The 60,948-nt window shown below is 32.8% G+C and overlaps 5 protein-coding genes across 8 annotated transcripts in view; 4 read left to right on the top strand and 1 right to left on the bottom strand.

Moving 5' to 3' along the window:
- Positions 1-7,289: 7,289 nt before the first annotated feature.
- On the top strand, positions 7,290-10,258 carry LOC129320729 (leucine-rich repeat extensin-like protein 4). Of its 2 annotated transcripts, XM_054966310.1 has the most exons (2): positions 7,290-9,112; positions 9,179-10,258. In XM_054966310.1, the coding sequence occupies exons 1-2, from the start codon at positions 7,438-7,440 to the stop codon at positions 9,757-9,759; spliced, it is 2,256 nt and encodes a 751-aa protein (XP_054822285.1). In that variant the 5' UTR covers positions 7,290-7,437; the 3' UTR covers positions 9,760-10,258. The 2 variants fall into 2 exon arrangements, with proteins under 2 accessions (XP_054822285.1, XP_054822277.1); XM_054966302.1 differs by having other exon boundaries at positions 7,292-10,258.
- Positions 10,259-23,195: 12,937 nt separating this feature from the next.
- Positions 23,196-29,511, top strand: LOC129316424 (uncharacterized). Its single transcript, XM_054960848.1, is given in 15 exon segments — positions 23,196-23,418; positions 23,512-23,554; positions 25,157-25,435; positions 25,811-25,884; positions 26,075-26,234; positions 26,356-26,380; positions 26,475-26,564; positions 27,011-27,182; positions 27,263-27,336; positions 27,637-27,706; positions 28,070-28,141; positions 28,221-28,286; positions 28,288-28,373; positions 28,766-28,839; positions 29,015-29,511. Coding segments are annotated over 13 exon segments (1,212 nt in total). The 5' UTR covers positions 23,196-23,418; positions 23,512-23,554; positions 25,157-25,242; the 3' UTR covers positions 29,071-29,511.
- Positions 29,512-31,041: 1,530 nt separating this feature from the next.
- Positions 31,042-39,622, bottom strand: LOC129286395 (probable ADP-ribosylation factor GTPase-activating protein AGD14). Of its 2 annotated transcripts, XM_054922358.1 has the most exons (16): positions 39,475-39,622; positions 39,254-39,336; positions 38,706-38,812; positions 36,797-36,858; positions 36,365-36,452; positions 36,200-36,261; positions 36,037-36,133; positions 35,175-35,612; positions 34,078-34,396; positions 33,757-33,995; positions 33,504-33,665; positions 33,289-33,393; positions 33,099-33,182; positions 32,268-32,439; positions 32,120-32,165; positions 31,042-31,648 (listed from the first exon to the last, which is right to left on the bottom strand). In XM_054922358.1, exons 3-16 carry the CDS (start codon positions 38,802-38,804, stop codon positions 31,513-31,515), a joined length of 2,109 nt encoding a protein of 702 aa, XP_054778333.1. In that variant the 5' UTR covers positions 38,805-38,812; positions 39,254-39,336; positions 39,475-39,622; the 3' UTR covers positions 31,042-31,512. The 2 variants fall into 2 exon arrangements, with proteins under 2 accessions (XP_054778333.1, XP_054778339.1); XM_054922364.1 differs by having other exon boundaries at positions 33,504-33,662; positions 39,254-39,566.
- Positions 39,623-51,170: 11,548 nt separating this feature from the next.
- LOC129295240 (protein SODIUM POTASSIUM ROOT DEFECTIVE 2) lies at positions 51,171-52,939 on the top strand. Its single transcript, XM_054933739.1, has 3 exons — positions 51,171-51,835; positions 51,999-52,074; positions 52,555-52,939. Exons 1-3 carry the CDS (start codon positions 51,641-51,643, stop codon positions 52,680-52,682), a joined length of 399 nt encoding a protein of 132 aa, XP_054789714.1. The 5' UTR covers positions 51,171-51,640; the 3' UTR covers positions 52,683-52,939.
- Positions 52,940-60,749: 7,810 nt separating this feature from the next.
- Positions 60,750-60,948, top strand: part of LOC129303048 (uncharacterized) — a 4,699-nt gene continuing 4,500 nt past the window's right edge. Inside the window, exon 1 of one of the 2 annotated variants that reach the window (XR_008591398.1) lies at positions 60,750-60,948. This exon is cut by the window's right edge and continues 458 nt beyond it. Coding sequence is in view for 1 of the 2 variants with exons in the window: in XM_054942052.1 (XP_054798027.1) it covers positions 60,927-60,948 (22 nt within the window). In the remaining variant the exon portion in view is untranslated. The other variant, XM_054942052.1, reaches the window with a different exon arrangement.

Genomic DNA, 60,948 nt, shown 5'->3' with positions numbered 1-60,948 from the left:
TGTTTTGAGATCTATGCAATTAACAATATTAAAAAAAAATTAATAAAAAGATAGCCAAGAAATTGAAGTGCAGTGTGCACATAGAAAATTAAGAGGAACTATACTGTCAACAATTCAAATCTGTACCTATAAAATGTTAAATAGTCTTTATTTACAGTTCTACCATCAAGATAGTTTCTGTGAAAAGGGTGTTAATTTTTCTCGATGTTTTGTCGGAGGACGCTATTGTGAGGAGCTATTTGATGGCAACCCAAACAGGTTCCTAACAAATAGGAATACTCTGAAATTCTTACCTGGCGAAATTTTCTCAAGTATCTCATGACAGAACTTCTATTTATTTTTCCAATCTTTTTCTTGAACAAATAATGCTGATATTGACCCCTTATTTTCCCTACAAATCAAAGCACTTAAGGGACTTCACCAAAATAACGCTGCTGGAGATCCATTCTAGTTCCTGACAAAGTCCTAGCTTTCCTGATTCTGTCTCCGTTACATTCATTTCCTGATAAGTCAGAGAGCTGCTTCAAACATCTTTGTTCCTGTTGGTTTGCTGATTTACGGAGGTTGGACCATATTTCACTTGCTTCCTCTTCCTCATGAATGATATTTCTACGGGTTAATTATACTAATTAACTCCATCTATTCTGCTTGACTCTGTTATGTTCTACCAACATCAATGTTCTCCCATGAAAACCATATTATTCAATCAAATAATGAATATTGAGAACTTCAGTGTGGAATGCCTAACATGATCACTTGTTGAGGACCTTAGTCTTGAATTTTGCCTTAAAACCCCTGAACTCAACTTTTTATTGTGATTCTGTGAGTGTGTGGTAGTGTCGTTACCATGGTCCATTGGTTCTGTGCCTTTCTGGTCTAATATACACACATGCATACTTAAAATTTTTTTTCCTTGTTAATTATTTTTTCTTTAAAGAGGAGAAAGGACTCGCCTCATTACATAAGAACTGGTTTAAAAATAATAGTAAGTTGTTCTTTTAGTCTTGCTGTGAGCTTGAAGAAGAAAATTATCATTGGTCATAGTCACTGTGACTAGCTTCTTTTTCTTTTTTTCATGTTTGTCATGAACCTTGAAAAATGACAATAAAGATTGGCACAAAGGAGGATGCTGATAATTAATGAAATAAATAATCTAGATCAACAGTGTTCCGTATATCAACAGTGTTCTGCTCGGACTCATAAATGCGGCAACGAAGGTCAAGAAAAGTTGTAGTGATGAGGATAACAGCTTCGCTAGATCTGTCCCCTCTGAAGGCAATAATGGACTAATTCAATCCCTGAAGCCTATCCACACAGCGGTTAGTTGATTCATTCATTATATGCACCTCTTTTACTTCCCTCCTCCACCCCCTCTCTCCCATTAATTGTCATCTCCTTATCTGCATTATATTCTAATTTAAATCTCAATCCTTTGATCAAGTTTCAGTATTTGATTCGACGGTTACCAAGTTCTTCCACCCAAAATTTACTATTTTACTCCTGATTTACCTGTTCTGATAAATACTAAACAATTTATGTATGACATAAAGTAATCATAGAAGTTGTTTAAAAAAAAAAAATCCATATTCTCACATGACTTGCGACACGGTGACTCAGAAGGGCACACAAAAAAAGAATTGAAGTAATACTGATACGCTGATCTCATACTGTCGACCAGATTGTGCTGTTTATATGCTCCACAACTTGTTACTGGTTGTCAGTGGACCATTTATATATATATATATATATATACAGCTCTTTGGTACTTAAAATGAATCTCATGTGAGTTATGTACAGCATTATGCACACTATATACAATCATTTACTAGCCTATCGATTGACAATCTCTATATTTCATGCCCCTTTACTTTGGCTCTTTAGCCCTTTGTGAGCCCATTAGCTCAAAACGCTATTGTAACAAGTGTGAGAGAGAGAGAGTGTGTGTGTAGAGTTTGAGTAAAAGAATAGAGAAAGCAGTTTTGTTGTGACGTGCCGACAAGTTCATGGGTTGTCGTATCCCTCACAGCTGTCACTTTCAAAATCACACAAGAGGACGGAGGAGGGAACTAGTGTAAAATAATAATAATAATAATAAAGAATAGTGCTTGCATGTGGGTGTGGGGGTTCATGTTCTGCCCTGTCTCCTTTTTCTTTTATTTCCCTTTTGCATTTCAAAACAATAATACATCATACTATTTATGCACTCCAAAACTAATAAATAGTACTACTTGCTATAAGTTTAATGATACATTGATTAAAGTTATGCCTTGGTGATCTCCTGCATGTAATATTAATAATGGGCTAATAACATAGCGCCCAACGCAGATGCACTATTCATTGGTCATGAACTCTGTTATATGTCTGGAAAATTTGTGAGAAATATTGTGTACAAAACCGCTTACTATAAAGGGGTTTTGTGTAATACAGACACACCACTATGTGGTTAAATCTTAAATGTAACGCTGTGTCTATAGATTTCGGCCAGATTCAACTTAAGCATGCCCCAAAACAGTCTCTCAACCTATTCCTTGTCTTGAATCCGTGGGGTCCAAAGGCTGTTGGACTTTTAACCTTGTCTTTACAGTCTTGAAAATAGTTTTTTAAATAGTCTTTGAAAAATACTCCCTTCTAATTTTTATTATAGCACATTTTTTAAAATAATTTTTTATTTTTAATATAAAATACATAGAGAGTTATTTATTATTATTTTTTTAATTTTACCTGTCACAAATTTTAATTTCATGGTTTATGGTATACTTTACATCTCTGATTCTATTTTTCTTTGTATTGTTCATCTCTCTTTCTAATTTTAATAAAAGTAAAGTTAAGAAAATTTTTTATTTTAAAATATATCTAATAAATTAGCTATTATTCCTTAATTTCAATAAAATAGTTGGAATAAAGACCGAAAGGAGTAGATTTGTGTGTGAAATTGAGTGAACTGTTTATAGTAATACTGGTTTATGGCATTTTCATCTAACTTGACTTTTCAAGTGAAATTTCTTCCATTTATTTAGTATCATTTGAATGGCTTCTTGACTTTCTTCATGCAAGAAAACTGAGTGCCTTTCGCGTATTTAACATCGGCAAAGTGGAAAAGAGGTCTAAGGAAATAATATGGAAGTCAACTCAAAATCTTAATTTGAATGTTTCGATTCTAAGATTTCGCCAACATGATATTACAATGTATGATCCTCCTTAATGTAAACATCATAAACTTGATTTTTTTAAAAAAATTAATCTTTTAATTTTTTAACTTTTAACTCATTTGTAACTCAATCCCTCAACTATAACTCGCTACAATTCAGTCCCTCAACTTTTGATTCACCTATAACTCGGTCCTTATTTTTTAATTTTTTAAAAAAAACTTCTTATCAAATAAAAGGAATAAAAAATATTCATATTTTATTTTAAAATACCCTCCTCTTACTCATTGATGTGAGATATAAGTTAAGATTAAAAAAATTAACAAAAGTTAAGGGACTAATTTATGAGTGATTCAAAAGTTGAGAAACTGAGTTATAGGTGAGTCATAATTGAGGGACTGAGTCACATCGAATCATAATTGAAGGATTGAGTTATAAGTGAATTAAAAATTAAAAGACTAAAAGATCAATTTTTTTTAATTATAACCACCATATTCAACTAGTTTGGAATGATGTCATTTGGATCATGCAGGTATATAAAGCACAATGCCAATAAATATTGGCCTAATTGATAAAAATAAAATTTAGACAAAAAAAAAAGGGTCCTAATTTTAATGTCAATGTAAAATTTTCTGATAATTTTTCAGCACTTAATTATATATTAAAAATTACAGAGCACTATGATAAATTGCTTCCAGCTTTGATTTTACATGGTTGGCGAAAAACATAAATAATGGACACATGTGACGTGAGGGGGCGTTCGTTGTTTTGTCGGTGCAAGCACAACTAGTTCTAAAATCTAGAACATGAGGGACTGTTACATGATTTTTCTTTTTTAAAGGGACCAAAGGAAGTTTAAATCTTAAAATGGATGATCAGACGTAATCATAACTAAGTTGGCCGAAAGACATGTTCTGGACTAACAGGCAAATAATTAATCTAATCCCAAATTTGAACTAATATAACATAATCCACTGCTGATGATTCTGCATTCTCCGAGTCCGAGGGGAAACATATCACATGCGCTTTTCCTAATCATTCATATCAATCAATATGTCAATACTCCATAATTCACCTGCCACCCTCTAATATTTGGCCAAGGTTTTTTTATTTAAAAAAATTTGCCCGTAAAGTAATTCTTTCTTATTTAAAAAAAGAAAAGAAAATGTACACACCCACGAAATCAATCATATTAATGTTAAGTTTGAACCTAGTATCTCTTCTAAAACAACTAGCAGAGGGAAGGTTTTTCAGTTTTGCCCTTTTTTATAATCTAACTCATTAATTATTTACTATATAATATTCTTTCTTTTATTCCAACTCAATATTAATTTAGAAAAGTAGATTTTTAAAAAAAAATATTTAATACGGGCATAATCAATCGATGTTTTAAAAAAATTCAGATAGGGTTTGGGAATTTTAATATTTTCATCCTCTGTAGTAAAAATGTTGAAAATTGCTTGCATATGAAACAAAAAGGAGGAGCATGTAAATAACTAAATATCAATGTTTTAAAAACTGAACCAAATAATGAACTAAAAACATTAGTGGGTCATAGGTTTTATGGTTCAATTGATTAGACCAGTGGTTGAACCAATAATACAATAATTAAATAAAAAATAATATTTATATACATATATATTAAAAAACGGATCAAAACGATTCAATCATTCCGGATTTGAAGTTGTTGCTTCGAGTCTTTAAGAACCGCCTAGGTCAAAGTGAGCTAACCCTGATCAAGTACCAAAACGGGCCAAATGATTGAACCAAACTGTTTTCTTCTTTAGGTGATAGCTTGACCAGTTTGACCGTCCAAGTTGGTCTGGGTCTTGAAACATTACAAAATGCTGCATATAAAAAATGTTTAATTTTAATATTTGTGAATTTTAATATAAAACATTTGTGAATTTTAATATTTTCATCCTCTATAGTAAAAATGTTGAAAATTGCTTGCATATGAAACAAAAAGGAGGAGCATGTAAATAACTAAATACCAATGTTTTAAAAACTGAACCAAATAATGAACTAAAAACATTAGTGGGTCATAGGTTTTATGGTTCAATTGATTAGACCAGTGGTTGAACCAATAATACAATAATTAAATAAAAAATAATATTTATATACATATATATTAAAAAACGGATCAAAACGATTCAATCATTCCGGATTTGAAGTTGTTACTTTGGGTCTTTAAGAACCGCCCAGGTTAAAGTGGACCAATCGAGGTCAATTGTCATAATGGGCTAAATAGTTGAACTAAACCGTTTTCTTTTTCAGGTGATGGTTTGACAAGTCTGACTATTCAAGTTGGTTTGGGTCTTAAAACATTGCTAAATACTACATATCTTCAGAAATTTATTACAAATTGAAAACTATAATATATTAATAATAATAATTTTAAAAGCATACATGGCTATATTAGACATGCAGTAAAGTGTAATATAATCTGTTTGTTACAAAATTAATCTGATTAATATAATTTAAAATAAAAATGATGATTCTTGTGTAGCATTAATAAATAACTTATAAAATAAAATTAATGATTATAGCTTTTAAATTTTTCAAATAATAGTAACAATTAATGTGATTCTAGTTATTGTTCAAAGTCTGATAAATTAACCGCACCATTTATGCTGATAAATAATACGATGTGTTGATATATCTATTTTTCTAAGAAAAATATTTCTTGCCTTTGCCAAATTTTAAAAATATAGCTTCTTAATTGAATGCCGCGAACCGTGGTCGGAGCTAGAGCAGGTGGGCCCTTTTCCACAACGTCCGTCCGGCCGGGCAAGACATGACGCGTGGGCCCTCGGCCACAACCCTCCCGAGTCCCGCCCATTTTTATGAGAAATAAATAATTTTTTTGGTATTTTATGACAATAATTATTAAGGATTTTTTTAGAATGTCATTAATAAATATTTTAATTTAATTAAATTTAAATTTATATTTATTATTTTTCTTTTATTAAATAAGAATAGATATGAAAATAGTATTTTTAATCATGTATACTTGTTTTTTAAAAATTGGATAAAAATATGTCATGGTTTTGATTTTCGAACATCATTAACAAGCTTTAAATATTATGCCAAACATTTAAAGGAAAATGATAATAAAATATTTTTAAAATATATAAATGAAAATGATACCTCAAAATATTATAATTTTATTAAATTTTTTTTAATTTTTTTATTATTAATGATTTTATATAAATGATTAAATTACCCTTATTAAAAATAAAACGATTCACAAATTTTATTTAAATAATTATAATTTTTTTTTATATTCACAACAATACAATAGCAAATTGAAAATTTAATATGTGAAGTTATAATTTGCTGTTATATTATTATAAATATAAAAAAAAGTTATAATTATTTAAATGAATTGTTTTATTTTCAAGGTAATTTAATCATTTATATTAATTCATTAATGATCAAAAATTTTTTAAAAACTTCAGTGAAATTATAGCATTTTAAGATATCAGATTGTCATTTATATATTTTAGAGAGATTTTATTGTCATTTTTTCAACATTTAATATGAACATTTTAGAAAATAAATAAATTTTTATCATTTTTAAGAAACTAAACATATTTTAATAATATTTTTTAAAAAATTTAAAAGGGATTTAAGAAGGTTTCATGCAGAAATCACTGGTATAATTTCAAATTTTAGAAATAAATATATTCAATAATATATACATTTAACATATTTGTTTTCAGTCAAAGCAATATAGTGTCCCATATTTTATACACTCACCCAAACCACAAGTGTATATTAACATCATAAACCATCCGATCAGCGAAACTCCAAAGCTGTTGAGCCACTGGCTAAAACGGCTTTAGCGGAACTAGTCGCCGTCGGGCCTCTTTTCTTTTCTTTTGATTTTTGTTTTTTTTGTTTTTTTTTTGTTTTGTTTTTTTTGGGTTGGGGGTGGGGGGAGGAACCTCGCCTGACAACATCAGTGCAATTTTAAAACCACCGACACTCCGAGGCAAACTCGCTAACCTCTCTCATCAGCCTGGTTTTAATCTTTTTCATTAGTTGGCAATTTTAGTTAATTATTTTTTAAATAACTGCAATTAGAAATAAATATTAAGAAAAATGAAATACTTACGTTGCTGCCGAAAAATGAAGCACTTAATTTTAAAGTAATCCAGTACACAGTGGCAATTTGGTGTTTCCGCGTAAGCCGATTGCCGAGGGAAAGAAATTGCATTTGAAAATGGCACTTTCTTCAAATCCAGAAGCAAGCGGCGTTTGCAATATCAGTCGCTTCATGTGAATCATGAAGAAGAAGATCGACTCCATCTCTCTCTTCCACTCTCATCTTCTCCTCCTTCCCTTCTTTCTCGCCGCATTATCCCTCACTCCCTCGCACCATCTTTCCATCACCGCCAATGCAGCTCCCACTCACACCCAAGCCGTCTTCATCCCGCAGCGTCAACTTCTCTACTACAGAGACCAGTTCGGTGACAGAGGAGAGCTCGTGACCCTCGACCCTTCTCTGGTCTTCGAGAATGATCGCATCAGGAGTGCTTACATTGCTTTACAAGCTTGGAAGCAAGCCATTCACTCTGATCCCCGAAATTTCACTGCCAATTGGGTTGGATCCAATGTCTGCAACTACACTGCTGTTTACTGTGCTCGCGCGCCGGACAATCCCAGGATCCGTACAGTTGCCGGCATTGATCTCAACCATGGCGACATTGCAGGCTACTTGCCTCGAGAGCTCGGGCTTCTGGCTGATCTTTCTCTGTTCCACATTAACTCGAACAGGTTCTGTGGTACTATTCCCCACGAGTTCCGCAAGTTGAAACTGCTCTTTGAACTGGATCTTAGTAACAACAGGTTCGCCGGCAAGTTCCCGGAGGTGGTTTTGAGTCTTCCCTCCCTCAAGTTCTTGGATCTCAGATATAATGAATTTGAAGGGACTGTACCCAAAGAACTATTCGACAAGGATCTGGATGCCATCTTTATTAATAACAACCGCTTTGCCTTCGATCTTCCTGACAATTTTGGCAACTCTCCGGTGTCGGTCATCGTCCTCGCTAACAACAGGTTCCGTGGCTGCATCCCGGCGAGCTTGGGCAATATGTCAAATCTCAACGAGATCATTCTGATGAACAATGCGTTCCGTTCGTGCTTGCCGTCCGAGATTGGGAGGCTGAAGAACTTGACGGTGTTCGATGTGAGCATTAATCAGCTGCTAGGTCCCCTGCCAGACACCATTGGAGGTATGGTCAGTCTCGAGCAGCTGAATGTAGCTTACAATTTGCTCTCTGGGAAAATTCCTGCCAGTATTTGCATGCTACCCAATCTACAGAACTTTACGTACTCTTTTAACTTCTTCACTGGCGAGCCACCGGCGTGCTTGGCTCTGCCAGCTTTTGATGACCGAAGGAATTGCTTGCCGGGGAGGCCACTGCAGAGGTCAGCAGCTCAATGTATGTCGTTCTTGTCTCGACCAGTTGACTGTAACTCGTTTAAATGTAAACCATTTGGTTCTTCGCCGTCGCCCGGGGTGGCTCCTTCACCACCTTCACAAGGTTCGCCTTCGCCATCGCCCGGGGTGGCTCCTTCACCACCTTCACAAAGTTCCCCACCGCCGTCGCCTGAAGTGGTTCCTTCACCTCCGCAAATTTTACCTTCGCCACCCGGTGTTTCACGTTCTCCCCCTGTTTATAGTCCGCAACATCCGCCTCCACCGCCGTCACCATTGTCTTCTTCACCTCCACATTCACCGGTTTACTCTCCGCCATCTCCTTCAAGCTCAATTCCACCATGGTCTTCATCACCTCCACCTTCACCAGTTTACTCTCCACCATCTCCTTCAAGCCCAACTCCACCATGGTCTTCATCACCTTCACCTTCACCAGTTTACTCTCCGCCATCTCCTTCAAGCCCAACTCCACCAGGGTCTTCTTCACCTCCATCTTCTCCAGTTTACTATCCGCCATCTCCTTCAAGCCCTAGTCCACCATTGCCTTCGTCACCTCCTTCTTCACCAGTTCACTCTCCGCCATCACCTTCAAGCCCAAGTCCACCATTGTCTTCGTCACCTCCATCTTCACCAGTTTACTCTCCGCCATCTCCTACAAGGCCAAGTCCAGGTTATTCATTGCCTCCACCGCCACCACCTAGCTATTCTCCATCAACACCGTCACCCCCACCTCCAGTTTATTCACTGCCTCCACCTTCCCCGCCTTCACCGTCGCCACCTGCAAATTCACCATCACCAACGGCTCCAACACCGCGGCTGCCTCAGCATTCCCCTCCACCTGCTCACTCATCTTCACCACCTATTTATCCCTATCTATCACCTCCTCCCCCGCCTTGTGTAGAACCACCTCCACTTGCATCCCCACCACCGTGCGAAGAGCATTCTCCACCATCTCCTCCAACAACTTACCTTCCACCATCATCTCCATTTCCTCGACCACCGCCAGAATATACATCTCCACCATCTCCCCCTGTCCAGTACAGCTCCCCCAGACCTCCTTCCCCTGTTCATTACAGTTCACCACCACCTTCCCCTGTATACAAAGGGCCCATGCCGCCTGTTGTTGGAGTTCCATACGCGTCCCCTCCCCCACCGCCCTTCTATTGATTCGTTTGAAAACTTGGCTCCTTTTGCATCACCTCTACGAGCAAAAAAAATTAGTTAGTTATATTGGCGGGCATTTCTTTTCTATTATCATATTGTACCTCGTCAACTATGCTCCCACTTTACGTGACTCTCGTCGCACGTGGAAGGAAAAAGAAAGAGAACACAAGGGTTTGTGCAGCGCCGAATCTACCGCTAGCATTGTTCTCATTTGAGTTTGATCATTTCATCAATAGCTGTAAAGAACCAGAGAAGATGTCACAGTAAAGTGAGGTAGGGGGAGAAAGTATATCCATATTGTTGAGTTATTACGAATATTCCGGTTGTGAAATGAAAAATGGCAGAGAAAATTTATGTATAGGCGTGAATTGGGGACCTCGAATTCAGTGTTGCTAAGACCCGAGCCATTTTCTGCTGAAGTTGATTGCTTGTATCATTACTTTTGTTTCTTTTCCTTTCCACTTTTATAATATATAATTAATGAAGATTTCACTTGTATTGACTTCTGGAACTGAGATAAATCCATGTTCTTATCATTGTCTCAATCAAATATTTATGCCGGGACGGGAATGCTTGTCAATTAATCCATTCACAATCTGTGAATCCATAACCGGGATGGTCCGGTGGAGGGGGAGAAAGTAAGATGCAGCTGAGAATTGGATCATTTTGTTCATCCTTAAATGTTGTATGATTCAACCTCACGATTTACTGGAAATAATCTGCTCTTCTGAATAGCTGCTGTATTGTGGTTGCGATTTTTCACTTCATTTGTATTCATGAGCATTTGGCCATTGCATTATTCATCCATACTATCTTCTTGAGCTGCTTCTAGTTCTGTGTAGGAAGTGTCATTAATTATACTGAATATTGAAGTTGGATCAAAGCCCGAAATTGTTATGGTGTTGTCCAATATTTGCTGTTTGAAATTGTCCCCAATCTTTGCCCGAGGCGACTGCCACGGGATTTAGGTCCATATTCAGATCATGGTGGGACCAGAATAGCATCCCCAGAAGCCAGAACCGTCTCCATATGGCAGCGCATCAGGGCTCAATTTTCTTCAATTAATTAATGTCGTTTGAGATTACCTTCCATGTGGGAAGCTTCATCTTGGCTTTGGGGTTTGAATGAAAATCTGTTCCTAACGTTACATATCCAATTTTAACAATGGCCATTGACAGCATCTAGATTCTATGCATGCCTGCAATGAAACTATTGGTTGGTCCCTGTATAGTTTCATTTAGCCTTTTCAGCTTTGCTTTTAGGTCACTGAAAGTAATTTCTGTCAAAACTTGAAGATGAATTTAGCAGCAACACCAATGAATAATTAGGCTTGTCATTCACTCTCAGGCGTGTTGCATAATTTGCTTAATTATTCTACAAGATTTAGTGGTTTAATTCTTCTCAAAATTTAGTGCGAGTGATTGAGAATACAGTTTCAAAAGGGCCCTACACAGTGACAAGAAGCATCTGGTTCCATAACGCTTAAAATGCATATGAAATTGACCCGATAACATCCTTTATGCATAAAATGAGAGGATCCGGATTTTTAACAAAAATTGATGGACTAGATGAGGCAATGTCCTGTCTCCTCATCACAATCAGTCTTCTGAAATTGACAACTCATGTCGGACCCATTGGAAACCTGAGTTTGAACTAATAATTCATTGCCTGCGTGGTTTATGAATTGGCGCAAAGTCTTCCAATTCATGGAAACCTCTTCATCAAGAAAAAAGTATTTATTTATGTATAGTTATATCCATTTCTATATATACAATAAATACACATGAAATTAAATTGTTCATAAATTATGGATAGCATAAAAACTTTGGACAAGGTCAATTAGTCTACATAATCTATATGTGACAAAAACTCTAGCTAATCATTATTGGGAGAATGATAATTAAGTCCCAAAACATTGAATTAATACCAGTTAAGTTTCCGATAAATTGTTTTATAAAATAAATTATAAATATCAATTCAAACATTTACAAATAAAAATTTTTGTTGCAATGTAAAAGTTACGTTTGATATTTAAATACTTATTTATAATTAAAACTCTTGAATTTATTATAATTTGGATTGATATTTTTAACTTACTTTTCAAAAAAAATTATCAAAAACTTAACTAATATTAATTTACTATTTTGGGACTTAATTATCATTCTACCAATCATTATTTATGATGTGTGACAATCTTGTCTTGCATATACAGGGAAAATGTGCATATATAAAATGCTGTTAGCACTTTAACAATTACTTTCACAAATTTATTTACATACCCCAAAGTAAGTTGGGTTAAACTCGATATCGATAATTTAATCAATATCAATGTGGCTACTATTTGCCGTAGCATTATTCTTGATGACAAAGGGAATTAAATTAAAAGTTTTTCTAAATATCTTATGTATCATTCCAATATTATAGTTGGACTCCTGAAAATTTTGGAAGACCTCAACTTTTGTTGAAAACACTAAATTTTCAAAAATTAATATCTACTCTAATTTTATAAAAATTTTGCCACTCATTCAGCATAATTTTATTGAAAGACAGCCCCTATCAGTAGGAGCTATTGAGAAGGCAGGATTTTATTTTGAGAGATTAAAAGATCACTTTTAATTATTTGTATAAAGAAGCAAATACATGTATCAATTTGCTTGCTCACTAGTCTTCTTGCAACAACTTGGATATCATTACCTTCCTTCAATTATCCATCTACTGCGTTCTGCCGTGACCTTATACTTAAAAAAAAAAAATTGTTTATACAAACACAATGTGCTGTCTCTAATTTACCATCCATTTCTCCTGATCTTGATGTTATCAATTATCATTCTCACAGCCACATATCCACAACAAGTTCTAAAAAACACCAAAATGTTAACTTTATTATTTAAAAGTCAAGATTGCAACCGAAATAATATCCCGCCGCTTGAGGGATGGTGATTTCAACGAAATGGGCCCTCCATGATGGTGTTCATGTGGCCTGTCAGGGCTTTTCCCATTCAACCTTAATGAAAATATTGATGTTTTCACCAAAACAAAAGGAGGAGGAGGAGGAGAACTTGGCTGGTTTGTTGTGGGGATGGACTGTGGTTAGCTCAATAGCATATTTTGTCATGTCATCTCATAAAGCGATGTTCATGATTTTGGAACTGTTTTCAAGCAAGACAAAGATTTCTTTGGTCTCTTTGGAAAGGAAGCGAAATTTTTCAAATTAAAAGTTTAAAACTTCCTTGATGCCCCCCTCATGAGATTTTTGAATTCCTCTTGACACCAGGGCTCTTCATATGGGAGGGTGATGAGCACTTGAAATAATTTTTTTACAATTTTTATAAATTGTAATCTCGTGGCTATCACCTCTCAAATAATTTGATTTAGACTATCCACATTCAAATACTTTTCTATTTTTAAAATTAAAAAAATTATAAAATTTAATAAACCTATTAATTATCAATATGTATAGTTTATATTTAATCAGGTCTATCCAAATTTAATATTAATTTCTTTATCATTTTTATAAATTAACCATATAAATTTATTTTGAACTGTTTTGAATTTGATAGTATAAAAAGTTAAAAGTTTTAAATCTAAACAATATAAACTAAATTTATACAGTCAATTTATAAAAATTATTTAAAAATTAACATTGAGTGTTGGACGTATCTAATTAAACATACACTGTACATATTGGTGCGCGCGCACGAACACAGAGACAGAGAGAACACATTTTTTATCATTTTCCTTTGGAATTTTTAATTATTATATTTCTTTCATGATTATTATAGATAATTTCCATATTTTAAATTTTTTATAATTTTTTTAAAAATTTAAATTGATTTTTCTACCTTTATAAGTTTATATTGGGTAAAAATAATAAATAATTTTTAAGCATATAAAATTTTAAAAATTATTAATTTTAATTCTAGGATAAGTTTTATAAGAAATATATTTTAAAATATTTTAATTATATTTTTATTGACTAAAAAACTTATTTTCATAATTTTCAAAATATTTTTGGGTTGAACCAAACCCAACTCAATGCCCAAACTACTATATCGGGTTGGGATAAAGCCCGACCTAACCCTATCAATGTATAGCCTTATTGAGTTTGAAACTGAACTAAATTGAGTTTGATATGTTTGGTTTGATTTATTTAGTTTAAATGGTTGATTTAATTTTTCTTAAAAAATATTTCAGTTTAAATGGTTTGGTTCGATTTGAAAATTACAAAACTGAAAAAATTAAATTAACCAAAATTAATTATATATATTTGTAAATATTATAATTGGTTTATATGATTAAAGATTTTTTTATTGTTACTAATATTATTTTTTAGAAATGCTAATATTATATACTAATATTAAAGAATTGGATTGGAATCCACAATGGATATAATGTAAACTCTTCAAGGTTACTCTTTATTATTGCTGTCCATGGCAATTGGTTCATTTAGTTGTGATCTTTATTTTATTGTTGCTTCTGTAGTTTTCTAACTTCTATTGGATCATTGATTTCTGTTACTGTCTTCTTATTGTCTTTTTGGTAGTTAGTGTTGTAATAAGCATGTTCATTTTTTTAGTTTTGTAATATTTCGGGCCAAATATTTAATTTAACTATTTTTTTATAATGTAAGCTTGAGTAAAGACTTTGCATCATTGGCAGCTAGCAACTTGCAAATTATAATGGATTGGTTATCTTTTGTTTTTTTTTCTTAATATTTTGTGATGATCCAATAGATTAATTATTTTTTAAGGCATTATTATTGTTATGTGATGGATTATTTTGGATTATTATGAATTTACATTAGGTAAATTGTGAATATATAAATTATATGTGGAACTCATCTATTTTTTGCTCTACACTTTTAGCTCATAGGTGTAGATTTGAATGACTGAATCTAATTAGTTTATTTTGATATATTTTTCTATGCTGTCCAATGTCCACACCGTTGTTTTTAGGAATCCCTTTTGTTTTCCTCATGATTAACTTTATATTTGTTATGTTAATTTTATAATTTTTTGAGATTTTCAAATTTCACATGATCTAATAATATCTCAATCGTTTTCTTTCCACTTTAATTGGGAGAATTTAGTGTTTTAAATTATTTTTTAATTAGTATGATTTTTTTTTTTAAGATGAGCCCAATATCTTGACAAAAATAGGTTCAAAGTGTTGAAAAAAATAAGCCAAAAGTGTTGCCAAAAACAGGCCCAATAACTGAAATCTACCAAATTGAATCATTAAACTTCAGTTCAGCTCTTTTTTTATTTTTTCAAAACTTTGATTCGGTTTGGTTTAAAAAAATTGATAAATTTTGGTTTGTCGGTATTCCTAAATCACAAGCAAACCAAACCATTATAACCAATGTTCACTCCTATATAAACCTGCTTGGCATTGACATTTGAATCCTGAACACTGAAGTTTGGTTATTAATGGATCGCCAAGTAGATAAACTTTGCAAGTAAAATTATTTTAACTTTGGTGGTTGTAATAATTAGTTATTACCATTTGATAAGTTAAAGATCTCTAAATATGAAATGACATGGAAGCCTGAGTTGGTAACTGAGAATGCCATGCGCATAGGTTTAGAAAGTTACTATAATAATATGATTCTCTATGACTCGATTTCTATATAAAAAAAAATCACAGAATTTGATCTGATTAATCGCTTGAAGAGTGTGCAGGTAATTAGCGTATTATTTGGTGGGGGTAAAAGAGGATGGACAATGCCAGCTAATTCATGTGGATTGGTGGAATCATCAATCACAGGCATTGCTGAAGGAATCAAGCAAGCAAAGAATGCCACAGCAAAGCTGAGGAATAGGATTCACTTTTGAAATGATATTTTTATTATTCAAGTTATTTTTTAAAAAATTCATTTTTTAATTTACATGGTAGTTTGATTGTTAGTTATTAAATTGTTCTCATTTTTTATATTCTTCTTGTAAATAAAATGTTGAAAGTAGAAAAAAAAAATAGCATCAACAACGAGTGAACGGTGCTTTAATATTTAAGACAGGTAAGTGGTCTGTTTTTACAAAGAAGAGGGCGCTAATTAGTTATTAACAGCGTTTTAAAAATAGCATCAACACTTAAGTAATAGTAGTAGATGATAATGATGTCAAGAAGAACGGCAAAACTGTTACTTTTGGACATAATTAATATGCTTCCTTTAAACTACACAGGGTTTACAAAATGAGTCACGTTGTTCATGATTTATTAATTACGAGTAATGAAGTAAGGTTTGTTAAAGGTTTTTTTTTTTTATATAATATAAAAAACCCTGCTTCTTTATATATATATATATATATATATAATAATGTTATATTTAGAACCATGCCCAATTTTGATGTGGTATTTAAAGTCTAAACCAATCAAAACTTACATAGGGCTTCAATTTTTTACTTGTTCCCCTTCCAATAATGTGTATCTTTGTAATAATTGTCTAGAGCAAAAAAAAAATTACAAAGAAAAGAATAATATTATACTTCGAAATTTGTTCGATGTCCCCGAGCCCAGCAAGATAAGGCCCACTTTCAAACAATGAACGGGCCCCAAAATTTGTGGCCCAAAGCAAAGCACCTCAGTTGGCAACGACAGGCTCCTCCGGTATTGGAACTTGGAAACGGATTCGGATCGGATCCCAGGAAGAATAATGGAAAAAAAAGGAGCTATTTTATTTTATTTTTGGGAGAATCATGTCTAATGATCACTTCAAAAAATTATTTAGATCAATACAAAATGAATTATTATTAAAATAAAAATCTAACTTTTTTTTTCTTAAATGAAACTTGTTAATTTTTATTGGTGAATAATTTCTTTCAATGTTTGTTAGATGTGATTCTCCTTTTATTTTTATTTTTAAAAAAAAAATCTAAAGATTCAAACCATTTTTCTTCCCCCACCAAGGTTGAACACCTACGGCGGATGATAAATAAAAGATTGGATGCAGTTAGCGAAGCGCGCATTTGGCAAGTGTTTCCCTTTTTTAATATATCCGAAATTTTAATTTAAAAATGCACCCAAAAAATTAATTTTTAGAAATATTAACTATAAACCACCAAGATAGGTTAGGTCAAGTGGAAATGATTTAATTTTTTTATATTAAAAAATTTCAAAAAGTTGAATTCGGGAGTTTATCAAAATCAAAACATGCTTAAAGAATGTTTAGAAATCAATATACTTACATATTACTCACTAACAAAGTCACAACTAAAATATACCTTCAGATTTAAATAATACTTATAGAGATGCTTACACATCACTTGCTAACAAGATCTTTATATTGATAGCAAAATTTGAATCTATAATTTAGTGAATTATAAATTAAATTCTTACTAACTAAATTAATTTCTGTTGGTGGAAATGATTTTATTCTCTTACAACAAATTTGAGAATTTGAACATTGTACAAAAAAAAGTTTGGGAGAGTTAGCCAATTAAACACCATACTATTTAAATTTGATTTGAAAATACCGAATAAAATCATTTAATTAACTGTCAATCCAAAAAAAATCAATTGGAAAAACAATACATTTTAAACATTTTAAGTAAGACATCAAATTTTAATATTTAGATCTTTAAATTTCATTTGTTAGCATAGAAGTTAACCGTCCAGACAAAACAAAACAAAGAACTCAGTTGGTCAAAAATTACATTTTAAAATTTTAAGTAAGAAAAAATTACATATAGATTTCGTGAAACAAACTTATTTAGAAATGAGTCTAGTAAAATTTAAAAATTATAATTAAATTTTTTTGAAATCTGAATGTAATTTAAAATTAAGTTGTAATGACAATAATATCTCTATTATTAATTTACAATCACTTTATTAATAACTTACAACTATAATTTTAAACTTTTATAGTTATAATGTCACATATTCAATAATTAAACAATCATATATTACAAATAAAGTTTAATATTAATTGTTTACAACTATTTCATCAGTAAGTTTAATGTTAATAGTTAATTATTGAATATATGAAGTCACAATTATAAAAAAATTGAAGTTATAATTATAAATTATTGATGAAATAGTTGTAAATTATTTGACTGATGTAATGTATATATATATATATGTCATATTTAGGGTATCATTATCTTTTTATCCTAATTTTAAATTACACTAAAATCTTAATGGACTTAATTGTAATTTTTGTGAGATTTATTAATAAATAAATTTATTTTATATAACCTATATATAATTTTTCCTTTTAATAAGACGTCAAATTTAATTAAAATGAATAATTAATGAGAGATACTCCCTATGCACTTCACACAGTCTCTATGACGCCGCCCAGTGTTTAGATGTCACGGACTTGCATTCTCATGCTAAAAACGAGTTAACGACAGCTTGCTATAAGAATCAAACCTAGATACATTTTTTATATTTGTTTTGTAATTAAATAAATTGTGATAAATGAAAACATTTTAAAAATCCATCAGATTTAAATTATAAAATTTAAATTTTTTAGCTAATCAATGAAATATTATATATTGTTTATATTTTAACTTAAATCATTAATAACAAAAAGACAAAAAACTACGAATAATTTTGTATTATTGTTTTTTGATGATAATAAGTTTACGTGAGTTTGGTCCAGGAACTCACCAAGATCATGTCTCCAAGCTCAGAGCGTTAAATGTGTAATTCTTCTAAACTTTGAATTTTGTGGGATAACTTTTTAAATATTCAATATTTGATAATGAATCTTCATAAACATTTAAATTTAATTATGTCCAAAATCTTGTTTCATTTTCTAATAAGATGAGATATGGACAAAAAAAATTATATAGAAATGACATGAAGTGAAATATATTCATTTGCATAAACTCATACGAAGTTAAGAGTGTTATAAGTGAGCGTGTGTTTTAAAATTGAAGGAGAGGTATTTTTTTCTTATCAGCAAATTGAATGAGATATACTGTTAAAGCAGTGCAGTACCATGCTTTACCAATAAAATAACGGGTCAAATAATGTCAAGAAATGCCTGAACAGATTTAAAATTTCAGAAATTTGCTATCAACATTTTAAAAGTCACAAAAAATACGTTACTTAAAATGTAGACCGAGTTTTGATCAATTTTATTTTATAAGAATAAAAAATTGTAAGAATAAGTCAAGGCCTACATTTCAAAGTCTTCACTTGCATACATTTTCTTAAAAAATTGGGAAGTGTGGGTTGAGAGTAGTATAAAATTGTCAAAGATGTTTGGTGTCAATTAATTATGTCGAGGCTTTAACTAACTTTAGCATATTAATTAATGCTATATCTATTTATTTCAAAGTTTTGCCTTTAACTAACATTGTAGTAGACTTAGTAGTAGTAATAGTAGACTAGTCATAGTACTGCTAGTATTTAATTTAATTAATTAATTAATTAATTTTGGACCGTGTTTTGTCAAACATGCCAGCCCAATATGCCTAATTAAGCTGTATTGTGGCTATTGATTAAAAGTTAAACGTCTTTTTTTCTTATTGGATTTCTTTTCTAACACCGATCGTGATTTCTAATTTCTACTAATTATCTTTTGTCAAAAAAAGATAATTTTTTTAATCACCAAAAGAGAGTAATACAAACACAACGGAAGCCAAATTAAACACTCAAAAACACCAAAAAAACTCACCAAACACAAAAAGACAAACAAAACAAAAGCAAAAAAAGCAACAGCAAAATATTAATAATATACTATAATGAAGTAAGCTTTAATTTACTATAATCATCGATCAAATATTCAAATTTACACAATTCTTCAAGCGTGTCTCGTGATGCATGGCCCTTTATCAATAATGTTCGGCAGTTTCGAGTCACACGAGCACGTTCTTTCTAAAGCTTTCATTTTTATTAGTTTTCTCTCTTCATTTTTTGGGTAAAAGATCAAATATTATAAAATAATAAAAGGTTAATTTGCAACCAAAATGTCGAAAAAATAAAAGGGGTCAAGAAGTTTCCTCCAGGCTAACTATGTTCTCTCTTTATTCAGGCCCAAAAAGAAAGATTCATCCGTTCAATTTATTAATTGTTATATTTTATATTTATTTTAAATTATACCCTACATTTTTGAAAATAAGTTATGTAAAAATTATGGTAAAAACAGATATAAGGAATTCAATTTTTTATGGTTACCTAGGCTATATTTTAATTCTAAAATGGGCCTGTTTTAACAATAAAAATGCACTCCCTCTTTTTAAAAATGTAAGACCTTTTTTTTAAAAGTTAGATGTTAAAAATAGAACATATTTTTAATATTTTAATATGTAATCATTATCTTTTTTTAAGAGTGTATCTAATGAATAAATCACTTTATATTTATTTTAGAATGAAATACCTTATTAAATAAAGATGAATATAAATAATAATATAATTTTAAAAATAAATAATTACTTTATTAGAGGTAAAATTTCATTAAAAATATTTTATATTTTTTAATAAAAGGGATATAAAGAAATTTATCAATAAAAAAATATTTGATGTTTGATATATTGAACAGTTACAGTTGCAGAAGGGGTTGTTTAATTTTTCTTTTTCCCACAATACAATGAGTAAGTTCGGCGAATTGGTGTGATTTTTTTTTTTTCGAGACATTAAGAATAAAGAGTGAACTTTTCCTAATTGAAATTAGGATACACGTAAAGGCCGATATTCGAATTAAGGTGCGAAAGTTTCACGTAGTGGTGGTTGGGCTGGAAACAACAAAAAGGAATCTAACACGCTGCTTATTCAACCGGCATTTTTCACTTTTTAAAGTTAAAAGACGAAATAAAAATAATGAAAAATATGACGTCAAGTAATGTTTTGCCACTGTATCATCCTCTAATTAAATAACTGTTCGCAGTCGGCGTCATGCACCATACCCAAAATAAGAGACCACTATAGCTGAATTCGACCATCAATATTTACAAAAGCTTAGCCAGTTTTTTTTTTTTTTTTTTTTTGCACTTAATTGATATTTAATTATATTGTACTACTTTGGAGGTTAGTGAAAAAAGAAGCATAACATGTGGGACGCCAAAGCGTGGTGGTCAAGCAATGGCGGGACAGAAATTATTCATCGTTTGTCTTGTTATCTTTTTCTTTTCTTCTTCATAGAAATGTGTCGTGCTTTTATTTTTCATCGCTTTCTCATGGATCCAAAGACACGTGGATAAATAAAGTGGAAGATGCCAACAGAAAATGTCCCTTTCCATATTCCGTTAGAGATCATCTCCCTCAATCGTGATTAAATGTCCTGCGCAAAGATTGAGACGTCTCTTTGTTTTTGAATGAAGCAAGACATTTTTTAATGAAAATAATCATATTTGAAATGCAGTGAAACACTAAATAATAAAATAGCTTCTCCCAATTGGAATAATTTCTATTGACATCACATGACATATCTTGCCGTAAATATTTAAACCTAGAGAACTTTTCAGCCTCAAGAGTGAAGCAATAAGAAACCTGGAACTTGGAAGCCTCGTTTGCTCAGAAACTCAGACACAAAACGAAGTAACGCAGAAATAATCCCAAGAAAAACTTGTTCGTAGAGTATGATTCTAGGGTTCTTGTAGCGATTGCTTGGCATTTTTCAAAGCATACGACATAGCATTTTGGCGTCTAAGCAATAAAAACGACTCAGCGTTGATTCATGCGACGATCACAATAATACAATTTTGTCGGTTCTTATTTTGTATTCCTCTCATCATTTGGGCTTGTGTTGTGTCTACTGCCTTTACACTCCTCTCTCCCTCTTGCTCAACCGCACCTCAAAGAAAGTGTACTTTTAGTTCTCTATATGGTCATATGTGCTAATTAATTCACGTCAACTGACATTACTATTATTTTAATACAACTAGCATTGTTATCTGGCTGGAATTAACCGATCAAATTAATTCATGAAAGATTAATAATGATTCTAATAATTTGAGAACTATAACGAGATAGAGATTAACACATAATATTTATCAAATTATTGCATGTGACTATTTTTAAAACAATATATGTATTATATATGTATTATATACATATAATACATTTTTGGTAATCAATTAGGCAATTAGGCAACTCTTCCTGAACTATATATGAGCAATACAAAAGCATAAAAAATATATTTAGTCAATATTAGCCCTGTTTCCAGTGTCACATGTGCAGGGGATGGAACTCGATAAATATTAAATAAGCCACTTACTTTTCTCACGGCTTGCTCCATTTTTTATTGATTATTAATTTATCATTACTAGTTACAAGTTGAAATTAAAAGGGTGTAATTACTTAAAGAAGCCTGAATTACATATTTCTTTTTATATGTATCGTAAATTTTTGATAATCCATACATATATCATTATAGTTCATATAAGTAGTGCAATTATCATTTTTCAAACTCCTAAAATAAATAGGAAACGTACCAGGTTACTATTTATATGTATATCTTTATTTAAAGCTAGTTGTTTTATCATTCAAAATTATTGAAGTTAATTTTATTATTACCAAAAAATTATTGCCGTCTCAGAATTTAAATTTTAAAATAAATCTATATAAATTTCGTAAAATTAAAATTTTAAATAAATATATTTTGTTTTCGGCCACCGAATTATTTTTTAAATGTATAGAAATAGTAGAAGACAAAATATCACCTAGCATGCCATTGCCAACATCATTAATCATTGAGGAAACTTATTGCTTGTGTCCTATTATTACCACTGGCTAGGAAACACAAGTCACTTAAGCACGGCGGTATGGCACTAGCTACTCGTGTCTGACTTTTGATTTATATAGTAATTAAGATTTTTAAATCTTATATTTATATAATAATCGTTCCTTGTTGAGTTCATCTACCCTTCCACGTGAAATATATAGCTTTCCTAGCCTTTAATGTTCACTGAAACACTAATGAAGGCATTGTACATGCAAATCCTATACTAAATAAATACTTTCCACTTGAAATTATTAAAGCACTATAAAGATGTTTGGTTAAATTAATAAATTTTCACAAATTAAGCAAAGTTACAACATAAAATCGTTATATTAATTTCAACTCCTTTTTAACTAGTTCTATGTTTGAGAGATATACAGAAGGAAAGTTGTTAATTGAATGATATTCCCGTCACGTCATCCACATAAGATGATATTCGAATATGTTTTCTGAGAATAAGTTCAAATTTAATGATTAGAATTATTCTTTATAATTGTATATAATTTATTATATAAATAATAATAATTTGAATTTCTTACATTAATTTATAGAAGTAATTCTGAAACAAAAAGTTAAAGAGGAAAAAGCGGAGTAGATAAAAAAGAGAGGAAGTTGGTTTGATATTTTCTCAACATTGTGACTTCAGGCCAAAAAATATTCTTGTGACTCAAAATATTCAATTTTAAAGAATTCATTCAAATAAAAAATGTCATATATTGTTTTTGAATTCATACGTAAATGATCTAATTTTCAAAAAGAAGAAAGAAGGAATAGTTGGAGGAGGCGAGAAAATACGTAAAAGGAACAACAAACCTGGAGAAGGCAGACAGAAGAAGGCACAGGAAGCTTACGGCGGGAAAAAGAAGAGCATGAAGAAGAAGAAAAAACCTAAGAAAGCAAAATAAAATCTATAAAAAGCAATCTCTCACACCGACCCTCTCTCACAGTGCTATTCATTTTTCAAAGGGCCGAAACCGAAAGGACTGATTCACCCTGTAAGAAAATCTGCGTTTTTCTATCAAGGAAGAGACATTGAACACACACACACACACACTATTTAAGAAAACACTGATTCAGTGTTCCCTCAGATCTCCGCTTCTCCTGCTCATCATCCTCATCTCACCCTCTCAGGTACTTCTTTCCGTTCGTTTGCCTCTGAGATTCTTTGCGTTTCTTGGAATTTAATCTCCATTTTTATCCCGGTTGCAAGGATTCCTGTCTGTCAGTTTTTCCCCTTTTGTTTTTTTATTTATTTTTTAGTTCTGAGCATCTGCATTTGCTTATGAATTGATCTGATGACAAATGCTTAGCATATTTTGAATTTTTGTTAGCAAGAAAAATTCGAGATATGGCAACAAACAAGGTGTGGAGGAAATGCGGTTTTTATCCTTTTTTTTTTTTAACTAATATTTTGTGGAGGTTTGCTTCCAATGAGAGGAAACGAATCACTCCACTGCTCTTAACTGTTTCAAATGAAACTTTTGGACTCTTAATTGACTTCTTCTTTTGGGACAACTTTTAACGTTTAATCGACAAGATTTAATTTCCTTTCTTATCCTATGCTGTTCTTCCTTTTTTGAACAACCAACCAGAGTCAAGTCGGTTTCTGTTTCTTCGTTTTCTTCTCTCACAGGACTCAGATATTTCATTTATTGATGCATTGCTTTTCTTCTCATCTCTTATCCTTCTAGTCAGATGCATATTAGGAATTGCCAATCTACCTAAGCTGACTTCTCATTGTTGAAAGGGAGAGCCATTCTTGTACTGACGTACATGTTTCAATTTGCTTTCTTTTCCATCCTTATAATTGCATATACAGAGTATAATAATTAGATTTAAACAGCAACCGTTGGAGCATTAACCTGGGGTCTGACTGTCAATGCATATTTACGTGCCCGCATCTCCTCAAATTTAAATTCACATTCAAAGCTGTTGTTTTTACCATGTTAAGATGCAAAGATAATTTCGTCTTTACCATAAATTCTGCTGGTGTCAATTAGCTTGTTGGTCGAATTTTACTTTGATTTTGCATCTGCTCTATTTTCTTTTTCTTTTTTATTTTTTTTTTGCTTGCTTTTGTTTCTGTACTGATACTGTTTGTGTTTCTGGTTTTTCAAAGTTATAATTTGGGCCAAAAAAAGCAGCAGCATAGAGAATTTTGAAAGTTCATGAATGGTGAAAAAAGAATTATAGCAAAATAGCTTGGAAAAAACGGGGGAGCAACGGCTTGTGACTTTATATGTTCCATTGTTCTCCATCTTTACAGACTAACGATATGAGAGCAAGAAAGAAAGGTGCGAAATATGGCTAAAAAACTCTGTTGATACATGTCATTGCTCCATCTTCCCCAGAAAGGTGAAAGTATAAAAGTCAATCTGGGGTGGGTAAGACTCTGTTGAACCAAGTAATGTTCTTTCAAATTATTATTGAAACTTTACTGTTTCTTAAAATTATTCATTTGGCGATGATTTGGTTGGAGTTGGATATTATTCCTACCAGGGAGAGAAAGACAATTGATTATTGTCGGATGCTAAAGAGAAGTGAATGATTCCGTAAGACATGCCATTTGAAGTGTCGGAATTTGTGTTTAGTCCATGATGATAGTTAATTCTTGGTCAAAAGTTGTCTACGATGGGCAGGAGTTAGGGCTTAGTGAAATAAGTACTTTTGTGTCAAGTTAAGAAAAGGCACAAATCTTAACAATGACGTGTTTTTGTTCCCCCTGCATTTCAGGGGAATAAAAGAGCTTACTGGAAGTGACCCTCAGTTCTTCTGTGCTCCGCTCATGCTCTCTGTAGCATTGCTGCTTTGAAGAATAGATGGAAAGCGGTACTAATCGCAGTAGCATTGAGAGTTCTAACAGTCATAAGGGTTCTTCATGGTTCAGTCAATTCCGAAATGCATCCAATCCTTGGATGGCAAGATATGCCTATGCCTTGATCTTTCTAGTCGCTAATCTGCTAGCATGGGCAGCCCGTGATTTTGGTCATGGTGCTTTAATCGAAATGAAGAGTAAGATTGCCTAATTCCTTAGAGAGTAAATGTTTTCCACATACTATTTGTATTTTCTGCAGCTTTTCGGGCCTTCTTCTCCCACCTCGTTTTGCCATTTGTATTATGCAAATTTCCTTCAAACGCTGCATACTAATGAATCAATCTTGGCTATCTTAGAGTCATGAATTACGTGATTTCTTGCTATTTGCATCTGGATGGACATTTATATATACACCATAACAATCTTAATATGCGTTCATTGAATAATTGGTCGGTGGCGAAGCAGAATAAGATAGCATTTGACATGTATTCCAACTTAAAGCTATCGCCTGTATGCATTTTAATTTACTATAACGGCACTAGCTCAAAATCTAGCATATATTCGACTGCTAGGATTGGAAGGATGCGATGGTGGGAAAGACTGCTTGGGTGCGGAAGGCGTTCTGCGGGTGAGCTTAGGTTGCTTTGTATCCTTTGCAATTATAAACATGAAACCTAGTTCACAGAGACGGGCTTTAAATCAGTCTAGCAACAGAGAAGTAAGTCACGATGCATTAAACTAATCGGTGCTTTGGTCAGTGAGGTCAATTAAAAGCCTCTAGACTTAGCTCATTCATTACTCCTTAATCTTCAGAATCAATCTTAATCCCATATCAGATATTTTATATCATAATGTTTTTGTCAACTGCTGGTACTTCTAAACTGAATGAAACCAGAGACAAATGGCACTCCGGGTGGTGGTCAGTCAAGAGCGTTCTCTGGGCTGGAATGACAATCATCCCATTTTTGCTTCCTTCTGGCCTGATTCAGCTATATGGTTGGTAATTTGCATCTTTCAGCAAGTTTCCTCTTAATATTCCATTCTCCATGTGGGTACTAAAGGTTGTGATATATCCTTTGTCATTTCATTCTCCCCTGACACTTTTCGTTTTTGGCAGGGGTGATTGCGCATTTTGGTGCCGGGTACTGCTTGTATCTTAAATATATATTTTAAAAAATCATATGATTCTTTTGCTGATTTGTGATTGTTTAAAATGTCTCAATACATATTTTTCAGGGTTTTCCTCCTTATTCAAATCGTAAGCATAATCAGCTTCATTACGTGGCTGAATGATTGTTGCACATCTGAAAAATATCAGGAAAGATGGTAAGATTTTTCTCAGTTGTATAACTAATAGAAATATATGCTTCATGATGTTGAAAAATTTCCTTCAGATGGCTGTCATTATATCAACTTTGGTGGTTGAATTTTCAATTAAACAAGGCATATTCAGTGGTTCTATCGGGTTGTATATGCTGGAAAGAAGTGAGAAAATATTTAATCTTCTCAATGTAAACCGTCTGCAAGCACGGAAAGTTCTCCAGAATCTGGAACGGCCCACTAGCTATTCTGAGATTGATTCTACTCAAGTTTTTACAAGCTTCAAAAAATCTAACTTGTAGAGCGAAGGATGAAAGAAAAATTAAGGCTAAAACTGTCTCTTCTTGTTCTTTTTGTCCCTCTTGTCTATGACACGTTTGACATTGATATATAGAATAATTTCACTACTAAGATGCCTTATTTCTTAAATATTTTCTCTATTTTCCTTGCAGCCAAATCCATATGATGTTATTTGCTACCATTGCTTATGTTATTTGCTTGGTGGGGATCATTTTAATGTTCATTTGGTACACACCGCAACCATCTTGCCTCCTCAACATTTTCTTCATTACTTGGACCTTAGTACTTCTTCAACTCATGACAAGTGTGTCTCTGCACCCAAAAGTAAGTTTCATTTGTCACAGGATATTTGCTACAAATCCACTTCATTTTCTGACATAACTCGTTAATTTTCCCTGTCATAGGTGAATGCTTGCATTCTAACTCCAGGGCTGATGGGTCTTTATGTTGTGTTCCTATGCTGGTGCGCGATTAGAAGGTAGGTTTCCAATCTTTGCCAATAGTTTTGCTCTTCTATAAATTAAATTCTATTGGATGAAGCCTTGATTTTTAGTCCCTGTTCTCTCCCATAGAAGCATGGGTTTAAAATCGAATAAAAAAGACAGGCAGCCCTTGCAACATAATATTTTCTTTTCATTCTGGAAATTTCTGAGAGAAAACCACCTGGTTTAAGTTTACTACTTTTATTGTTTTTAAAATTATGGAATTTATGATTCTTTTCGTCTTCTTGTCTTCATTTCTGTTGAATTTGAGCTTTAGGATATGTGTGTGTATGCAGTGAACCCGCAGGAGATAGCTGCATCAGGAAGTCAGACTCTGCACCCAAAACTGACTGGCTTAGCATCATCGTAATATCTCTTGTTTCTAATCTTAGTGAAATTTGGGCTTGGTACCCAGAACTTGGTATCTATTATCTGTGACTCTTCGATTGTCTGGTCAATTTGTATGCTTACCACCAGTTTCATGTGGATTTCTCTAATTACAAAGGGCAAGGAAAAAACTGATTTTGTTGCCAGAAAATATAAATCATTACTTCATATGTCTATCGTGAAAACCTTCAAACAAACTTGATAATTTCGCATGTAGGAATATATATTTATCAAATCTTTACACAGGCATGATTATTTCAATGTCTACAGCTTTCAAATGCATGATCTCACGTCACTTTCTGATTCATTAGTTGACCTGTGGCAATGAATTTTTGTTGGCAGAGCTTTGTCGTTGCAATACTGGCAATCGTTGTTGCGACGTTTTCAACAGGCATAGATTCTAAATGCTTTCAGGTGCCCTAGTCATAGAATCTAAATTGGACCTGAATTTGAATATTACTTTCTCCATTCCATGTCTGACAGAACCCTGCAGTTCAGGAAAGACGATACAGATACGCCAGCAGAAGATGATGTTCCGTATGATGTTCCGTATGGTTATTGGGTTCTTCCATTTTGTTTTTGCCACCGGAGCAATGTACTTTGCAATGCTTTTGATTGGCTGGAATAGTCACCATGTTATGAGAAAGTATGCATTTCCACTTACGGTTGATCCATACACTTTTAATTTTCACCTAATGTGCATGCATCTCTTGATGGTTTCCTGTCTCCTTTTCCCCTTGAAGAAAAAAATAGAATAACAAACAGAAGTATGCATCTCCACCTGTTAATCATCAAATGACCATATCCAATTCCAGATGACACAACCCCATAAATTTGGTCTCTATGAAGTCTTCATTCTAGATCTGAATGGTTGATTGTGCTAGAAAAACGATCCGAATTGCTTCTCCCAGGATCTGATACCACTGAAATCATCACATGTTTAATGTCTATCTCATTGCTGGGCATGTTTATCAACGGTTGGTCCAGTTTTTCATTAACACTACAGAGCAAATGCGTTATACCTTTATTCTTCTGCAGGTGGACAATTGATGTGGGCTGGACCAGCACATGGGTTAGAATAGTTAATGAATGGCTGGCAGTTTGTGTTTACTGTAAGTATACCTGGCAAATCTAAAGCTAACATGAATATTATGAATCTTGCCTCAGCATAATAAATTCTGGGGTGTAAATTTTTTTTTTTTTTTTTAATGTTGGGCCACTGATTCAGAGGAACTATTTCTGTATCACTGAGGCATGTGCTAAGAGAAGCTTAAATGTTTTGCACAGCATGGATGCTGATCGCTCCGGTCATAAGGAAGAGCAGGCATAATGATTCTACATAAGAACTTCCAAAATTTCTTAATTATCTCCAAGATTTTATTATTGGCGGAGGGCTTTGGTCTCCAGATGTCCCGTGTATCATCTGCGGCACATGCAGTGAACTCCTCCAATCCTGCATGATAGAGAACGAAACAGTAACACACAGGAAAATCTCTGGCAGAAGGCATGGTTCTGACACCTATGCACAGCACATAGAACGATTGTATTTTTTTTTTTTTTAACACGAAAATACTTAGCCCCCTCCCTCCATAGAAAGGATCAAAAGATATCCTGCTCTGCAGACAAATGCTTCTCCTGTGCGGCTGGGCGTGTACCTCTGAGGGAGAGTCATGTAAAATCATTTTTTTTAATGTAATGTAAAATCATTTGAAGGATGATAATTAGAAATTCAGAATGTTCGATCAGAATAATAGATATAATGTGTGATTTTTTTTTCCTTTGAATTATGGGATTTAATCATAGCTGACAGTGAAAGAACATTTTATTGAATTGCCAAATTTATGAACATGGACATACTCTATTTTATTTTTTTTTAATTTAAGAAGGATAAAACAGAATAGCTTTATGAATAGGAATTTTTTCAAAAAAAAAAAATAAAACTTGCGTATTTGATAGATTTCCCTGTTCGGCAAGCTGAAAAAATAAATTTTATTGCACTAGCAAGCTTCGCCGCAGTCATCAAACATAAAAGTTTTTGGAATTAACAAGATGCAACGTGTTTGATGCATAGCAACCAATATGGATCCACTTTCAACCGTAAGTGCAGCTTCAACAATCTTAACGATGTGATGATCTGCATTTGCAAAAATCAAAGATGAAGTGGATTCCACGTTTTTTATTCATTTGGTTATCAAATGGCTAACTTCTCGAGGGTTGTTAAAAGATCATTTGAGTGCTCCGGAGCCCGACTAGGACTAAAACTGCTACTATGCAAAAGCATCCTCATTGGTCAGAGTAGAATCTGAAGCTTTTCCAGGGAAAGATACAGTGAAAAATAACCAATGGAAGGTCCCCGGTAATGCGATCATCACGGGGTGACGGTATGTCGTTTCTAGTCTACCCTGACGGGCTATGTCAAATTGTAAAAATCCTAGTCTAAAGTTAAAGTCAACTTTCAGAGTTTCAAAAATAAATTACAATGAAAAAATTAATCATTTAATTTTAGACTAATTCCTGAATTTTGACTGACACAGTTTAGTAGCTATAATTTTGACTTTTGAAATTCAATTATTATAATTTTAACATTTAAAATATTAATTTTCATATTTTTAAAAATAAAATTATCATAATTAAAATTATTTTTAAAAACTTAAAAATTAATGTTTTAAATTATTTAAATTATCAGATCTAAGTTGCATTAAATTAAAATTTAAAGAATAATTTGCAATCAAGTTGGAAGCATTTTGTGCTGTCCAATATTTTATTGTTTTTCATTCCTTCCGGTCTCTCTGCGCTTGATCAATTTGGTTCCACGATAGAAGTTTTGCTTTAATTTAAATTTACAAACCACGCATATTTAGCAATAGACGGGTTTTCAAAATGGAACCTGAAATTTTTAATAGAAAACAAAATACTCCCTCCAACTAAAAATATAAGATATTTTTTAAAAAATTAGATGTTTAAAAATATTAAATTTTTTTAATTTTTTAAAGTGTAATCATTATTTTTTTAAAAAAATTAGTTTATTAATAATAATTTTATATTTATTATAAAATATTTAATAAAAATAAATATAAAAAGATAAAATTAATTAAAAAATAAATAACTCAGAAGTAAAATTTAATTAACAATACCTAATCATTCACCTTTGACCGGGGGGTAACAACTAGTCATTCATCGGATACCGACCTTCACATTTTCTCGATACACGTAAAACAACTTGATGTTTTTGACTTTTTGGTATGAAAGAGTGACGGGAAAAAGACACTAGGAGCAACTTTAATAGCCAGTTTGCTTTACGTCCAAAAAAAAAAAAAAGCCAGTTTGGGGAAGAGACTCCAATAGCAGCAGGATTTCAAGTACATCTACGAAACGAGCACGCCAAAATTACAAGATTACGAAACATAAAATACAACAAACAAGAAAATAATACAAATATTGATCACCAAATACACGCATCATCACTCAATCGACGCTACAATTGCAAGCGAACACATGTCGCGTCCAAAAATATTGCCTGCACGAAGGGTTCTCTGCACCAGTTTCGCTCTCCTTTTAAGATCGTCCACCCCACAAACCAAAAAAAGGAAGATCGTGTTTTTCTCATTCCTATAGCAATAAACAAATTTACACTGCAACTGTAGGTATTTGACTTTAACCCCAACGATGATCACAAATCTCTCATTGACTGATAAAATGAAGTAAATCAAAACTTCACCCACATTTGTACAGGGAGCAACAAGATGGTGCGTGTCAAGAAAAGGCCAGATGGTATAATTTTCACATCACCCAAAGGGGTTGCCTCCAGCAGGGAAGGAATTTGCTGCAGCAGGTGTTGAGAACATACCAGTCATCTGCTGATCTGGATTTGAGAAGCCAAAAGCAGCCCCCCGTGCGCCAGAATTCCCAATTTCCTGATGCCTATACATGCAAGTAAAACCATAAATGTCAGAATAGCCAAGTCATCAACGTTTTAGTTCAACCACAATAATTTTTTTTCAACAAAAGATGCAATTATATTGATCGATAATTAGCAAGTCCATAAGGAAAAGAAAAGGCAGGGAAAAAACCCCAAAAAAAAAAAAAATCATAGAACTGGGTCCTTTTAACACAAAAACACCCAAAGGCCCAAGTATACATACAAGGAAAGGAAAACGAGTTCACAGTAGAATGGCAAGAGACTTGCTCACAGAACTTACAGCTAACAAGTTAGCTGCCGAACCAAAGAACAAGTTTGACGTATGGAACAGGATGAAAAAAAATTTGACTGTTGTATGAATTGAGTAAGTAGATATATGATTTTATCCAAAATATAAGCCCCCAAGAGCATGTAACAACCTAACCTATATCAGCCTTTGAAAAATGCAATTACCAACAATCGATAGTACTTACCCAGGCACTGGCATGTTAGTTGGCACTTGTTGCCCCAGGTATGCCCCTAAGATTTTCGAAGCACACTTCAGCATACAAAAGAAAAAAAAAAAGGAATAGTCTCGGTATAAAGCAACTAAAGAAGGTAAAGTGGGAGAAATAAATGTACTCGGTGCCATCGCTGGTGCGTGAACTTGAGCTTGCGGAGGAAGTACTGAACCATATGATGGCCGGGGTGAGTTCCAGGAAAGTGACGGATTGCCCAGGCTCAAGGGGTGTATTACACCTGAAGAAGGTGGTATACTTGGCAGAACACCTTGCAAGGATGACATGGAAGGAAACTGCATCAAAGGAACACAAGCCACAAAAACATCAACCAAAAATTGTGATTAACTGATGAAAATGTCAAGATTATATTGAATCGAATTTCTCAAGAGACTTGAGGAAAAATAACTTTAGAAATGCTAATTTTCTGCAATGACAACCACTGTAATACATATTTCAAAAGTCAACCAAAAGTCAACCACTGAGTTGTTTTTCAGCAGTTATTGGGTATTTATCATTCACTTATGGATATGGTTCCTCTGAGGTGCAAGATGTGCTCAGCAGCTTAGTTGGATTACATTTTTTTATTTTAAAGTTATTTCTGTCAGATGACTTGTATCTCTAATAGCCTAAATAAGGATGAGATGTATGCGCGTGATTGAATTGAAAAGTATTGTGTTTTCTCCATTTTCCATACCAACTGGTATCCATTCATACCCATAAACCTATCTCATCCTATATTTCTAGGCAGTTAGAGATGCAAGCAATCTAACAAAAATAATTTCTCATAACAACAAACTAATCCTAAAAAATCCCGCATAACAACCTATCAAAATATTAAAGATTATTACATTTCTAAATTTCTTTAGAACATTCTTTACAATTGAATGAGCAGATCTCTTATAAGATTGGAATAGGCAATGGCCCATGCTATCATTTCTAATTTGTCACATACTGTTGGGGCTTGAACTGGAGGTGGTTCACTGCTGACGTCAAATGGATTTGTTGATTTTGATGACTGTGGAAAACTTGGCATGGGCTGTAACAGAGGGCAAACAATCGTATGAGACTGGCATTGTACAGTTGTACAAGCCACATGAAAAATAACAATCATGAAAGCTGAAAATGTTGGATTATAACTGTACCGCTGCAGTATTATATTGCATATAGATACCCATGCCATGGGGAGGACGCATTTGCCACCCGGGAGCCAGAGAAGCAAAGGATGAATACTTTGCAGTAAAAAGATCCTACGTAATTTCACAAGCTAAAGTAAGATATACATTACACATGTAGAAGCCCAGACATGATATACATACTTCATAGTTCATACAGCACAGATGAGGGGAGCAAGGAATACCTCAGGAAGTTCTTTTCTTCCACCTTGTTGTACTTCTATTGAAGGCTGTGAAGCAGCGCTAGAGCTAACTTCATTGGCACGTTTCGAGGTAAGAGGGGATGCATGTGGCATTCGTATGCTAGGGTGCCCTTGCATTGTGGGCACTGGAGATACATTCCACTGCTGCAAGATTTTTCCACAAAATATGAGGATAAACAAATACTACAACTGCAGCGGACAGAATGCTTGAGGAAGCTTCTGTATTAAGTTATACCTGACCATTCAAAAATCCACCTGTTGATGGAATAAATTGTTGAGTAGTAGGATGACTACCAGTTGTAGGAAACACAGGTTGGTTGCGTTGCGCACTGGCCCACTGGACTGCATCATTGATTGGCGGCACCATTGTCAATCCAGGGGCTGTTACATAAGTACCACTCGGAGGTACTGATGAGAAGTTGCCAAGAGTTCCAGCTCCAGCAGCAGCAGTGGCAGCTGATGCTGGCAGAGGCCCTGCAGGTAAAAACAGATGAGGCAATTGCTCTAGAAAAAAAGTCAATGCTCCTGGCAATAACTGTTTCAATATTTAGATCACCTTGAACTCCAGAAGCCTGGGCAGGGGCAGGTGATGGCATTGATAGCTGTGAGAGAACAGAGTCAAGTGGACTAAAATTTGAAGGACCTTGGGTTGTTTTCGCCACAGGGGCAGTATCAAAAGATGCCCAGTTGTCATCACTAGAATGTGCTGGCTGAACAGCAGATTGGACAGCAGTAGTTTGTTGAGCTTGGGGAATTGCTGGAGCAACAGGAGGTTCGGGCTCAGCATCAAAATCAATAAGGCTCTTAGTACTCTCAAGCTTAACTTCTGCTGCGTTTCCATTACTAGATGCTATGCTACCGGAAGATGCAGTTCTCTGCAATTATAAGCAGTCAGTTATGAAATATAATATCTAATTGAAATCAATGTCGAGCTCATAACTATAAATGATAAAGGAAGCAACTATTGAGCCACTATATAATGAAAGAAATAAGAAACTAATACAAGATGGTGCTGATGCTAATTGCTGATTCCCTTTTTTATCAGATGCTTACTGAAAAGACCAAAACACAGAAGAGATAATAATAAATTTGAAAAGAACTAAATAAAGCTCAGGTGTATTTCTAGGCACATCGCATTTATTTAACACAACTCTTGGTAACAAAAATCTAAGACCTGAACCAAAATTTAGAAATAGCAAGCATAATAAATAAAAATCACCCTGCATACTTTGTGAATGACTCAGATGTAAGCATGTTTACCTTGTATGCATCATAAACTAAATTTTTGTTGCAACTTGCAAGTAAGAAACCAAACATAGTATTTCTTAAGCAATAAGTAGTCAATTAATCCATATCAGCTCAAAACCAAGAAATGTAGAGCTAGTAAATTCATGAGCAAGATGTTTGGATTATAATTTTTTAAAATCTTGATCTTAAACACTTCCACAGCAATCTGAAGGGAAAACATCAATGAAACGTGCATAAAATAGCAAACCAAGACATCAAAAACTAAATAAAAGATTTGGTAAATTAAAGTTAGAGCAATTTAGCAATGATAAAGAGATTATTCCTAAATACTGAACAAAATTCACAGAAAGGTTGATTGCAGCACCATGGCCCAGATGGTAGCACAATATGAAATATTAATTTCACCTGTGTGAGTGCAGAGCCATCAGCAGCCTTCCCACTGTTTGTTTTGGGCGGTTCACTTATTCGAAGAGGAACTACATTTTCTCCTAAAATATCTCTAACAGGCCGTACAACTGGTGAACTTGAAGAATCAAGATCTTTTGTTCGCTCAGGTGATTGGCCTTCCAGCTTATAATCTCCATCAGATATTCTACGATCTTCAAGTCTTCTTCCATCTCCAAATCTATCTTCACGACGCCAATCATTGATTATTGGTGGACGACCTGGGCTTCTCCTATAATCACCATATTGTCTACTTTCTTGATCATATCCAGGACTTCTTCCACCAGGACTAGACCTGTCACTGTAACGACGCTCATATGCATCCTCATATGGCGGGCTTTTAGATCCTCCCTGATATGTCTCAACTCTTCTGTTTTCATAAAAATCATCTTTGTCACCCTGCACAATATGCAAGACAAATGAAAAGCAATAACATATTATGACAGATCCAACCATACCGAAGAAGAACCAATCAAGTACTAGTTAATCAACTTGCAACCAGGGATGACAGATTTTTTTTTTTTTTTTTGGAGGAGGGGGAGCTGGACTGCCGCCGCCTCCCCCCCCCCCAAAAAAAACACACACACACACACACAGACACAGGGGTATTCTGTCATTGATTAATTAGAGAATCTTTGAAGTCAGGTTACTAAAAAAAAAAATCTATTTATTGCTCCCAAAAAAAAAAATTAATTGAAGAAGAAAATCTCCCCCCCAAACAAAAAAGAAAAGAAAAGAAATATTCCTGATCCATCTCCGCTTGTAACAATCTTTTCATTATTGCAAGAAACAGTGCCCAAAAAGGGGACAAGAGTCAGTTTACCATTTTTCCTCTCGGTGGTTTGTCATGGGTCCTCTCACCACTAAATCTTCTGTCCACATAAACATGCTTAATGAAGTCCCGGAGCTTGTCAATATTACTGCAACCAAGCATGCCAATCAGAAAATTGCCTCCAACATTTTTACTTTGATTAAAAGCTAGTTACCTGCTATCAGGAAGAGAATGACGATGTGGATCCCATTCTTTAAAATAAATTTCCTTTGCACGCTGCAAGGAATAGATGGAGTGAAATTCAACTTAAGAAAAGCAGAAAGCGAGTAGAACTAAATGAACAACTAGAATGACTTTCAGAAAAAGCAAGCTCATCCACCTGATTTCCTCCTTCCTGAAGTGCACTAGCTTCTTGTGAAGTAAATTTAGCCATCGAAATTGACTTAACTCGATGTGTGAATTCCCGGCTGGAAAATATCATGAAAAACAGTTCAATTGCAAACACAGTGCATGGAGTATAAAGTAAATGCCACTCTCCTCTCTCCAATCCATTGAGCTATAACAAAGTGCATCTTATACTCACAACATGAGAGAGCAATCTGTGATTAGACACATATTTGAGACCTATATGCTGCTAAACACTAATAGTTTTTGTACTATATGAATATTGTTAAACATAGACTGTAAAAAGTAAAAAAGATGTCCAGTCCACTCCGATGCATGCAAATGAGGATACTGATCAGGTGTAGCAGACCACCACACACTAAAACACATGCATCAGGAAATCAGAAAGCAGGATGAAAGAACTTACTGTATTCCACTACAGTTTGTGCAAACAAATGTCCAAAAATTTGTGCATACATACTGCGGTCCCTGCTTGGCAGGAAAAAGAGAAGAGAAAAATATTAATGTAACAACCTGGAAAAGTACAATAAGACCATTCTAAGCAATGGGCATATAACATCAACAACAAGTCTTATACCACTACATGGGGTCAGTTACATAAATTGCACAACATCATTGTTACATAACCATAATTTTAAGAGAAGTATTTAGTGTAGTATTTTTGCCCCTAAAACAATTCAAGCATAGCATTTTCTGCCCCGATGTTAAATAATAGATGTTGACCGTTCATATGATATGAGAGAAGGTAGTTTAACTATCTAATGGACGTTTGTGGGTATTATATTAGGGTAAAAAATGTTACATTTTAATTACTTCAACAGCAAAAATGCTACACCAAATAATTTAGGGTGTTGGGTGCTCCTTGAAGAATACTTTAAAGGCAAAAATACACCTTTACCCTAATATAAATTCAATACAATCTTTGTTTAAGATTCTCCTTTCTGTGGGATTTAAAACCTCCTGAGAACTTCATCAATCCAATAATATCTTATGCTTTTAAACACATATCCTTAAAGACACCAAAATTGCACTAAAAATTATTTACAATTTTGTCCAGAGAGAACCAAAAATGTTCATCTGATTCCTTGAGACTGATTAAGATAGCAATATATAGTTAAAAATGTTTTTGTTCTCAATATAGCCTAATTTGGAGATCTTTACCATCTAAATATGGCCAATCTGCCTTTTATTTTGGCTCATATTCATGATTTTCAGCTGAACTTCAAATAAATGATTAAGAAAATTTGAAATGACATAATCAACTCATTCTAAACAGCTTATTCTCAACCCCTTGAGCTACAAATTTGAAAATTAATAAGTTGTGCGCTCGATTAAATTAACCTAAACATAATAAACATTCAACAAAGCTCATGATGCCAAACAACTCTGTGTAACTCAAGATAAGCCCACTCAATCACCATTTAGTTGATATTTTCTAGAAAAATCCTAAAAGTTCCTGCCCTTAAACCCAGAAAGAAGGATCTATTATAAAACCTGAATTTAAGTTTCTCAAAAAAAATTGAAGACAGCAGTTTTTCTATCATTTTCTAATTTTTATTCTAGAATTTTTAGCTTCCTAAAAAGTTTTAAAAAAATAAAAATCATTGGGCTTAAAAATAAAAGGCTCTTTAGAAGGGTAATTGACTCTGTAGACTATAGTCATCATTAATGAAAACATAATGCAAAAAAACACCTATTTTATTTAAGACAGGCCCCTTTTCTTCTGATAAAGGTTCTGAGATAAAAACTATTATTACATAAAACAATAACAAAGAAGGAAATGCATGCTTGTTCTTAGAAATACAAGATGAAACCAATACTTGTTCTTAAATTTATCATCCATAGAAGTACTTGTCATTAATCAATGGGAAACAGAGAGAGAACTTTGAAAAGAATAAAACTTCTACACATAGAAAGTATGTTGATTAGGGCCTCTATCACAAAGCCAAAATCTATCTTCATACTATAATTTTCCACTATTGACACTTCAATGACATATTTCATTGGTTCACAAGCTATAAACATGATAAGTCGTACTGCCTATACTGCCTATTCAAGAACATTCAACTAGTACAAAGAAGAAATCGCATGAAATTAAGCTCGATGACTCATTTAATGCAATCCGTCCAATCACATTGCTTCTGCTAAGAAGCAGTTTAATATAAGCTAAATGGCATCACTATAAAGTATAAACGAATCCAACACTAAGCCATGGATTGATCTCATATATAATCCAGAAATTCGAAATAAGACGCTAGAAGTGAAGATCACATTAATGACTCAGGACTCCTAAATCCAAAATAGAGAAATCTTACCAGGCTGCCGCAATTAATGCATCTGCGATTCTCTTGAAGTTTCAGAAGGCCCCGAATTATTCGTTCATTCTTCTCATCTTCCTTTAGTCGGTTTGCCATCTCCACCACTGCACAGATGACATAAATAGTATGTACCGTACAGAATATGAAACGCAAACTGAATTACAAAAGCTATGAACGCCCACAAGAACCTTTTCCCTATGATTATCAAACCCCCATTACGTTGCTCAACAAGTTATAGAAATGAGCGAAGCTAAACTAAAAAAATCCGCGTCAAGCTCAATAGGGACTGAGAGTTGATTTCTAAATAATGCATATCAAATTTTGAAAATAATCTCGCTTTCCTCTTATACGCCAACAATTTCCCGGCAACTTAAATAGACAACATACCAATCGAAGGAACTAAACATACCAGATCTGAAACCTAAACAATTGCCTAAGGAGAACAAAACAAGCATGCGATACTCAGAACTCAATCAATTCTTGCTTACAGCCCCAAAGGAGGAAGACGGTAAAAGTTGACAAGAAAAGGTAGGAAAGAAACCGACCTGTATTTTACTGCAGACGAGGAAACAGTTCAACTTCTGCAGCTTTTTCCTAAGCCAAAGGTGATGATTAAGAGATCCGACCACTGCACACAAACAGATCTTCCTGAATTGGTAATTACGGCAAGTACATACAGCTCAGAGAAGATTCCCAAGTCTGCTTCGGAGAAAAGAATCAATGGAAAATAGACAGTGAAAGAAGGGGGTTTGGTAATTTTTCTTACGGAGTTATCGGACAGAAAGGGTGCAGTGTCCGTTGAGGAGTGGTGTGCCTATTTACATGTGTGGGTCTCATGGCCGATTTGTTGAATTTGCTAGGACGGTCCACGCTCTGGTCTTACATGGCGTCTCTCCGCCTCTTCCCCCGGTAAAATTACCTTTCCACATGAGACAAGAGCAATTGATAGCACCGTTTTTTTTTTTTTTTTTTTAATTTAGGCATTCATTTATATAAAATTTTTACTAAACTACGTTATTTATAATATATCAAATTAAATTTTGAATTTATATATTATACATATTTTTATAATTAAATTAAAATATTGTATGATACTTTTTTCAATTAAAATATTGCGATACTAAACTAAAACAAAATATTCATTTTTTAAATTGCCCGAACAAGTTATCTATTCATTTTTATTTTATTTGGATTGTCATGACCAAGATATCTTGCTTTGTTTAACTTTTGCTTATTTTACAATTACGGAGATCTTCCTTTCGAAGCCTGTTATTGAGACTTTTTCTTTCTGGGTAAATAACGAGATGTTATATTTTAAAGAGATTCAGGGAACATATTCTTTCATTTGTTTAACATGTCCAAAAATAGGGGCACTTAATGCTTTTTACTATCTTATAAAAAAGGATTTTATATTTAAATAAAATAATCTTTTCAAGCGTTTCCCAACTAATTATATCGCTGCACGCTGCAGCTAGTAGTTTCATTTTTCATTTATCGTAATATGTATAAAATTCAGTTTATATTAATCTTTTGCTTATGCAAATTATTATAATTGTTATACTATAATATATAATGTATAAGCATACAGATATCGTGTGTGTGTGTGTGTGTGAGCGAGCGCGAGAGCAATTTTGGAGTGCGATCAGTCGCCGTCCTTCAGGCTTCAGGCTGGCAGGGTAAGAGAAACAGTGGTCACTGGTCAGGCCAATCTGGTCAGGGTATCACTATCATTGTGTTAGTTTAGAAGATACCCCGGACTCTTCTTTACAAGTTATTTTTTATTAATTTTATTAATATTAATATAAAAAATAAAAGTACGTAAAATTTTAAATATATTCTTATATAATAAATTTAAAAAATAATGATACATTATTTTTTTATTATAAAGGATAATTTTAAAAATAATTTTTTAAATATTACTGAAAAAAACCGCATCATAACTTATAATAATTTATAAATAGAATTAAATAAATTTTTTAGAACGTAATTTATAAATGAGATTGAAGAGAGTATTTAAAAAATAAGGTCAAGAAAAAAGAGAAGAGAAGAAGATAGAGAACAGAGACGTCCAAGAATGGTCGTACATTTGTATTTATTTATTTAAAAATAATTACCTACATTCTCTTAGATACAGAAAATCAGTATCTGTAATTTTATATATAACAAAAACTCCAGGACATGGATCCACATTTAGATTTAGTTTCACTTATAGTCGACTAAAATGCGCATGTCATGGCCGAACGTGTCTAATTATTCTATAGAATAAAAATATAATATTATTACCAAATATACTGATGATCTACTTAAATACATGTCATCATTTAAGACAGTAGCCGGAACAAAAAAACATTGATACTAAAGTAGCTTGATATATTCACACAACTTGAAATGAGTAATATGGATTTATAATTTATGAATAATGCAACTCCTGTATCTTTTATTTTATATATATGAATTGTGGGCCACTTTTGAAATTCAACCTTGCGTTGACGGTTTGAAGTTTGAACTGAACGCAGTAAGCATGCTAAAGATTGTTGGATTCCCTGTAAATTTGATTTCTTTTAATGTATGTGTTCTTAGGATTCCTTAAAACATTTTCCCCATGCTACGAGCTAATGAAATAAGTTACGACAGATATATGCACATTGCTAAATTGAAAGATAATTACATGCGTGATTGTGTGCAGTGTGCACTTCTAATAGTGAAGTGTATATTTATAGACTTCTTGAGAAGCATTGAGATTCACTGCATTCCGGTCTCCAGGAGCTCATATTTCAAGTCCTTTTCGTGATGGTAATTACTTTCTTTTCTTGAGCCTCGCAGTCGTGGCCATGGACGTGATCTACTTGAATTGATAAGATCACTTGAATTCTCGGCATGCATGCTCCGCGGATCATACTCACATTTTTTTTAAAGCCTGGGATGTCTTCCACTGTCTTATTCATAAACTCGCATCAACAGGTTTTTTTTTTTTCCTTTTCTTTTATTAACTTTTTTTTGGTTAACTCACATACTTACGAGAATATAACGTTAGGCACCTTTAATGTGCCCTTTTATAATACCCCTTGTAATGTCCCAATTTCATTTTTCATTGGATCATTGGCTTCTATATAAAATAAGAGACATTTGGATATCTTAATGTCCCAAAATGATAAAGATTTATATTGTTTATGATTTTTTAAAAATAAAAGGGTGTATTTTTGATATTTTTTTTTAAATTATAAAAAATATAAATCTTCACCATTTTAAAACATCAAGATATCCAAATGTCTCTTATTTTATATAGAAGCCAATGATAAAAAAAATAAAAAATAAAATTAAAAAGTTGAGACATTATAAAAAGCATTAGAAAAGGGCAAATTAAAAGCCTCTAACTCGAGAGTATAGGAGGGAGAGAAGAAATCCAATCCCCATTTTTTTTAATACAAAGTCCATACCCTCATTTCTTTCCTCAATCGAACGTTCCTTCATGTGTTGGGCATGTCCTTCTGTCGTTAAGCTCAACTTTATTTGTTTCATGGAACATTAATATTAACATTGATTAATAATACGTGGAATTGTTTTTCAGTCACTGAGCTGTCAATACTTCAATTTATTATATGAAAAAATTCATCTTTAAAAGTCATTTTTTGTTGTTGTTTTTCATGCATGTTTATATTTCATCGAGATTTAGAGTTGGGAGGTCAGCAAGTCCAATTATTAACCAATGAAAAAAAAAAATGATGGGTGGGTTTAAAAAATATCACCCCACATAAGAACGGGCTGATTTAGTGATTTTGGCTTAGTTCGTGCATTTACAAATGCACGGAACCCATTTTTTTAAAGCTGAATTCTCATGTTGATCTGAATTCTCTCCATTCCCTTCCGCTCCCCATCCCAAGCGTTAGATCATAAATTGAATGTTTTCAGATTTAATATTTTATAAAATTGTTAATGAAATGCAAAATTATTTAAAAATAAATTAATCATTTTTTGGTAAAAATATAAATGAACAGCTAGGAAAGTAGTAAAAAACTATTTTATAAAATATTAGACCTGGACCACTCAATTTTCATTCTAATAGATTAAGAGAAGTTTTGGGGAGTGGGGGGAGTCCAAGTGGAGAGGCTAGCCCACGTTTTCAACTTCAAATGGCAATATTTTCTATTTACAACCATTAAATTAAATTCACACAATGTAAATGTAACAATGTATAAAATTATTATTATACAAAATAAAAAAAATCATTAATTTTTAATGAATAAAAATTATTTATTGGTCATCTAAATTTGACCCGGCTGCTTTCCCCCATTCTTGGAAAACTTTCTTAATGAAAATTCTTTGAAATAAGTTCCCTTCTCTCCAACTTTTAAGAGGACTTTCATTATCTTTATTTTTAAATACACTAGCAATCATTATGAATGAATTTAAATTTAAATTTTAAACCACGAGTTGTTGCGTCGCTTGTTGCTCTCTCTAATTATAAATTACTTTAAATTACTTTGTCATAAATCGTAATTAAACTATTATTTTCGTACAAGAAATTTTTAATTTATTTTTATTAAATGTATCATGTTTTAAAATATTTTTTTCCATATATAATTGTTTACCCTACTCATAAAAAATCATGAAAAGATAAATTTAAAAAATAATTAATTAATTTATCCTTATAAAAAAAACCACCAAGTTTTCATTGGAAAGTTACTTATATTATTGATTATTGATATTGATATACACAACATATTATATGCAGAGTTTCGGTACTCATCAACTAATGAGCAATATGGATCATTTAGATTTATCAGTTTTATTTTTATATTTTATTATATATTTATTAAAATATAAAATTTTAATAAATCTACTTTATTATTATTCTGGGCAATATAAATTTAATATAAATGGTTCAATTCAATATTAGTTTTTTTTTATTTTTATAAATTGAACATTCAGATATACTCTGGACAGATTGTGTTCAGAGTACATCTGAATAGCCAACTTATAAAAATTTAAAATAAAATTAATGTTAAATTGAACCATTTAAATTAAGTTTATATTATTTAAATTGATTATAAAATATATTTATTATAATTTTATAATTTTTTATAATAAATATAAAATAAAAATAAAAAATAAATTCTACAAAATCTGGATATTCTCCATATGCTCATCAATTTAATATAAAATTTTATATGCACGAGTACATCAGTACACGAAATGAGGGAGTATGTGTCAATTGTCTCAGTTCCCGTTCGTTTTTTTCACGGGCGCGAAATGAATCAGCTTCAGGATTACGATTATCTGCAGATGTGAGCAGATCAGCAGGGCAAATAAGGTGAAGTCAAAATTTTGCACTCTTTTTCTGGAATACTAGGGAGAACACGAGGTCTAAAACACTCACCATGTGTAGGAACTCACACCCAGAGAACGCTAAGGTCGAATTTAAATACATTGGTCTGAATTTTGTACGTTTTTCTGTACAGTGGAATATAGTAAGCAAGAAGCCCTAACAGTCTGCAATCAGTGATGGACTCGCAAGGCCGAAAATCGGCAGCGGCGAAGTCTGAGAGCGACGACATTGAAGATGCACCGTTTCAGTGGGCCTTACGGGGAACGGAGGCAGCCAACGACGACGAAGCCAGCAACCGAGAGGAGATCTAGAAAGTCATCGGAGCAGTGTCAGCGGTGACGACGTGGATCGATTAGCCTGAATGTAGCTAGAATCAGAGTCCGATGACGATGTGTCTGACGGAGACGAGCTTGAAGTAATAGGTGGAGAACTTGAAGACATTAGCCAAGATGAGGGCGAGGTTCGAGAGATAGTTCATGTGAACGAGGGAAAAGTGAAGGCTTTGAGCGAGGGAGTTTTCGTTCCTAAGTGTGGCTGGCATTACATGCACGAAGACCGCTCTGAAATTCGCCCCCATGGCTCTCGCAGGTATTTGCATCTTCTCTTCGATCCACGCTGTTCTTATCATGGTGACTAGCGACCACGTGTGGAATCATATTTACGTAAAAATGCCCAGTTCATAAGGGGGTTTTTTTTTTTTAAGTTTTTTAAGAAACTCTGTTGATATTTTTTTAACCCTGAAATTGTACATTGTTTTGTGCTGTGGTTTGTACTTTTTTTTCCTGTAATTTTGAAGTTTGGAAAATTACTTGGGCTGCTTCCACTTCACGCAAAATCAACAAATACGAGCATTTGTTTTTTAAATTTCGAAGATTATTTTCCTCCTTTTCTTTTCAGGATTTTTTTTGGGTGAAAATTTTGAGTTAATAAACATTTTAAATCCTAAATTATTATTTGAATAATACCCTGAATTTTAAACTTTTAAAATAAATAAAAACTTTCATCAACTTATAAATTTTGAATAAATTACCTCACAGTTACTTTTGATTTTATCGAGCCCAATCAAAAACTCTTAAAATATTACTTGAATAACATTTTAAATTTTAAATTATTAGAATAAACAAAAACTGCCATCAACTTAAATTTCAAAGATTTTCTTCCTCCTTTTCTTTTTTTGATTTTTTTGGGTGAAATCTTTGAGTTAATGAGTATTTTGGATTCTAAACTATTACTCCAATAACATTTTGAATTTTAAACTCTTAAAATAAGTAAAAACTCTCATTAATTTATAAATTTTAAGTAAATTATCTACCAATTACTTTTGATTTTGTGGAGCCCAATTAAAGACTGAAGTGACACTAATTTCTCCTTAACACATCGCATGTCAACTAAGTTACATGATGGTTAATTTTGTATGGATAAACAGCAGTAAAGGATAATTTACTCAAAATCTATAAATTGAAGAGGGTTTTGGCTCATTTTAATAGTTTAAAACTCAACATTATTTGAGTAATAGTTTAGAGTGAAAAATGCTTGTTAACCTTTTTTTTTTTCCCCTAGATTTATTTATACAACATCTGGGAGTGATTCCAATATTTGTGAAAGCAGCATCGATGGGATGGTGGCAAATTAAAACCTGATGTTGACGGCTGACACACTTTTTACTTTTGGTCATTCACATTTTTCTTAAGCATCCCTCATCATCATAACTATTAGTGTTTGTAGCTCTATTCTATACTACGCTTATTTTTATTTTCATCATCGCTACATAAATGTTGGCAAGTAATAAGTAATTGTGGTGTAATATGTTCTCGGATTCTACTTGAATCATTTATCTGTTCATGGGACCACAGATTAACAGAAGTCGAGGCATAGCAGATTCAAGAGATGCTGCGGCAGGAAAAACAAATTCAAGATCCCCCCCTGGTGAACAACTAAGGAGTTCATTTCATCTTCTTTTTAATCTGTTGCTTGCTAAATTCTAGCCTTGCGCTTCTGTTACTTCAATGCAAGAGAATCAAGTGGAAGTGGTAGTAATTACTATAAATTCAATTATTGAATGATGAAGATGTGATGATCACGCCTTAACACATTTTCAGAATAAAGGAGCTTTCAAACACCAAAGAAAATTATATCCCATGGCAACTTTGGATGTCAGCACAAAATATCAAGACTTGTTAAAGGAAGAGGGCATATGAATTATAAATCTCTGGTGAGGAGATATAATTTAAACCTTTCATCCAAGGAACACATGTGAGTTAGAATTTGAAATGTCACACCATCTATAACTCTCAACTCTGTTGAAAATATTTTAATAATTTTTTTTTGGGTGGTACCAACCTTTTACTAGAAGCTACCCTGGGTCCCGAGTATTTCAAATGAACTGCATTTATCATAATTTTATTGACATATTATCAGATTTATTGGTCTTGCACGATACTAGTTCACAACGAGCGTCATCAATATATGCCAGCAATCTTTTCTGATCCATCTGGCCTTAGCATGCGGCATTTTGCATCGAGTGTGGATTCTACGTTGCCTCAGTCCGATACCATGAGTTGTAGTTACTCATTTTAAATACACGGACAAGTAACGAACAATATGGCAAAAGGAATAGATGCACACCAAATTCTACCTAAAAGAATGATAAGCATACCGATTCATTTCCCAATTCATGTCTGCAAATGGAAACAATATATAGATGTGTGCTGGGTGTGATGCATCTAATATTGAGGAATCCACTCATCTGGTTGATCACAACCATTATACTTATCAGCCTTTGTTTTTTCCATCTTGATTCTTGGGTGAATCTCCACAAAGGTAGGAAAGACATAGGTTGTTATATTTTAACCTCAGCAAATTTATCAGCCCTTTTCAATTCATGACAATAAATATGAAATTTCTCTGCCTCCTCTGTACCCTGTTATCAAACTAAGGTCAATCACGTTCACAGTTCAAACTCGTTAACTGCTATGAAGTCAGCCGTTGACTTCACAACCCGTTAACTAGATCTAAATTTTCATCTCCAAATTTATCAAATATCGCATCAAACTTGTAACTTCATCAGTATTGGTTTGCTTGAAAGAGGAGATGATGTCCCTCAAGGAGGCAGGAGAGGTTCCTTTCAGCACACAGTGACCACATTTTTTTGCCTGGTGCTATACTGTTGCCTCTCAACTTGCGGGAGCAAATACTAATTTTCTTTGTCATGGTAGCAAAAGCATTTGTGGAATTGCTAGGTGTCCTTACGTATCAGTGTTCTGCCCCTCCTTCTGTCTCGTTTCTCTTAAGAAGCTGGACTTCAATCCCAAAGTTCAATTTTCTTGTCACCAAGGGCAGGAAGAGCTCAGCCTTGTTACGTAAGTTACCTAATTATTTAATAGACGTTACTTGATGTGGTGGTGGTATTTATTGGCTAAATTATGTCAAGTAATGCAGTATTTTCTGTAGAATCTCATTAAGTTGAGTTAGCATTGACCTGTAGTTATACTACTTGGGACCTTCCTTACTGCGCTGCTGGTGTCATGCTCCTGGGATATTTGCTACAGTAGAATATGTTCCACAGTCTACTAGGTTCAAGAAACTATGAGGCGACAAGGTATGCTCCTAACTCCTAAAATTGAATCTCTATTCTTTGGATGTGTTCTTGACTTCTTATGCCTAGAAGGTGAGAATTCTAGCCTTGGGTTGGAGCTCTTGAATTAGAGTTGAGTACAGCTAGTTAGCGATTTTTTCAGGGTCTGCTGTGAATGATTTTTTTTTTTTTTTTGCGGGGTGGGCGCTTCACATTAGATATATTTGGATTGGACAAGGAGATATATGAAAGGATAAGATTCATAAATGTAATACTTTGAAGTTTTGGATTGAGAGGCGGTGCCACTGCCAAGCCAATATGTGTGCGTGTGTGTGTGTGTGTTCCTCTCTTTTAGTCATTACTCATCATTGACGCCTGTTGAGTACTTTCAGCTTAAACGTTTAAAGTTACCTCCCATTTCGACTACTAAAGGTCAAAAGACTCAAGATTTGCTGCCAAGTGTAGCAACTGGTTATAGCCTAATGCTTTACTAAAATTCTTTGAAAAAGCAGTTTACTCGTTTTTTTCCCCCTAGCAAGAGATGGTCTAGATTTACTTTTGAACCGGCTTCCAATCCATTAGTGTCTGTAAAATTTAACAAGAAGCTGGAGAATTACCAAGTCGTAATAAGGATGGCTCGATGAGATTCGTTAAGCTGCAATAGGGGAAAAATTATCATCTCATTCTACTTTTAAGCTACTCACATTTTGATGGCTCTCTTTTACTAGCCTTGCGGTGATGTAATTACCAGCACTCCTTTCCGAATTTATGTGCAAATTGAGAGTGTGAGCAGCTATGTATTCCTTCTAAAATCAACAAGCCCCTGGCAGATGATAGTGGTTGGTATTAATGTTCTGTTCCATTATCCGTGTAGGAAATGCTCATCTGATTGATCCATCCTAGCTCTTGTTCTGCTTCACAGTTTGTTGATAATAAATAGTCAGAGCAGTTCAAGCTTCGTGGGCGAATTTCATTTGCGTCACTGATTGCCTCTGATTTGTATTTTTCTTCTAGATATTGAAAGATGAATTGAGCCTTCTCAAGAGGTGTATAGTTTATATATTCTGCAAGTGAGAAGGCATGTGCAATGGTAACTTCCATTTTTATTGTTATGACTGCCATCACCCTATTTTATATGGTTCATGCATTTTTGTGAGTTAAGCAAAGGAGCCTCCATAACTTCAGTACCTTAAATCCGGGGACTACCTCTAATACTCCTTTACGTGTTGGGATAAAGCCGGTTTCTTGGGTTTTGTTTGTGCAGACAAAACAAAGAATACCCAAATTACCGATAATTTAGATTATGCTATGTTTTTTGGAATACAATAGGAGGCAAAAAGCCTAGAGGGTAAAAAACAACAACGAATCAACTCATAGCCATAGGTTTATTACTTAGGTCATAGCCCATTGCAGCTAAGCGACTGGGCTAGAGGATATTAATTAAGAATATGCAATTTCAAGTTCACAACTGGTGATCCATTGATCAGTTCGTGCAATGCCCTTTCCATTCTCCCATCTCAAGTTCTTCTTCTTCTTTTTTATCACTAATGAAGTTAAAAAATAAAAAGGTTTGAAGTGTTGTCGTGTGAAACGATCCACTCTATTTACTCGAGTGTTTGCATTTTGTACCGTGCATGACAGGGAATGAAGATGGAGGGGGAAACGTTAATTGATGTCTGCGTCTGTTTTAGGTACGGATCTTGATCTGTAGTTAATGCGATGCCCAATTTACTATTACTATAAGCACGGGTTATGTTCCTTGATGTCGCCTCATTGGTGGAAAGTGGAAGCCATACTGACGCTTAGTCGGTGCAGAATGTAGAATATTATTCCGCTGAGCAGTCCAGATGGATGTGTTCCAAGTGGGGCATGAACCATGCGCGAAGATAACAATGATTGATTTAGTTAAATCGAAATTTATTTTTTAATGAAAAAAAAAATCTTAATTTACTTTGATGATAGCTTTCATGGTATTACACAACGAACGCCTAATTTTATGCTTAATGGTCAGAGCTCCCAAATTTGCCTCGGTAGTCGATTCTAGCGTTTTAAAGTTCGTTGACACTTTCATAATAAGTTGAGTTTTGAGATAAAAGACGCAAGGCAACTGTCTCAATTTGCCACCGTCCTTTATAGTCCCATTTCATGCACCAATCATATTGAAAGCTTTTTCCCATTATTGTAATCCCAGAAGAAATTAACTGCTACGAACTGAAACTTTTCTGTTGGCTTTTGTCAGCGTTAGGAGAACCACCTTGCATGAGAAAGCACCCGACTAAAGGAAGTTGAGTGCATAGAAGAGTCACCTAAAGAAGCAAGGTGGATTAATTATTATCATTTTTATTTTTATAATACTTTGTCATGTCATATTCTATGATTCTATCAGTGCTCTCTATAGTGGATCCCCATCCCATTATGACCCAAACCAACTACTCGATGTCATGTTACGCACTAGAATTTTGACGCAGTGCCATTCTCATGAAATGGTGAGATCACATTATATTTTTTTTTTTTTTACCCTCCCATTTCAGAGTTCCTTCTTCAATGCAATTTGTTGTTACAGCAGGAGAGTGGGTTCGGTCACGTTCTGCAAAAAAGGTTCACAGGAGCTTCCTTCTCCCAGCGATATGACCGTGAACTGCTGCCCTTCCTTCTTCCTTCGGTGCGTGGTTTAATTAACTTCCGCGAAAAGCAAAAATGAATTCGCTCGACCTTAAACTACTTTTACACACTTGCAGCAGCGAAACTCGTATGACTGACACGCCCCTGACATAGCTCTCAGCTTTTTCAAAATTCCGCTTGTGCTTCCGTTGAAAGGTTCCACCTTCACATGGACCAACCTGTATAGAAAAGGAACCTTTATTTTACATATAATTATTCAATGGTGCAATTATTCGAAAACGCTTGATAACTCATGCTGTCCAATAATGCGTGGCCGCATGTCCCCATTTGCACTATTTTTATTGAAGTCGAGACAAAAGCGTCAACATATCACAATTACTTATCCTATCAATGCCTTCCTTTCCTTTATGCATATAAAATTTCCTAATCACATAGTTTATAATGTTAAGCATGCAAAATCTCTCAATCCAGTGTATTTTCTAATGATATAGTTCACAACGTAGACCGCATGCTTTGTCAATGTTGCTCTAAAAATCTTTTATACATCACAATTTTTACACATTATGTCATTATATTATTCCAGAATGTTGTTAATTAGTCACTAGCACTAGTGAGTTATGCATAAGCATCTTTAGTGAACTATAATAGTACTCTTCTAATTATTTGTTGAATAGTGCGCCTCTCAGACTCAATTATACTATCATTTTCTTTTCTTTTTTTCTTTTTTCTCCCTTCTCTCAATTTGCATTACAGTTGTATCACCAAAAATGCCTTAATTCTGTTCCCTTATATTTGATCTCTTTCCCATTCTTTATTGTTCATAAATATAAATGTGTTACGATTAATTGTTTATCCACATGGATCGATATATATATATATATATATATTCTTTTCCTCCAGCTTGGGCTAACCTTCATTACATTCATTTATCAAGTCTGTCATTCCTGCTTCCTGTCTCTTGTGTCACTTTTCCCCCCTCTATTTCCTATATCTCATCTTTGATCACACGGGTCACGTTTCTCTTCTGTGAGACTGTGACTTTATGCTTCTTTCATGACCCAAGTAGTCACTTTGAGACACTTCTCACACTGTCTTTAGTGGATCTATATATATTATTTTTATTTTGGTCAAATTTTTGGTGGTTCATCACATGACAAATCCAATAAGACCGGCTTCCATTGTCTATTATTCTTCTCAAAATTCATTGGGTTCTGTGAACTTTTGGCTTCCCCAATAAAATTTGACCTTAAGCTTCTTTGCCTCCTCCCTCACCCTATTAATATAAGGCATTCCAAGCAACCTGCTTGGGGACTTTCATCGCTCAAGCACTTGGTTAAGCTTGAGGTAATTGTTGTGAGAGCAGGGAACTTCCTTCAACTCCGACTGCCTCAGGGATAACAAGAGGTCGACATGGGTAAGCTTGGAAGAATGTTGGACACGCTCTGTTTCTCTTCCTGCTCAAACTCTTGCTTCTGTGTAAATTCCATGGAATTTGATGATGAGTTTGAGGGAAAGCCCTTGATTGTGGGTGACGCTGATCAGAAACCAAGACTGAAGGATGTGGTTGCGGGCAAGCAGACTTTGGCTTTTCAATTGAAACCCAAGGTGACCCTTTCTTTTCTTTTCTCTTTCTGCTAGTAAGTTGTTGGTCTCCCACAAATCTCTCTTTCTTGTTTCTACGCAGAAGGATCAAATATTTTAGCTAGTTTGGTATTTTAGACGGGCTGTGTGGATTAACAGGATTTCCTTCTAATGATGCTGCACGCAGATAGTGATATTGAGGGTGTCCATGCACTGCCATGGATGTGCAAGGAAAGTTGAGAAACATGTGTCAAAGTTGGAAGGTGAGTGCATTGCCAGTCTTGGTTTCATATTTTGATGCTCAAAGATATACCTTAACAGCTCCATCAATCATCAAACTGGAATGAAAATGGCTCTAGAAAACTGAAGATTATCAATCTGAGATGATATTGCTCTTAGGCATGCTAGCTTTGAGCTCCATTCTCCTTAAATTTTGACACTGTGTCTGAACCTGGTATTTTTCTTATAACATCAGAAGCCAGACGAAATTGGCAAATTCTACCATCACTTACTGAACCAATTACTGTTCAGCAATAAGATAATTCCAGTTAGGTTGTCCAACTGTCCACCAAAGGAGGGAGATTACTTTAGTTGCCTTTCTGACAAAGGCAGTGTCAAAATGTGAAAAAGTCTACATTAATGTTGTTTTTCCTCAGTAGTTGGTATGAATAACTTTTGTCTCTGTTCGACTCGTGATAAAAAAATACAGTACTAACTGCCTTCCTTCCTCCACCTCTAATCAGGAGTGAGCTCATACAAGGTAGATCTGGAGACCAAAATGGTAGTTGTTATTGGGGACATTCTTCCCTTGGAAGTGTTGGAAAGTGTGTCGAAGGTCAAGAATGCACAACTTTGGGATTCTCCAAGCTGAACTGCTAACGAGGAAAAATTTGGCCACAGGATTTATTTCCCAGCAGAATCCATCCACCATGACAAAAAGCAGAATGAAGAAGCTCTATATTTCCTGTCATTCTGTGCTCTTTTTCCAAAATGTATAATACCCATGCTGCTGGAAAGAAAAAAACAAGAAAGCGATAGTGCATTAAATATCTCTTTTTGGGACTCGAGAAGCGAGATCTACTTCCATGTTTGGCCAAGGTTGATGATATCTTATTCTCCGCTTACATATATACATATATGTATGTGTATGTCCTGTTAAATTTAGGAGGCTCCCTGTCCTGTAAAATACTCCCTAAATCACGCAGTAATACTAATATGTTAAACGAAATTAATAGCTGAAGAAAGTTTGAATGTGTAATTCTGCTTGGTCGTCTGTTGAGCTAGAGTGACTTCAGGAGGAGCAGAACGCAAGCACGGCGGAAGATTCTTTGGTAAATGTGACAGAAAAAAAAAGCCACCGATCAATATTTATGTACTTTCTGAAATCAATTATACATATATTTTTTAAAAAATGTTAAAATTATTAATATCTCCGGTATATTTTCAATATCTAAAATTCTAAACAAGTTCTTTTAAAAAATAAATTACATTAATATTTTTGTTTAAAATATACTCACTCTATTAAAAAATGTAAAGCATTTTCTGAAGGGTTTAATATTAAAAATATAAGATATTTTTAATTTTTTAAAATGTAATCATTACATTTTTTCAATAGGTGCCCTATTGAATAAATCACTTTATAAATATGAAAAAATAAGGTTAGTTTGAAGATAAGTAATTACTTTATTGAGAAATGAAATTCGGTTAAAAATATTTTACATTATCACTTTATAAATATGAAAAAATAAGGTTAGTTTGAAGATAAGTAATTACTTTATTGAGAAATGAAATTCGGTTAAAAATATTTTATATTTTTAAACTAAAAGAGTATATATTAGTTTAAAATAACAATTGTTCAATGAAAATAATGGAAAATTATTTAAAAAAAGATTCTTCTAAGTTTTATTGAAATTATATGAATCTTTTTCTAAAAGAAAATAAGGGTAATGCTCCCCATTAAAAATTACAATACATTTTGTGAGATAAGATGTTAAAAAATATAAGACATTTCATGTTTTCCAAATGTAATTACTATTTAATGAATTTTTTAATTGAGACATTCTACTAAATAAAGGTAAATATAAAAGGGATATGTAATTTTAAAGAAAAATAACTAACACATTAAAAAGGTATCTTCTCTATTTTTATATATAAGAGAAAAAAATTGTATATATTACACAATTTAAAAAAATTAGTTAATCATAATAATTGTGGCTGAAAATAAAAAATTAGACTAAAATACCCTATGTAATCAACATAAGTATGCAATAATTATTTTTCGTTCATGTAAATTATAAGAGGTAATTTAGAAAATACTTTTCTGTTCAAAAACGTAAAGCATTTTTAATCGAATTTCGCTCTTAATAAAATAGTTACCTACTTTTCAACTAACCCCATCTTTTCATATTTATCCCTATTAAACACCCTACAATAAATATAAAATCATTATCAATAATGGTATTTTTGAAAAAAAGATAATGATTACACATTAAAAGACTAAAAATATTTTACATTTTTGAACATCCAACACCTTAAAAAATACCTTATATTTTTAAATAAAAAGAATATATAGTAAATATTTATTAAAATAAGTAATTTTGCTTATATAAAAAATAAATAAAAAGTGATAGTTTTTTTGATAAATAAAAATGGAGGGAGTAATGTAATTAAAAATATTTTATAATATTAAATGAAATGAGTATGCTATTTGTGGCGGGGATGACTAACGCAACTTTTGGAAATAAATGAAAATGATTTCAGGTTATAAAGACTAAACCCTGAATGATTAGAAAAGATGAGATCTATGCATATGTTTGGTGGCGACAGCCAATGACAGGGAGAGCAAAAGATTTGGGAAGATCCAGAATGCATGGCATGGCTTTTCTGGTTGCTTTTAGCAGAATTTGATTGCCATGGATGTGCCCCACGGAGCTCACAAAATAATAAATACTAATAAACATCACAGACTCTGAGGATTGCTAAAGCGCTCAGATTTGAACGAATACTAGCACTCGCCTGAGAGGATACTTAGCTTGAGTCAAAAGCAAAACTTCTGAAATACACAGCCAGTCACAGGGCATCAGAACAAATAAATGGCTTTGTTCACTGTTAAAATTTGCATTTACTGACACGCTATTGGCCTCGTTCCTCTGTTAACGTTCAAAATACACAGAGTCACAGCTTTTGCTTCACGTCTTAATTACGGAAACCATGTAAGAGCTTCTTAAAGGCTCGCTCATTGTTCGTGGCTTCCAGTTTTACTTTTGAGTTTCAGATTTGTGTCCATAAAAGCTGCACATACGTCGTGAGTTATTATAAACCGTTCAACGCTTTATAAAAATAAGTTTTCATTAATTATATTTTAAATATTATTTTTTATATTTTCTCTCTCTTTAATATTATTTCATAAATAAAGTATTAAATAAATAATATTTTTTAAAAAGTATATTTTATTTTAAAAAAATAAAGTGTAAAATATTTTTAATGAATTTTATTTTGTTAATGATTTTGTCTAAAGATATCTTACAAATTCAGCTGGATAAAGTATTAATTTCATGACAAGTCAATTATTGAGATCACAGGCCAATCCATAAAGCATATGGACATGGCGATGGTGGTGGATGAAACTTAAACCAAGGAAAAAATTAATTATATAATTTTAATTCAATTATAATCTAATTTTTAAATTTTGACTCATTATAACTCAGTTTCTAAAGCTTTAATTAAGTTGTAACTCAATTTATAAACTTTAACTCTTATAACTTAATCTTTATATTTTTAATCATTTACATATTAGTCCCTATATTTTAAAAAATAAAATTACAAAAATTAAAATTATGTTAAAATTTATTACTAATATTTTAAATCAACAAACCATTTCAATATTTATAAATATTAAAATTTTAAAATATTATTTTAAATTACTAAACCCTTTTAATCTTTATAAATATTAAAAGTTTAAAATATTTTTAATATTTATCCAAATGATTAATTTTCCTTTAAATCAACTAACTTTTTTTGTTGGTTCAATTTTTTTTAAATACAATGTTGTTCTTTTTTTTTTTAATGTATCTCTAAAAGAGCATGGGGCAAATACCCACATGTAGAGATAAGAATTAGGGTGGGTTCGGCCCTTTAAGGCTAGCCTTTATAGACCTGACTTTTAAGGGCTCAGGTTCTAAAATCTCGTTATTCAAAATTGAACTTAATTTTAAGGTTCGGCCCTTATTTAAAGAGTTTAGGGTCGGGCTCCTAAACCCTCTTTTCAAAAAAAAATTTAACATTTTAATTTAAACAAAATATTTTAAAATTCACCATGAAACAAATCAAAGTCTCACATAAAATTCAATAAAGATTTAAAATTTTAAATTTAAGATAAAAATTAAAATATTTATCAATGTAAATCTAAATCCTCCCCATCATCATCTAAAAATAAAATATTAGATCTCTTATATGTAGATCCACTTATTGAAGATTGAGGTAAAGATTCAATGTCAATTATTTTTGCAACTTATTCTTCGTCACCTACAATAAATATTAACCAAATTGTGTCATTATCAATCAAATATATGTATGTATGTGTGTACATATATATAAGATAATCAGGCTTATCAGGGTTTGAAGGGCCGCCCGAGCCCGAACTCCTTTTCACAGGGCTTATCAAGGCCAAGACCTCAAACTCAATTACTTTAAAAAAATTAATTTTTAAAGCCCAAACTCTTATTTAAACAGGGCCTCTAAGCTCGGCCTTTCAAACTCGACTTTTATTCCTAACTTTACCCTCATGTGCCTCTCTTCGCCAATGAATGAGATCATATGAGAATACGAATTTGTTTTAAAAATCAATATGGGTGGAATTAAAGTTTGATGAAGCACATAAATGAAAAGAAATTGTATGTCAAATCAATTAATTTTAAAATTTTGAACCAAGAATTATGTTTAAACTCGTTTATATACCTTCCCTTGAAACTCTAATAAAAACCTCTCCGTACATTAAAGCATAAAATTTCTTGTGTGAGGCATGCTGAAGATGGAAATAGCATGTATTTTCTGGTCAACAATAGCATGTTCTACTTTTGTTAGGAACATTTTTGGTCCTATCCGGGGCAAATTGAATTAGCTAGAATCTTTCTCATGAAACTGGCAAAAGCTACACGAAGAAAGTGAATTGGGATATCCTTTTTGGGTTCATTTATTGGGATGTACGGGTAGAAAGATGAGGAGGAAATCCTTTGATGTGGATTTTGCTGAGAATCACAACACTGTACTGTCTATCTTTTTTAGAGTGTGTTCAGATGTGGATCTTATCCGATTAGCTCCCTTCGTGAACTATGAGAAACATTTGCCAAGAATCAACACCACTTACAGAAATGGAGTGGTTAGACTTGAGATTCTAGCCATTGTTCAAGGACTTCAAGTTTGCTGGTCACCTAAAGATATACAACGACTATATTCATGCCATCTGATTGATTCAGCATGGGTCTAACAATGAGCACCCCTTTAGAGGCATCATTGAGGATGTTAGATTGCTTTACCACAAAAATTGGAAGCTTTTGATGTACCATTTTGGTAGGCGTTGTAATTATAAGGTTGATTATCTAGTTAGGTTCTCTTATAGTTTAAATATTAGTTTTGTACCTATGAACCCCCCCAACATCTTATGTGGGAGGCAATAGATGATAGTGATTCTATTGAAAGTATTATTTATATGAATTTATTCTTATTAATACACGTTTTTTTAATTTAAAAAACATCAATTTTTCTTATTTGCAAAAAAATTTGAATAAGTTTTATTTAGAGATCATAAAAAACGAGACATACCTTTAAATTTTAAAAAAACTTACAAAGATTATAAATTGTTTACTAACAAAGTTATTGTAAGATTTGAACCAACAATCACATGAGTTATAAGTTAAGTCTTTATTAACTGAACTAATTTTTATTGATTAAAAAAATCAGTTTTACACTTTAACTATTTAATACAATGTTTGTTTTCGCGATCAACGATGATGCAAAAGCCACTTTTTGGGCACAACACTTGTTGAAGGAGTATGGAACACTGTTCCAAACACGCACACATGAACAATCCCACTAACTTGAAGAACTTCTTAACGCTTTTGTAAAGCTGATACTGCATCCCAATTCGGAGCTTTAGTAACATCTCTGTGAACCAGAAAACAGAAATATTGTAGAAAGCTAGCATGTACTATAAACCATAGCATCCATTTTCTGCAGCCACTGGTTAAGAAGCCTGCATTATATAAGTCTCAATAATGCGAGATTTGAGGCAATTAAGTGTAATATATCATATTTGATTTTTGCATCTGATTCACATTATTAGTTAAATTGAATTTCAATATAAAACATAAAATTCATAACAAAATCGTGAATATAAAACTAATCTTTAGTTCCTTTGAAATGCAAGGATCACTCTAGTAAATGTGATAAAATAACTTGACTACAATGGAGATGGGATTTGGGCCTAACTCTTCGGATTTGAGCCCAGGCTCAAAACTCATGATTGACTAAGTCAAATTAGATATTCGTTTCTTCATTTTTTTTTCCAGCTGCGTGTGGAACAAACCTGCTTGTGGCAAAAACCAATGCTCCATCCACTCTCGTCACTTGGCCCAAATGCAATGTCACGTTGTCGATCACGTGACATACCTGACCCCCAGGGGAATTATTGCGTGAGGTTATTGCCATTTTTCAAAGTAGGATATTTATACTCGTGCGTTTGGCCCCCTTTATTACTGTTTCTTTTTTTTTTTAATCAAAATCTTCCCTTTCTTACTTAAATAGCCATTTATGATAAAATTGTAAGGGCTTTTTTTTGGATTTTTGGTAATTAAATTACACGGTGCTTTCTAAAATTTTGTTGAAAATTGCCTGAACATGGTTTTATTACTCATGTAATTGAATGTGAGAAGAATGTAATGAAATCAATCATCAATCCCTATCACTTCACTTCGCTACTATATTATATTATATTTTATATTAATAAAAGTTGTAGGAAATGGGACTAAGTTGTGAATAATGCAACCTTACATAAAAGTCCATGTAAATCCACATATATAATTTGATTTGAATTTATACTTGCTTACAAAATTATTGGCATTTTCATAATATAAATGAGGGGGAGTTTCACTTATAACTTTGGGAGAATTTTAAATAAAGACTAGTGATGTGACTTAATTATTAATGGGTTCAAAAAAATTCTTAAATTTTAATTCAATCTAGAGGATAAAATTAAAAATAATTTTAATTGTAAAAAATAAAAATACCCTCATTTGTTATGCAAAATTACTAGTTAATTTTTTTCACTCTACTTGTTAATTTATCAATATCACTTACAAATTACATCCTTTATCAGATAAGCAGAAACAATGGTTGTTAACTTGCTAATTTTACTTGTTAATTTATTAATAGATTCGACAAAATTCTGTAAGTAATTTACAATTAATGTTAGTAAATTAATAAGTAAAGTTAATAATTTAATAATTGATATTGCTACTTATGATTGAACAACTAATGTCAAGTCTTATATAATTATTGACATGTCAACTCATATAATTTGCAACTCGTATTAGTAAATTAACAAGTGAAATAAAAAAAATTAACAACCAATAATTCTGTATAACAAGTGAAGGGTACTTTAATCTTTTTATAATTAAAATTATTTTTGCTTTTATCCTTCTAAACTGAACTGAAATTTTAAAATTTTGTAAAACTCACTAATAATTAAATTACATTTCTAATCCTTATTTAAAATTCTTCCTATAACTTTTGTTAAAAGAAAATACATGAGTAAATTATACAAACAAGATAAAGATTTAGAAAAAAGTGTAACAAAAATTATGAAAAGTATATACAATTTACTAATTTTCTATCAACACTCGACAATGTCAAAATTTAACATAATCAAGTAGCTATATCAAAAATATATACAATCAAAAATCTAAATATTTTCTTGTTATTAAAATTTGGGAAAATAATACTAAAAATTCTATCAAAATATATAAATAATAATTAAATCCTTCAAAATATCATAATTCCTTCAAAGTCCATGGATATCTTTTTGAAATTAATAATTTTAGGTTAAATAATTAAATTTTTCCTTATTAAAAACAAAAATAATGGGTTTGGCTATAGTTTTTCAATCATGATTTTTGTTTAAACAATAAGAATTTTTATTATATAAATCATAAAAATTGAACAAAAAATTATAACTTCTCAAATAAAATTTTTTTATAATTGATAAACAAATTTTAAAAATAATAAATCTCAATTATAACTTTTATTTAAATAATCATAATTTTAATTATGTGAATCATAAAAATTAAGCAAGAATTATAACTTCTCATATTAAATTTCTTTTACCATTGAAGTATAGGTTGTAAAAATAGTCAATTATAACTTTTATTTAAATAATCATAACTTTTATTTAGTAAATAATAAGAATTAAAAAAATTACAACTTTTTATATAAATTTTTTTATAATCAAAACTTAAGTTTTAAAAATAATCAATTATAATTTTTATTCATTCTGTAAATTATTTATATGTTTCAGACTTTGTGGTGAAATTTTATTATCCCTTTTTTCTTAAAACTTTGGGGAGAAAGCTAATCCGTGCCGTTATTAACTACGAGAATAAACCAATGAAGACTTAAACAAGCAGGAAAGGTCAAGAAAGCGACAGAAGCAAAGACACGTGTCCATCATTTATCACCGGGGAAGAAACAGTCGAACGAAGTTAAAGAGGACCCGCGTCCTGGCCATTGTGACGATGGATACGGATGCGTCCTTTTTCTTTTTCTTTTTCTTTTTCTTTTTTTACTGAAATAAGCACTATTAAATTAAAAAACAAAAACCTGTACGACGAACAAAAACCCCTCCCCCCAAAGGGTTAACTCCTTTCACCATCTATCCTCTGATTGTATTGGGAAGGTTGAGAAAACAGCTTTTAATAACTGAAATGAAACAATCCAACCATTTTTAAATTAAAATTATAATTAAATATAACACCAAGTTCGGGAACGAGGGAGCTTAGAGAGCATCAGCTGATCGTTTGGCAATTGCCTCTCAAATCGCAAAATCACACTGCAATTCCAAACCATGAACCCCAAAATTCCCTTCC

Source organism: Prosopis cineraria, unplaced genomic scaffold (genome assembly GCF_029017545.1).
Source record: "Prosopis cineraria cultivar Desert tree isolate PC_DT_omini unplaced genomic scaffold, ASM2901754v1 PC1, whole genome shotgun sequence".
Classification (NCBI taxonomy): domain Eukaryota; kingdom Viridiplantae; phylum Streptophyta; class Magnoliopsida; order Fabales; family Fabaceae; genus Prosopis; species Prosopis cineraria.
Note: the sequence above shows the minus strand (reverse complement) of the source record. Positions and strands in the feature narration are given on the sequence as shown.

Excerpts from the sequence above, each read along its gene's own strand:
- LOC129320729 (XM_054966302.1), top strand. The coding sequence starts at position 7,438 with ATGAAGAAGAAGATCGACTCCATCTCTCTCTTCCACTCTCATCTTCTC.
- LOC129286395 (XM_054922358.1), bottom strand. The coding sequence starts at position 38,804 with ATGGCAAACCGACTAAAGGAAGATGAGAAGAATGAACGAATAATTCGG. Across the intron at positions 36,859-38,705 it reads GCATTAATTGCGGCAGCCTG|GGACCGCAGTATGTATGCAC; the intron begins GTAAGATTTCTC and ends CCTGCCAAGCAG. Across the intron at positions 36,453-36,796 it reads ACAAACTGTAGTGGAATACA|CCGGGAATTCACACATCGAG; the intron begins GTAAGTTCTTTC and ends GATATTTTCCAG.
- LOC129295240 (XM_054933739.1), top strand. The coding sequence starts at position 51,641 with ATGGGTAAGCTTGGAAGAATGTTGGACACGCTCTGTTTCTCTTCCTGC. Across the intron at positions 51,836-51,998 it reads CTTTTCAATTGAAACCCAAG|ATAGTGATATTGAGGGTGTC; the intron begins GTGACCCTTTCT and ends TGCTGCACGCAG. Across the intron at positions 52,075-52,554 it reads ACATGTGTCAAAGTTGGAAG|GAGTGAGCTCATACAAGGTA; the intron begins GTGAGTGCATTG and ends ACCTCTAATCAG.